General features: G+C 42.4%; 1 protein-coding gene and 2 pseudogenes across 1 annotated transcript; 2 read left to right on the plus strand and 1 right to left on the minus strand.

Moving 5' to 3' along the window:
- Positions 1 to 28,190: 28,190 nt before the first annotated feature.
- LOC145948647 (uncharacterized) lies at positions 28,191 to 31,929 on the plus strand (annotated as a pseudogene).
- A 2,002-nt stretch (positions 31,930 to 33,931) lies between these two features.
- On the plus strand, positions 33,932 to 34,693 carry LOC145948653 (uncharacterized). The gene has a single exon (XM_083058280.1). It carries the CDS (start codon positions 33,932 to 33,934, stop codon positions 34,691 to 34,693), a length of 762 nt encoding a protein of 253 aa, XP_082914406.1.
- Positions 34,694 to 49,484: 14,791 nt separating this feature from the next.
- Positions 49,485 to 49,655, minus strand: LOC145933239 (U2 spliceosomal RNA; annotated as a pseudogene).
- Positions 49,656 to 72,089: the final 22,434 nt, after the last annotated feature.

Below are 72,089 nucleotides of genomic sequence, written 5' to 3' on the forward strand. Positions count from 1 at the left end.
TATAATTGCTATTATCTTTTACAGATGCTTACACTATTTCCATTCGGAAGACAAGTTGCAGTCACATACAGTAGACTGCGGAAAGATGAATGACTGCGGTATCCGATTACCGAGCGATAAAGACAAGTGGCTCGCGTTCAACAACTTTAATCGCAAAGAGCGACTTCCTTTTGTCGTATACGCAGACCTCGAATGTGTGCTGACAAAAATAAGAAGGAAGAAGAAAAGAATTTATATCAACATCACCAAGTATTTAGTATAGCATATTATGTACATTGCTCATATGACGATTCATTATCCGAATATTATTCTCGTCGTAGTGTAGATTGCGTTTCGTGGTTTTCCGAACAACTACAAAATTTGGCGCAACGCGTAAAGAATATTTTAGCAACTAACGTCCCCATGGTAAATTTAACATCAGACGAGCGGGAAAAATTTCATAGTGCAACGCATTGTCATATATGTGAGAAACCATTCATGCAAGATGACGATACACGCGTACGCGATCATTGCCATCTGATCGGGCGGTACAGAGGTCCCGCGCACTCAAATTGTAATCTAAATTATAAAAACTCTTTTTGTATTCCAATTGTATTTCACAATTTATCCGGTTATGACTCACATTTCATAATTAAGGAAATAGCTACAGCGTTCGAAGGGGGAATCGAATTACTTCCAATAACTAAAGAAAAATATATATCATTTACAAAAAATGTTCAATTTGCAGAAGACAAATCCAGAAATATTAAATTACGTTTTATCGATTCATATAAATTTCTCACAACAAGTCTCGACAAATTGGCATCTTTTTTTGAATAAAGATAAACTCAAAAATTTAAAATCAAAATTTCAAAATTTATCCACCGAAAATTTCAAATTATTAACACGGAAAGGTGTCTTTCCATACGAATACATTGACTGTTTTGAAAGGTTACATGATACATGTCTACCACCGCGCGAATTATTTTATAGTTCCTTAACCGGCAACACTGTATCCGAGAACGATTACGCGCACGCCGAAAACGTATGGGTGCGGTTCTCCATTCGAACGCTGGGCGAATATAGCGATCTGTATTTAAAAACGGACGTCTTGTTATTAGCTGACATTTTTGAAAATTTCCGGGATAAATGTATCGAGAGTTATGGGCTCGACCCCGCGTATTACTATACTCTCCCCGGGTATACGTGGGATGCCATGTTAAAACATACAAATATTACGTTCGAATTGCTTACCGATATCGACATGGTTATGTTTATAGAACGGGGTATACGCGGCGGTCTAAGTCAATGTTCAAACAGATATGCACACGCTAATAACAAGTACATGCAGTCGTACGATTCATCGAAACCATCTTCGTATCTAATGTATTTCGATGTAAATAATTTGTATGGATGGGCAATGTGTCAACCGTTGCCATATGCAGATTTTCGATGGGTCGATGACATGTCTAGTTTCAATTTATCATCTATCGCGCTCGATTCGCCTACAGGCTACATCCTTGAAGTAGATTTAGAATATCCACAATGTCTTCACGATGCGCACACTGACCTACCGTTTTGCCCGACACGCGACAAGCCACCAGGCAAGCGGGATGATAAGCTGCTCGCGACATTATATGATAAAAAGCGTTACGTGATACACTACCGCAACCTGCAGCAATGTATGCGTCACGGTCTTCAAGTTACAAAAATACATCGCATATTACAATTCGCACAATCTCCATGGCTTCGAAATTATATCGAACTTAATACACAATTTAGAATGCAAGCAAAAAATGATTTCGAAAAAAATTTATACAAATTGATGAATAATGCAGTATTCGGCAAAACGATGGAAAATGTGCGTAATCGTGTTGATGTAAAACTCATCACACAATGGGAAGGGAGATACGGTGCAGAGACAATGATTGCGAAACCAAATTTTTACAGCAGAAGCATCTTTTCGGAAAATTTAATTGCCATAGAATTACGTAAACTCGAAGTAAAATTTTATAAACCAATCTATGTCAGTATGTGCATACTCGACATTTCGAAGACATGTTTATACGAATTTCATCATGAATACATGTCACCACTGTATCGAAATAAATGTCGGGTAATGTACACCGACACAAACAGCCTAATATACCATATCGAATGCGAAGACGTATATGAGAATATAAAGCGCGACGTAAGCAAATTTGATACGAGCGATTACACTGCGGACAATGCGTACGGTATACCGCTTGTGAATAAAAAGGTGCCAGGTCTAATGAAAGATGAAAATAATGGTACGATAATGACTGAATTTGTAGGACTTAGAGCAAAAATGTATGCATTACGAGTGGATGGTAAGAAAGATACCAAAAAAGTAAAAGGTGTCAAGAGTAACGTTGTCGCGAGAACGATAACGTTTGATGATTACACGCGGTGTTTGAATGAAGAGATTGAAATGACACGTAGTCAATCATGTATAAGATCGAAATTGCATGAAGTATACACCATTCGCGAGACGAAAATTGCTCTAAGTCCTCACGATGACAAGCGATATATCATACCTGAAACCACTGATACATTGCCATGGGGACATTATAAAATACCTTTGTAAATAATATTTGTTGTAATATATTTTGTATAAATATGTATATTATATGTATATTTGTATTTATAAAATTATTAGATAAATATATTGTAAAATAAACAGTGTACAAATATTTTAAATAAATGTTTATAATAAATTATTTTTATGAATCCATGAGTTGTGAGATTTATCCAGTCCCAACCATTTCACATAAACATCATCGCCTTTTTTCCGCAAAACCTTTTCCACGAGATATACATCGGGATTTGCAACATGATGTAACTCGTACTCGTAGAATCCTCCGGCGACGGAATTTCCGCGCAAATCTTCAAGTATATATGTCGCAGGATTAATTTTCTGCACTTTGATAATTTTAAATATTTCAATAGTCCAATTTGGTGTAAAACCTTTTTCGAAGACGGTCTTGAATTTACTCACGCGTACCTGACAGCCTACTTTGAATCTTGCCGGAGCAGCAATTTTTATGTTACTGTATACCGTATTTAAAAGTTTTTCGGCAATCTCCGGAGTAACCTCGATAGGTTTCATACCGATAGTGCGATGTTTTCGCGCATTGTACTCTGCAATGAGTCGGGACAGCGCGTCGATCCACTTGTAATTACCATTAAGTGTAAACATTTTCCACATATTGTTCTTTAAAGTACGATTAAATCGTTCCACTACTGAGGCTTTCATAACAGAATACGTCGAGTAATGATTGATGTTGTGTTTTTTTACGAGTTTCTGCACATTTGCAAAATTCTTTTCCTCTATCGGTTTGTATGTTTCTCGGACATCTCTTGCTATCTCGAATTATCTCAGCGATAGCGTCAGCTGTTTCGCGTCCGCTCTTATTCTTGAGCGGCAGGGCCCGTGCATACTTGCTCAACACATCGATGACGGTGAGTATGTAATTGTATCCTTTGTTGACTCTTGCATAAGGACGCATCTCGACCACGTCAGCTTGCCACAGGTCGTCGTATCCATGTACTATGACACGTCTACGCGGAAAATTTCTTCTCGCTGGAGCGTGCAATTCCCCCACGAGTAGCTGCTTTTCAGAGGTGTTTGATCGAGGCATATTTGTAATAATGTGATATAATTTTCACGTACAGTTCTTTATGTATCTTTTGATGTAGTCTGCGTTACAGCCATTTTATACAGCGTTAATAATAGCGCCTGCATATTCCTTTCAAGCCTGATTATTTTTTTCTCAATTTCTTTCTGTTGATCTCTCAAAAGCTTGACACTCGCTTCGACATATCGTTTGTTGGCTGCATCATTATCATCTTCCGGTTGCGCTACACGTCGTATCTTGCGCGACCTTGCGTCATAGCCGGAGGTTGTTAGACACAGAGTATTATCGCGCACGTAATTTCTTAGTAATCCATCCCATTGATAATATGAATTATTATTCGACGTTCCAAGTGATAATCCAAATTTATTAATCTACATTTCGATACCACTAATATTGACAGACTGACTCGTATCGTGGATGTATAACTTATTTTATAATAATACCAGCTTCGTAAAGTTCCTCGATAATCGATAATATTTCATTGCTGTGGGCGTTGTTGCCGGCTTGACGTGAAGCTTCGAGCAATCGCAGACAATCTACCTCGTTGGGATCATTCCAATGCACATATTCAATCTTATTATTGTTTAATATCATAGCACGCGGTATACCTTTTCCAGATTTTTTATCAGAGAATAATGGTGCGATTATATATTTATATTTGTATCCCTTGTTACCTAATACAGGCTGATTCACATTACCATTTCGTCTGTGCGCATTTGTTCTTATTAATATACTTTTGTAGTTTTGCAAGTCATTCGCAGTATATATTTCATCGTCGGAAATTCTCTTGAAAACCAACTCGTAAAGACCTGCTGTTCCAACGTATTTTGATCCATCGATAATTATATTATCATTTTTATCCACATCGAAATTTTTATTACCGAGCGTCATTCCTTTGTCGATAAATTTAACACCGTATACGTAATCCATCTTGGAATTTTTATCTTGACTCAATATAGCTGCCACATATTTTTGAGCAAGTGGACCCAGGTGATTTCGCAATGAATTTTGACCATCGGATGTTTGTAATGAATGTTGAATTGATGTCACAAGCGATTGAGGTGAAGTCTCGAAAATTTCCTCGATAGATGTCTTATCATGCAATAATTGCCTTGGCTGTACATCTTGTATCGGAGTAGAAGTAGTTGCATCCAATAATTGTTGCATTCGCCTGCTTTTGATTCGCTTTGGAGTAGAAGTTATACCGCTCAATGATATATTTGATCGCTTTGTTTTAAACTCTTTTTTCTCTCCGAGCATACTCAATGGTTCAATCTTTTCTTCACCAGACTCAACACCGACTGTATTTTCAACAAGCTGTTTCAGAGGTTCAGAGATTGGTTTAAAATGCCTCTCCAATGCATCGTCCTCCTCCATTTTACCAGTTTTCAAGAAACGATATTTTTTACGAATTGAATCGCTCGTTTTCGCAATCTCTATCACAATCTTTTCACGATCGTTATTCATCATGTTGCAATTTAGACGTTGCTCGATCAATGCATCGAAAGCGACTAAGTGCTTTGCGGTATTGCAAATTCATTAAATCCTTTTCTGTATCGTCCATTAGTCAGCGGACTGTCCTTATCAATCGCTGCGAATCCATATTTATGTTGCCAACATTTCTGACAAAATGCACGAAAATTATTGTAAGACATATCTGTATTTACGTGATCGTTGTACACATGTTTCAAGTTTGTCCCATCTTGTTTAAATAAAATTAATAAGTTTGCATTGTCACGTACAAGATGCTTGGGTATCTTGGCATACGTTTGACAAAGATAGAAACAGTCGACGCTCGAGTGTCGCCCCATTGCAAAGAACTCTCTTATCGTATCTTGCTTGTCACATGCCACGTCATCAAAGATAAAAATGGAATTCGGAAGCGCCTCACTCGGTGGAATGACATCGCTATTATTAGAGAATGTAAAATAACCAATTTCTTCTATCGGTGATAGCAAATTTTCCAAATATCGATATTTCGGTTGTTGAAGCGATTTCGAGTATACGTACACGTTCTCGAAGCAAACGCCGTGCGGGCTTTCTATCAAACTAATCAACGCGTTAGTTTTACCATAATTCGAAGGACCGCAAATGATTCCGCGTATAGTATTCGGCAGTATGTTTCCACGTCTGCGTATTTCTTTATCCGACATCAACCGTGTTTTATCGTCGAAATTTGTAACTTTGATTATCGTCGATTGCTGAACGAACCACATGTTTTCTCTCGAATGAATGAATGAGTCATGGAGAGCCTATTTATAGCTGCGCGGAACCATGAATCACTCAGTATCGAAAAAATGTTTGTTCTGCTAACAAGTGCTTCCGATATTCACGGTTTAAGCGCCGAACAGCTGCAATTTGTACCAAAAGTATTTTTATTGCGATATGAAAATCACATCCACTACGTGTGGGACAAGCTTCCGGAACACATAAAGGCTGATCCAGAGATTCAGACCTGTCGTTGATGTTTCAAACATTACAATCGACCGTGGCAGCAAACGCACATCGACGGTCCAGCGCTGATGATAAAGGATTGCAGCGAATGTCAACGAAAATAGGTAGTGGTCTCTTTAATCGCGCGATAAACGCGCTTCCGATCGAATTACATATTCCCGGCTATCAGTTTTGCGGTCCGGGGACTCATTTGGAAAAGCGATTGGCTAGAGGTGATCGAGGTATTAATCCATTGGATGCCGCGTGTCGCGAGCACGACATTGCATATTCTCAAAGCAACGCCCTCAGAGAACGACACGTTGCTGATAATATACTCGCTGCGAAAGCGCGAAAACGTATTACTGCGAGAGATTCAACTCTTGGTGAAAGAGCAGCCGCTACGACTGTTTGGGCAGCTATGAAAGCAAAGACAAAATTCGGTATGGGGATGAATGTGCAAAAATCTTTGAAAAAGAAGAAGAAACGAATACTGCCTGTGGCGAAGCGTGGTGGTATCTTGCCAATTTTACCATTGTTGGGAGTTCTCGGTTCGTTGGCCGGTGGAGCAGCGGGAGTCGCAAAGGCTGTGAATGATAGCAAGGCTGCGCAACGTCAGCTTGAAGAAATGCAACGTCATAATCGCGCTATGGAAGGTCGTGGAGTTTATCTCGCTCCATACAAGCGTGGACAGGGATTCTCAACTAAGAAAAAAAAACGCTAAAAATGCCTGTGGGTGTAACAACTAATGTACAATTAGAACAACTGGCACGACGTATGCATATACCATTCTTTAGAGGTGTTTTCATGCGCAATAATTTACCGATAAACGGTGTGCGACAAAATGAGAGCGGTATCGTCAATTTGGACGACGTTGATGGTCCCGGTACTCATTGGGTAGCATATGTAAAGAGGGGAAATCGATCAATATATTTCGATAGTTTTGGTAATCTACGACCATCCAAAGAATTGGTGCAATATTAAAATGTTACGAAAATAGAATACAATCACACATCCTATCAAAATTATAATCAGAATAATTGTGGACAATTGTGTTTACGATTTCTTCAAACGGTTGATATAAAGCCTGTCAATCCATCATCACGATTCAGTTTGACAACATGTCGCTAACACTAACGTTGACTGGCAAAAGTAGCGTTCTCGCTGTAAGCTACTTTCCAGCTATAGATTTATCGAATGGTGATTATGAGCTCGGTTTAACAGATTTTGAAACTTATCATACGATTCCGAATGTAAATTCTAAGAATAATAAATTTTACTTTGATAACGATGACAAGGAAATTACAATACCCGAAGAATCATACGAAATACAAGCTATAGATGAGTATCTGAGACGTGCAATTTCACAATATCCTTCCAATAAAGAGCAGAATGAAGATGCAATAGCGCTTCGCGCCAATCATAATACGCTAAAGAGCGAAATCAAATGCATCTATAGAATAAACTTTAATAAACCATACAATATAGGATCATTGTTGGGATTCTCGTCGAATCGTATATTGCAACTTCACAAATGGCATGATTCGGATTTACCTATAAATATTATTAGCGTGAATATTATCCGTATAGAATGTAGCGTCACCACTGGTGCGTACAGTAATGACAAGCGCGTACACACGATACATGAATTTTCACCGAGCGTGCCGCCAGGATATAAGATATCGGAAACGCCTGCACAGATCATTTATCTCCCGATCGTCGTACGGAGCATTACTGATCTAACGATACGCATTGTTGATCAAGAAGGACGATTGTTGGATTTTCGAGGAGAGGAAGTTACTGTAAGATTGCACGTACGGCGTCGACAAAATTAGCGTGTGATGCTCGTGCTAAATGATACGGAGCACGTGAGAGATAATAATTTTACGAGGGACATTACGAGGGACAATACTTTTGCGAGAGCAGCTGCGGTAGTGAGCGACAATAATCAGAGATCTCGTTACACTAAAAAGAAACTCAGCGCATTGAATCGCGAATTTTTAAAATCATTGGGATTCATCGTACGAAAAGATGATTGATATTTTGAATATTGGTGGTGAACCAGTCTTTGATGATCGTATCGTCAAGGTTGAGACACATACATACAATCCATATGCTAACACATCGCTTGGACATAGCGACGAGATACGGATACCTATACACCACCAGGATTTGTACACGTTGCCGTGCGAAAGCTTTTTGTATGTCGAGGGAAAGTTGATAACATCTAAAATAGATGCAAATGAAACGATGATATTAACAAATAATTGTGTTGCGTTCATGTTTGATGAAATTCGATATGAACTCCATGGTGTGGAGATTGATCGCAACAGAAACGTTGGAATAACTTCAACGATGAAAAATTATGTTTCTTTAACAACCGAGAGAAGTAAAATCTTGAAGAATGCTGGATGGGATATGACACATAATGGGTCATGTAATGAAATTTGTATGTTCAACTTTTGCGTGCCGCTCAACATGCTATTGGGATTTTGCGAAGATTACAAGCGTGTTGTGATTAAGGCTCGCCATGAATTAATTTTGATACGTTCGCGCAACGACAACAATTGTCTGTATGGACCTGCTGAAGCTGCTATTGAATTACTCAAGATACAATGGCGTATGCCTCATGTACTATTGAATGAGGTCAATAAACTGTCCTTGCTACGAGCATTGGAAAGCGGGCAATTCTTAAACATGAGTTTTCGCGCTTGGGATCTATACGAATTTCCTCTGCTACATAGTACAACCAAGCATTCATGGACTGTGAAAACTGCTTCTCAGCTGGAAAAGCCGCGATATGTGATCTTTGCACTGCAGACTGGTAGAAAAAATATTATGACAAAAGATGTTACTGTATTCGATCATTGTAAATTAGCCAACGTAAAGCTGTATCTAAACTCGGAATCTTATCCCTATGATGATTTAAATTTAGATTTTGAAAAAAATAGATTCGCCCTCTTGTTTGATATGTACTCTCGTTTTCGCAAATCTTATTACGGGTGTGATATTGAGAATGTACTAACTATCGCGAAATTTCTACATTGCGGTCCTCTCGCAGTTATTGATTGTTCGCGACAAAATGATTCTGTCAAAAATTCTACGACGGACGTGAGAATAGAGTTTGAATGTAAGGAAGATGTACCGGCAAATACTACAGCCTATTGTCTCATCTTGCATGATCGTGTTGTCGAATATTGTCCGTTGTCCAACGTAGTTCGTAAAATTATATAATCAGCAATTATCCCCTCCTCCGATGTAATATAAATGATTGAGATTTTTAACAATCGACATCAGTCGTCCAACATTCTTGCAACAAAATGGTTGTACCGACGTTTGTGGATCTGCAAGGATTTATTCTCAATAAACGATTTATCGTGAAGGAAGCGGCGATTCTGAGAAGAGGATTCATTGTTTCACATTATTTTTTCGCATGCCCCGTACCATGGGGTGTGCTCATAAAATCGGAGAGACGTCAAGCCTCATGGTTGACTCGAAATCATCATGGATTGCAATGGGAAGATGGAAACGTTCCATACAGCATGGCTCAGCGTTTGATTACAACAGCTATCGCTAGTATGATACAAGAAGAAGAAGAGTCATCCTCTCTTGTGTACGTAAAAGGCCATGAAAAGCGAGAATGGTTGACCGATATAATGGACGATGCGAGAAACGGTTTCATTATTGAGACCTTGGATGCAAACTATGAAGATATTCCTACATTAAACAACTTAGATACTACCTATAGCCTACGTTGCGATAAACATGTAAAAAATTGCGCTTTAGAAAATGTATTTAAAATATTTAATTGGTGGTCAAATCATCGCAATGATTCGCCACACCCTTTTTTTGAATAAATTAATATTGAAATAATATTATCTTTGTTCGGTCATTTTCCTCATACGCATACAAGTATTATGTGTCCACACGTGCTCGTATTAATTTCAGCATGTGACAGCATTCTTATGTTATAATTTTTTAAATGTAGTCGATTGAGGTTTGAATGTGGTTGATTGATGTTCGATCGAGGTACGAACATGGTTCGAAAGTGGTTCGAAGGTGGTTGATCGATGTATGTACGTGGTTCGATTGATGTTCGATCGAGGTTGATTGATGTTCGATCGAGGTTCGAAGGTGGTTCGAAGGTGGTTGATTGATGTTCGATCGAAGTTCGAAGGTGGTTCGAAAGTGGTTGATTGATGTTCGATCGAGGTTCGAAGATGGTTCGAAGGTGGTTTGCATATTATAATTCGTTTTATGAACAGACGTTGACTTTAATTTTTATGCTAACTTTTGTCTTATTATCAAAAGTAACTTTATATTTTATCCTATGTAACATTATATTTTATCTCCTACTTTTCCTACCGAGAGCGGGTCTGTCTCCGCGATGTTCGTCATAAAGTTTTTAGCGTTTGTGCTGTTAAGTATAGTAAAAAAGAGTGAAAAAAAAAAATGACTGGAGGTTTTCTGCGCCGTACGCTCCCCGAAATAGTAAGTTGTACAATTTATTTAAAACTATTGTACAGAATGTTGCAATATATTTAGATATATATTAAATATTCATATTTTTCAGATGATATATAACATTGTGCAAAATTTACGGCCGCAACACATGGTGGAGCAAGGTTTAACTGAACGAGAGTGGGTGAGAATGCTGAGGTGGGAACATCGACAAATGTTTGCAGAAATGTGGTGCGAAACTGCAGAGGCGCGGGAAATGGATGCCAATAACAATGGGCTATGGGAGAACATGTATGCTCTTCGGGAACTGTTTGGCCTAGAGCCATATCCACCAGAACCTGTGGTGGAAAATTGGAACTAGTAAGTATTTCTTTTTAATTATAAATTATTAAATTAATTAATAACAAATTTCTGTTATGCAGGAGTCCCCGCCCAGCCGTCGCCTCCGCTTCGCGCAGCATCTAACATTCGGCCGCCTCAACATATCCAGACACTCTCGTTCAGACAGGCATTGCTCAACCATGTGTTGCTGTCGTAAATATTATATTTTTATATTATTGCATTATATTTTAGATTTTATATTAATTTATATTTTATATTACATTTTATTTTATATATATTTTAAATTTTTTAAATTTACACACACACACACACACAAACATTTTGTAAAATACACACACAGTTATAAATAAAAATTATTTTAAATATTAAAAATATAGTTTATTTTAGAATAGGTCCTCTCTCCTTTCCTCCTATTAAAATCTTATTAATTAAAATTACTATAAATATTATAAAAAAAGTCTCTCTCGCGTCCGCCTCTCGCGCTCTCCTTCGCTGCATCAGCTCTCGCGCTCTCCATCGCCGCATCATCTCGCAACATCTCTCTCTCGCTCTTGCATATACGCCTCGCTTGCGTCATCTCTCTCGCGTGCACCTCGCGCTCTCCTTCGCTGCATCAGCTCTCGCGCTCTTCTTCGCGTCATCTCGCTACCTCTCGTCATCTCGCGCTATCTCTCTCGCTCTTGCATATACGCCTCGCTGCAACACCTCGCGCTTTCCATCGCCGCATCATCTCGCTACCGCTATCTCTCTTTCGCGAACGTCTCTCTCGCGACATCTCTCTCTCACGTTCGCCTCGCGCTCTCCTTCGCGTTCCTCTCTCCCCGCGAACCCCTCACCTACAAAGCTTCATGCGGTCTTTCGCGGACGCCTCCCCCTCCCCGCGGACCCCTCGCGGACCCGTCACCTAAATCGCGGACGCTTCCCCCTCCCGCGGACCCCTCGCGGACCCTAACCTCGCGGACGCCTCCCCCTCCCCGCGGTCCCCTCGCGGACCCGTCACCTAAATCGCAGACGCTTCCCCCTCCCCGCGGCCCCCTCGCGGACCCTAACCTCGCGGACGCCTCCCCCTCCCCGCGGACCCCTCGCGGATCCTAAAATCGCGGACGCTTTCCCCTCCCCGCGGCCCCCTCGCGGACCCGTCACCTAAATCGCGGACGCCTCCCCCTCCCCGCGTGACGTCATTCCCCCGCGCCATGGGTTCCCCTCGCCCCCCCCCCCCTCATTGCCCCATGGGTTAGAACCCGTCTAGTATCACTACTCTGAAAAATCACAAAGTTACTTATAGAATACATTTAAAATTTTAAATATTAAAGCTTAATTAAAAACAAAACACGGTTTGGTTAAATATTTCCGTAAACTTATTACAATTTGTCCAACAGCTTGGACATGAACTCACGATAAGTAGCTATGGCCTCTTCTTGTTTCTCGAGTCTTTCTTTATGTCTCCTTTCTCTTTTCATTTCTTTCTGTTGAGAATCTTGTCTCATTACCATGGCCCATTCTTGGAGACCTTTTTCAATTCGGCCTTTTTTACGAGGTGGTGCTTGTATATCATCTTCCTCAGAGGTTGATGCACAAGTTGAGTTAATATTATTACAATCAAGTGTTGGGCTAGAAGAAGGTCGCTTACGTAGAGTACTAGCAATGGCAACAGGTTTAATACATGACTTATCTCCTAAAATCTCCTCCATCTCTTCATAGAATTTGCAAGTCTTCCGCTCTCCACCTGTCGAATTCGCATTGTGGTCCTTCACCTTAACATAATGCTTTCGAACATCTTTGAATTTATTTTCACATTGAGTGCCTGTGTAAATCCAATTAGGATTTGTTTTTTGTAGTTCTGTAGCTATCTGACGCCAGATTACATCATTGCGTATTTTGGGACTCAAATAATGATTCATTTGTTTTTCACAAATTGATTAACTTCTTCACTGCATATTCATCTTTCCAAGATGTTGCTAAAATAATAATAGAAAAAGGAAATTAATTAAGAAACTTGACATCAAAAAGACATTTTAATATTAAACACTTATTAAACACTTATTTTGATTAGTAATGGCATACCTTGAGACTCTTCAGATTTGTTCGCTATTTCTAATGCAGGATTATTGCAGGCGATATTATTTACTGCAATATAAATAAAAAAATGTACTGGCTAAAAAGTGTACAAAATGTAAAAACATGCACTGACTTAAAATAAAAAATTCATACCTTGTTGAGACAAACTTGTTGCACATTCCATGTTTTTTACATTAACTTTAACAGCATTAGATTGTAGTTTATTTAATTGCGTAGAAAATGGTACAGCAACAACACTCTGAGCTAAAAAAATGAAGATAGTTAATATTTGTATAGAGAGTATATATATATATATATATATATATATATATGTACATATATATATATATATATGTATAAAAACTAAAAAATATGTACTGACTTAAAATAAAATATTAATACCTTGTTGAGACAAACTTGTTGCACATTCGATGTCTTTTGTATTAACTTTAACTGTATTAGGTTGTAGTTTATTTAACATTTGCGTAGAGAAGGGTACAGCAACAATATTCTGACCTAAAAAAATGAAGATATTTAATACTTGTATAAAATGTGTGTATATTATATATATATATATATATATATATATATATATAAAGTATTAGTTTATATATATATATTATTAATATAGTTTATATACATACAATATAAACTATATTATAATAGGTAATCCAAATAACTTCTCTGTGTGTCAGTAGTGTTTTACAAGTATAACCTAGCTACATTGTATTCATCAATTATGTTTAATATCTTTCAAATAAATTTATTATAAGACATCGACGAGATAATCTCGTCGGTGATTAAGAAAAATTACGTAAGAATTTCTTTTAATGCAACTTTTCAGACAGCATGTATAACATATGTGTATGTGAATATCTTTATATTTATTTAGTAAATTACAATCTATTGATGTACAATATAATTTTTCTTACCTTTAGCATCCAAGAATATTATTTTTTTCTCATTATTAACCTTTACAATTTCTTTATACATAGACATCTTTTCTTGTAACGTTTTCCCACGCTTTTTTGAACATGGACTCTCGATCGGGAGATTTTCACACTCTGATGAAAGAGCAGAGTGCAAAAGTCACTCAATAGGGAGTACCCGGGACGTTTCTGAACGGGCCACCCAAATAATACTATGGTTCTCTTGATTGGTTTTTGAACGGCAATTGGGTGGTCGGGTGCTCCCGAGTGTTGTTTCTGAACGCACCCTTAATATACTTAGGCTTATATATATATATTTTCTTACATTTCTATATTTCTATATATTTATATTTGTCGTTTCAAATATATAACATAAGCAACAATTATATAACATATAAGCAGTTTTTTTTATTTATTTCTAGTTTTTTTCAGTTGCAATATCTTTGTTTGTAATAATAATAATATTATTATATGTATGTTGCAAATATTGAATAATTAATTTTGTTTTTACTCGCATTTGCATAAAAAAATGATCGCGGAATATGCATATATTATGTCGCTAAAATAAATAAACAATATTATAAAATTGAATAAATGTTATTTCTTCCTGGAAATGGTTGTAGTGGTGATAATATCTTCCTCACCTCCACTGGTCTAATGCTTCTCCTGCTCCCGCAATTCGAATTCCTATCGTAATTTCAACTCACGCATGTTGTTCACAATTTCCGCTTCATACGTATCCTCCTGCCCATGAATCGATTAATCAATTAATAAATAATTAATAATAATTAATCAATAATAATAACCATAGACATAGAAATTATTCCTATTGTCACATATTGATCGCGTCACAATACATAATCACAATTTATTAAATAATAATGATAAATGATAAGTTTTTTTTTTGTTTTTAGTGCAAGGAAGGGAAAAATGCATTACTGCACACCCAGTGCAATGCCCGTAGGCTGGGTAGTGTGGGGCTCTCCCTATTAGGCATACCCACTAAAAAACCCCTCTTTGGTGACCACTCCTTGGTTATATCGCCCAACAATCCGGGATCCTGCATTTGCATTTCTACCGGGATGAGTTAATGACAAGTCGCCCTCCTGTCAAAGATCACAATCCTAAAAAAAAATGCAGAATTAAATATATAATAAATCAAATTAAGTGTGTATTAAGTAACAGATTATCATAGACTTAATAAAATCATAATATTTAAATTATAAGCGCTTGAATATAAAAAAAAGTAAGAATGATCTTTTTCATTTGTGGTGAGATTAGTTGCTGCTGCTGCTGTTTGCCAGTAATTGTGTCCAATTGATTCAGAATCTCCATCCTACGTTGCAATAGTATTGCCAATATGTTTCGCCGTCTGTTGCTATAAATTATTTTATTGCTTCAGTATTGCTCATTAAATTATATCGTTAAATATATTTAATATATTATTACTGTTACGTCCAGACTCAAGGAAGGAAGAGTCGAAAGGAAGGACGTAATTAATTTATCTTTGAACGACGGCAGACTATCCGTCTGTTCGACCCGAACGAACGTGCTTAGGCCCAAATAGGTCAACAATCGCAAGGGTCGCTCTTACTCTATTTAAAGGGCCGTTCGCTCGGTGGTCCCTTTTCGGCAAGAGAATTTAATCTCTTTTGCGCAGGATGGGACCTTGTGTTACGGGAATAAGTGGGAACGGGTTTGCTAATAAATAGAAATCATTTAGGTTAAAATTTTATAAATTTATTTTAATATCGCGACAAAAATAAATTCTATACATGATAATAATAATAAACGGACTTATTCGCTAATGGAAGTGTGAGTGTGTATGTATGGATCGCGGGTGATACATGAGTACGGAGGTCATCAACCGAGACAGAGAGGGGGAGAAGTTATTGTTTAAAAAACTAGTGTCCCGATTGGTAATTACAATTGTTTCATTTTAATAATTAGGTAAAAATAATAATATTAGAGTGTACGTGAGAGTACGAGGGCAGTTCGAAAAGTCAGTGACTTTTACAAGATATGGCACTCAAATCGCAATCTAATTTTATTTCTGATATTTACCATCTTATTTAAGTATACACACCAAGTTTCAAGTAGATCTGTCAAATAGAAATTTTTTGACAGCGTTCTAAAGCGGATAAGTTTGTGTTTTTTGCTAAAATGGAAAAAAGTGAATTTCGTGTGCTAATAAAACATTACTTTTTGCGTGGAAAAACCATTAAGGAAACTGAAGAAAAGCTAAAAATGTATTATGGGGACTCTGCTCCGTCGCATGGAATGGTTCACAAGTGGTTCACTGAATTTCGTTGTGGTCGTACAAGCACGAATGATGCTGAGCGCCCGGGACGTCCGAATGAGGTCACAACTGAAGAAACAGTCAATAAAGTCCATGATATTGTATTGGACGACCGTCGAGTGAAGATACGCGAGATAGCCAAGATGGTAAACATCTCAAACGAACGTGTTTTTAATATCTTACATAAACATTTGGGCATGAAGAAGCTGTCGGCCAGATGGGTGCCGCGCTTGCTCACAATCGACCAAAAACCACAACGAAATTCAGTGAACCACTTGTGAACCATTCCATGCGACGGAGCAGAGTCCCCATAATACTTTTTTAGCTTTTCTTCAGTTTCCTTAATGGTTTTTCCACGCAAAAAGTAATGTTTTATTAGCACACGAAATTCACTTTTTTCCATTTTAGCAAAAAACACAAACTTATCCGCTTTAGAACGCTGTCAAAAAATTTCTATTTGACAGATCTACTTGAAACTTGGTGTGTATACTTAAATAAGATGGTAAATATCAGAAATAAAATTAGATTGCGATTTGAGTGCCATATCTTGTAAAAGTCACTGACTTATCGAACTGCCCTCGTATGTGCGTGTGGTTTGTTTATTTAATTTCGGAAATTTCAATAGTGGAAAGAGGAAGGAAAGCTCGAAGGATGTCGGTGGGGAATCCGATAGGATTGGGGTGGGATAGGAGTAAACATGGGGATGAGGGTACCTGGGAGACTTCCTGCCACGATTCGCATGAACTGCTCCTCGTCTGGATCCTCAGGACCGCAGGAATAGGTTCTTCGTGGGAGAGGGAGATCTAAGATGGGGAAGGTTTCGAGTAACCATTCATAGCATTGGTCCTCGTGGGGGAAAGGAATTCGTCCGATGTGTGCCTTTAGGAAGTCGAAGGCGTTAGTGTAATTAGCGGGAGATTCTTCCGCTTCTTGACACGTGCAGCCTTCGCCACACTCTATGTCGGGGGAAGGAGAGCGACCGAGACAGGGAGAGGGAGGGTGGTTCTGAGGTACAGGAGATGGAATGCTCGATGGGTCTGGAAAGGAAATCAAAGGGTAATGGGGAGTGTCAGGGTTTCTATTACCGCTGTGTTTATTAATTATATTAATGTGTTCGGTGATTAACCGTTCTAAAAAGTCTTGTGTTGGACTATCGTCCGGGAATGAGTCGGCCGTAGCCCGAGCCACAGCCGTCGGTTCCGACGATTTCGCGAGTGTTTTAAAACCCTTTTAGAAGGCTGCGAGGTTTCCACTAAATAACGATAATAATAATAATAATCGAGTCTTCGAGGGAGTTCTTGGATATAATATTTATTTAATATTTGTTTTTTATTAATTCAATATTTAATATATATATATATATACATATATATATATATTTGAATTGTTCGGACCTCTATAATCGTCTTCGTGAGTATGGTGGGGGAAGTCAGGGAAGGTTTATACTGCAGTTATGCGGGAAATCCAATGGAGAGAAGGAGAGACTGCGAGGCTCACGCTGCAATTACGCAGGGAACCCGACGGAAACAAGGAGAGACCGTGAGGCGCACGCTGCAATTATGCAGGAACCCGACGGAGACAAGGAGAGACTGTGAGGCGCACGCTGCAATTATGCAGGAACCCGACGGAGACAAGGAGAGACCGTGAGGCTCACGCTGCAATTATGCAGGAACCCGACGGAGATAAGGAGGGCTTGAGGAAGAGGGGATTTAATGCGAACTTCTCTATAACGTCCGTTGGACAGTGAATAATATTATTTGTCCAAGAACTCCTTTTAGTTGGGTGAGATAAAAAATAGACTTACTACTTGTAGTGAGCGTTATATATTTCTTTTCGTCTGTTTCTGGCTCTGGCTCTGACTCTGGCTGGTCTTGTAGGTGGTCAATCGCACTTATTACCACTCGCGAATTACGTTTATGTTCGGAGAACTTGTCGGTGGTTTCACGAAAACGGTAAGTGTCGCTCCGCTGTGAGATTCGTGTTTATATCCCGTTTTTTGGTTCACGCCCTCCGTTCCGACCTCTTAACAAAATCCCGCGAATAGAAACTCATAATTGTATTTTTTAATATTTTTTCTTTCCCCTTCTATGGGATCCTTTGCAAGGATCTACGAATCGGAATTTTATAGCAGGCGTCTACGAATCGGAGCTCACTTCCCAAAAAACGGGGGTATCTCGAGGTTTTCTAAATATCAAGGCGATGTTTGTTGTTAGTTTTTCTCAGTGTATATCGCGATATTCGGAGTTTGTTAATGCCGTCTTTTATCGATGTTTTGCTGTTTTATTGCCCTCACGTGTAATGTGGTTCTTGTTTGCCGTGGGAGCGATGCGTGTGGCATCTTTTAAAATTTTTATTGATTGTCGCTTCTTTCGCGAATATGCGCAGTTGTGCTATCTTGGTTCGCACATTTTCCTCATTGTTTGTTTTTCAAACTTCCTCCTAAAGGAAATTTTACTTTCGGCGCGTTCTCGCCGTCCGGTCTTTACCGATTTTATAATGTTTATCGATTGCTCGCGATATCCGCAGCTGTTCTTTTCGTTGGGCACGGTTCGTTTATATACGTGCCGCTGAGATTATTATTATCTCTTTTATTTTGCTAACAACAAACTTTGCCTGGGTCGTAAGAAAGAAAAGAATCGTGGAGTCCGTGGGACGTAACATTACCATAAAATATTTTCTTTGAAAGCAGAATAAATTGAGTGAAACATATTTTTTCAATTCTCAAAATATGTACGAATGATCCGCTCGCGAACATCATTTCCATTTTCCATGTTTATTTCATTTACATCTCTTATTGGAATTTCCTGATCTATTTCATCGTAATATAGTTCTGGTGGTGGAAGTCGCCAATGAACTGCGATATTATGTAAAACACACGCAGCATTAACTATTTGGGCTGAAAATGAATTATGTTAATATTATTTAATATTGATATATATAAGTAGTGATATAAGGCCAATTCTAACTCAAGTCTTTGAGGAGTGGTGAGGGGCGAGGGGAACCTGTCGCGCGGGGGAATGACGTCACGTGGGGAGGGGGAATGACATCCCTAGGGGAGGGGGAATGACGTCACGCGGGGAGGGGGAACGCGCGGTGTGGTCCGCGAGGGGTCCGCGGGAGGGGAAAGCGTCCGCGAGGGGTCCGCGGGGAGAGGCAAGCGTCCGCGAGGGTTCCGTGGATAGGGGGAAGCGTCCGCGTAGAGGTTCGTCGGCGAGGGGTCCGCGGGGAGAGGGGAACGCAGAGAGCGCACGTGAGAGAGAGAGAGTGAGGGAGGGAGGGAGGGAGAGAGGGAGGGAGGGAGGGAGGGAGGGAGGGAGGGAGGGAGAGGGAGAGAGAGAGAGAGAGAGGAGAGAGAGAGAGAGAGAGAGAGGAGAGAGAGAGAGAGAGAGAGAGAGAGAGAGAGAGAGAGAGAGAGAGAGAGAGAGAGAGAGAGAGAGAGAGAGAGAGAGAGAGAGAGAGAGAGAGAGAGAGAGAGAGAGAGAGAGAGAGAGAGAGAGAGAGAGAGAGAGAGAGGAGAGAGAGAGAGAGAGAGAGAGAGAGAGAGAGAGAGAGAGAGAAAGCTATATTTATTGAGCGCTCTGGGATAAATCCCCTCAAGCGCATAAAAAACAATACATAAATTTAAATTCTCGCCGATTAGACGTGTGACAATTTCTTATATGTAGAATGCATTGAAGCATGTTAACATGTATGTATAACGCGTGTAAGTGTATGTACTTGAGCTGATATGTGCTTATGTGTGTGTGTGTGTTTGAGTATGAGTAAGTGAGAGTATAGAAATGACGCGTCCGCGAGCGCCCGCGCAAGCAGTATTTGGTTATTATGATGAAACGAATAGAAATATATACATATATACAGCCGGTAGAGAAGCGACAGAATAGTATAGGTATGTCAGAGAGAAAGAAAGCCTCGGCATATATATCCCCTTCAACTAATCACAGACCCCCCAACAAGCGTGCATAGAAACCACGCTTAAATTCCGATAGTGTGTCCACATTACGAATACTAGGAGGAAGCTCATTCCATAACCTGATTGACGTGAGCCAGAACGATCGTTTGAACAGCTCAGTTCTACAGTGCGGTAGAACTAGCGTGTCACTCGGTGCTCTGGTAGCCCTATCCGATGTCAGAACCCTACGCTCAAAATTTGAATAGAGAAGGCACGGTTTCTTTTTCTTCAAGATCCCAAATAGTAGACATCCAACCAGATAGTGTCTACGCATATCGACCTTAAGCCAGCGGAGCCTTTGGTAGTATGGTGTTATATGTTCATCCCTTTTCGCATTGAAAATGAACCTTATGCACGAATTTAGAGCTCTATGAATTTTCAAGTTCTGTTCAGCTGTCATATCCGTGAATGCTGCACAGCAGTAGTCGATGTGAGGATGAATAAGTGTGATTACCAATTTAGATTTGAGGGCTTCTGGGAAGAGTTGTCGACAGAGTTTTAGTTGGTATAAAACCGTGTGGATCTTCTTTGTTATGCCAGTAACTTGTCTCTTCCAAGACAAAGTGTTGGTGATAATTACTCCGAGATACTTAACAGATGTTGAGTATTCGATCTCGGTTCCATCAACCCTAATACTGGGTATAGTAGTCAGGTCGATAACTTTAACGTATCTCTGGGTACCCATGATGATGGCCTGAGTCTTATCAGCGTTTAAGACGAGATTGTTATCCGTGGTCCAGTCCAGGATAGCTTCAACATCGTTATTGATCTCTCGGACGGTCTCCGCCAAATTTCGGGGCTCACAATGCATGTATACCTGAAGGTCATCGGCATATAAGTTGTATTTGCAATGCTTTAGAACCTGTCTAAAATCCGACAGATAGAGCGTAAATAATATCGGCCCCAGGACTGAGCCCTGAGGTACTCCTGAGCCGACCAGAGACAGAGATGAGATAGTGCCTTCTATGTTGTCTTTAACTGCCTGACTTCGTCCCACAAGATAAGAATGCATCCACTTCAAAACACTATCAGAAAAATTTAATTTCTTTAACTTCCTGATCAGCCTTAAATGATCTACCCTATCAAAGGCCTTCGAGAAATCAAAAAATGCTGAGATGGTGACCATTCTTCGGTCCGCCGCTTGTCTGACCTCATCCAGCATCCGTATCATGCATGTCTGTGTTGAGTGGTCGCCCCGATAGGCGGCCTGACAAGGATCATACAAGCCACAATCCTCCAAATACTGGCGTATCTGCTCGCTGGCAATCCGCTCAAGAGCCTTCGACAGCGCCGGAAGAATCGAAATCGGGCGATAATGTAGTACCGAAGTAGGATGCTTAGTTTTCGGCATCGGACAGATGAGAGCTGACTTCCACTGCGTAGGGTAGGCTCCAGTCATGAGAGAGAAGTTGAATAGGTGCTCCAAGATCGGCATTAGACAATTCATTGTGAGCTTCAAGAGTTTCATGGAAATGCCGTCCAGTCCCTCCGCATTAGATTTGGTTCTGACAATCATTTTCCTAACCATCAATGGTGTTACATAGCTCCAGTGGAAACTTTCGTCGTAATAGGTCCCTTCAAGTATATCTTCGAGCGTTCCTCCATCATTAGAATGCTCTTCACTACGACTGAAAAACTCATTCAGCTCGTCAACCCCATGCAATAGACGAACCCCGGTGCCTCTTGCCTTGATCAGTCCCAAATTTCTCAGTCTACTCCACACCTCATCGGAGCTGCCGGCGCGGCTGAAAGCCTCGATGTAATAAGCACGTTTCGCAGAGCGCACGAGATTCTGTACACTGTTGCGCAGGACCTTGAGAGAGAGAGAGAGAGAGAGAGAGAGAGAGAGAGAGAGAGAGAGAAAGCTTATATTTATTGAGAGCGCTCTGGGACTACGTCCCCTCAAGCGCACAAATATTAGTACAGATTACAAGCAGAAAAATAAGAACAAATGTGTATAAGAAGTCATGCGACGTGTATCGCGTTACAGTAGTCATTGTTACACAAACTTGAAGATAGGCAATGAGACATGAATAGATGTCTTGCGCGTGCATCTTATTTACATGTGTGTGTATCTTTATATGAGATTAATGAGTGAAATGTGTATGAGAAAATGAAAGATGCACAAGAATGATAGGTGCTTGTTAATCAAATAGCTGAAACAATTGAAAATTAAAATTGAAAATGAAAATTGAAAATGAAAATTGAAACTGAGAAACTAAGAATGAAAATGAGGCTACTGTAGTCCACGATTCGATTCGTGATTATGTTAAGGTCGTTCGGAGTAGGTGATCGTACAGTTTACTTTTAAAGTCGTTTATTGTCCGTGCCTCGCGTATATCAGATGGCAGATCATTCCAGAGCCTGGACGCGCTAGATTTGAACGAGCGTTTATATATCTCTGTCCTGCACAAGGGCAGAGAGAGTAAGTCTCCCGCGGCCCGGGTCGTTCTCAGTGCCGTTGTAGATTTGAAGGCAAGCTCATTGTAGATGATATGTGGCTCCTGTGTGCAAATGATATTGAAGAGCTGACATCCAATGAAGTACCTCCTTCTGGCCTCTGTTTTAAGCAAGCGGAATTCCCTGTAGTGCGGCGTCACATGCTCGTTCCATTTTACATTTGCTGCGAACCTGATACAGGCATTTATTGCTTTGTAGAGCTGCAGATTTTGCTGTTCGTTTATGTCCGTGAGCGCCGCACAGCAGTAGTCCAGGTGCGGAAGAACCAACGAGATGATTAGGCGCAGTCTAAGCTCATTAGGCAACAAATGTTTGGTTAATTTTAGCTGGTATAATTTTGTACGTACTTTTTTGACGACATTTTGAACATGAATGTTCCAAGATAGCGAGTTGGCAACTGTAACTCCAAGATACTTGATGCTGGTAGAAAGTTTGATGGCCTGTTCGTTGATGTTGATCGCAGGTAGCAAGTCATGTTTGATTGAATTTATATATCTAGCCGTACCAAAGATGATGGCTTGCGTCTTTGTTGAGTTGAGTGTTAGTCCACGGCTGGCAGCCCATTGAGCTAAGGAGACGATGTCCCTGTTCACCCTCTGAATACTGTTTGGTAGATCCGATGGCTCACAGTGATGGTAGATCTGCAGGTCGTCCGCGTAGAAGTTATGTTTACAGTACTGCAATTCTTTGCTAATGTCAGCAACATAAAGCGTGAACAAGAGCGGTCCAAGTACAGAGCCCTGAGGTACTCCTGTAGTTAAGCGTGCCGGAGATGATGTGGTGCCGTTAAACCCGTCTCTTACGACCTGCATTCTGTCACTCAAATAAGAAGCAACCCAATCCAGAAGGATGTCAGAGAGCCCCATTTCTTTTAGTCTCTTGAGAAGGATCCTATGTTGCACCCTATCAAACGCCTTGGAGAAATCAAAGAAAATTGAGATGGTGACTTTTCTTCGATCGGCAGCTAGTCGAATGTCATCCAGCATTCTTATGATGCATGTCTGCGTGGAGGAATTTCGTCTGTAGGCGAATTGGCACGGATCTAAAAGATCTTTCTCCCTCAGATATTCAGTCAGCTGATCGAAAACCACCCTTTCCAAAACCTTCGAGAGGAATGGCAGGATAGAGATTGGCCTGTAGTGCTGCACCAAGGTCGGATGATTGATCTTGGGAATAGGTGTGACGCCGACCTCCACACCGCTGGCACCACTCCATACATGAAAGAAAAGTTGTACAAGTGCTCGATGACCGGCATAATGTATGGTAGCGTCATTTGAATGAGCTTGGGCGTGATTCCGTCCAAACCCGCCGCATTTGACCTGCAGCGAAGTGATCTCCGTATTACCTCAGGCCGGACATATTTGAAGTAAAATTTGCTGTCGTCAAAATCTTCACGTCCAGGGTTTCCTCCACTCGACTCTTCAGTTGTGAGATCTTGAAGTTCTCCCCCAGCATCGGCAAAGTATAGATTGAGTTCGTCAACTGAGAGAGCCAGCCTTCCGTGGGAGTTTTTGGCTTTGATTAGACCGAGGTGTTTTAGTCTACTCCAGACTAAGGCAGGTTTGTCCTTCTGACAGAAAAAGGTCATGTAGTAGTCCTTCTTTGCCGTCCGGATCATATTCTGCACTTGATTTCTCTTTGTTTTGAAGCGTTCATGGTTGGTAATGTTTTTCGTCCTCCGCCACAATCTTCTTGCCACATCTCTTGCATGCATTGCGTCGCGAATTTCGTCCGTGAGCCATGGTGCCGGGAGGTTTTTAAAGCAGATATGTTTCAGCGGCGCATGTCCATTTAGGCAGCTCATCAGTTTGTCATTGAAGGCTCTCACCTTATTCTCCATATTTTCCAGTGTCATGATTTCAGACCAGTCAAGTTGACTCACCTCCGAAAGGAAGACTTCCCTGTTAAAGCTTCTGTAGTCTCGGCAAAGGACAGGCCTCTCCTCTCGCTTCTCAACACTTATGCCATAGGTGACCTCAATAAGATCATGCGCCGACAAGAAAGGTACCGCTGCTTTATCGTAATTGATGAGTTTATCTACATCATCAATTATGCTATACAGATCGAGGAAAGTGGCTGAGTTCGTGAGATGATGTGTGGCTCCATATAGTATTAGATACATCCCAGACGTTGAAACGAAGTTCTCAATCTGTATGCTATCGAAAGTTCTGGTTCTCATGTCAGCGTTGAAGTCACCGAAAATCATCGCATGCTGGTAGTTGGTCTGTAGATCTTGAAAGATGTCCATGAATTCATCGAGGTATCCGCAGTTCGGTGGTCGATAAACCACCGCGAGAAGTAGCTTACGCACATTTTTTTTGAAAATGATTTCCGCCGTGAGAAACTCCGGCTTCCGGTGTTGTAAGTCTGCCGAGGACCGTTCCAGAACAACAGCACCAATCTACCTCATCACGTGAGAGAGATAGCGCGAGAGAGATAGCACGAGACGCACGCGAGCGAGAGAGAGATAGCACAATCGAGGTGTTGCAGCGAAGGAAGATAGCGTCCGCGAGATAGTGTGAGATGGAGAGGTAACGAGAGAGAGAGAGAGAGATAGCGCGACGACAAGATGACGCGAGGCGTACGCGAGAGGCGTTCGCAAGAGAGTTTTTTTTCTATTAATAATAATTTAATGATAATAATTTTCATGCTATTCTAATATTAGGGATGTAAGGAGAGGAAGGAATTTTAAAATAAATACATTTAATGATAAAATTTTTTAATTATATATATGTGTGGGTATATACACGTGTGTGTGTGTGTGTGTGTGTGTGTGTGTGTGTGTGTGTGTGTGTGTGTGTGTGTGTGTGTGTGTGTGTGTGTGAATGTAAGATAATAAAAAATGAATATATGATTAGTATAAAATAAAATATGAATATAAATTTTAAAAATAATATAAATTATATATATATAGAGCGGTGGGGCGCCGGCTGCGAGGCGGCCGGGTGATGGAGGATTGAGGGACCTCTTCTGCATAACAGAAAAAAACATTAATAATCTTTAAATTTTAGAGTAAATTAATATAAATAAAAACTGATACTTACAATGCATACACACAGGACATATGTTGCATGCCATTATTTGGTGCAACGGACCACCACAATCGCAACACCATTTTTTTAACATTACACCGTACATATTTGTTAAATGTTCACGTACTGCGTGAATAGATGTAAACAATTCCGCTATTCTTACGAAACAATGTGTACACAGTTTGAGATCATGTCCAGGGGTATAATAATATTATATAGCACACATCTTTACAGTTTCATTTACTGTTAAAATTTCTGATGTGCTTAATACTTGCTAGGATGTTTCAGCGAAGTCTTCACTATATTCACTATTATAGTCTGAATCTATGACGGGTTCTACATCTGACCCTTCATCTAATTCTTCTATATCACTATTATCAGATTCTTCCGCAATATCTATCATCTCCACCTCATTGTCAATGTTTTCGATTATAATTACATCTTCATCATCACTATCAATCATAATAACTTCTCTCTCCATTTTTGTCACTTCTAATCTTTACACCTCAAATATCATAGACTTTATGATGAACATCGCGGAGACAGACCCGCTCTCAGTAGAAACAGTAGGGGATGACATATAATATAACATTTGATAAGAAGACAAAAGTTAGCACGTGTCCATGATAAAAAGACAAAAGTTAGCATGTTCCCAGGCAGCGATCTGATTTTTAATTCTCCATCTCTTGTTCTAACGGAGTATCATATATCTCATTTTTTTCTACATCTCCAGAGAGCGAACAAAGTTTTGTCAACTATGCATATCTTACTGTGGGAAAGAAATAATACAGCTTTAACAGTAAAATAATTTATTTGTTAAAAGCATCATAAACAATATCATTTACAGCACAAGTTACCAATTCGCAATCAATAAGTGATTCGTTGTCAAACATATGGCTTTCACGTATAGCCTTTGCGGCCTTTTGCTCACATCGCAGATATTATCACGTTGTAAAACATTTATAAATTGTTTATACTTTTTAGTAACAATATGCGTATTTTCACATAGCCAGAAATACATATGATCAACACATTTTCCAAAATCGAATAAATGTAATAAAGTTGATGGTTTCATGTACAAAGTATTATTAGATGATGTAATCTTTATAATTTTTGAGGAAGACCATGTTAACCACTTCAAGTGTCAGATCTCGAATCCATAGTGGAGTTTCAGTTAGCTGCTCAATATTCACTCGTTTCTGCATTAGCGATTTCCACGTTTCAATAGGCAATACTATTTGATTGCCTCGATCATTACCGAGAGCCAATTCCACAGAAGATATCATTCCGACGCTGATTCCAATTTCCAAATATTTGTATGATGTAGAGGTCAAGGCGTATCTTCTTCCAAGTATACGAACCGCACGATGAGAGGACACACTATAAAAATTGTGGTTATTTAAAATCATTATTTAACAAAAAGTATCGAAACTTACTTGTCACATTTCTTCTTGCACAAAACATCGCTCTCCTGAATTCTCGGAGTGTAATAATTCATGCTGCTTCCAGCGGAGTACATGTTTAAAAGAGCCTTTTACTCAAGTGATCGATACTAAATTATTTTTTAATTATATAGTTTTTACATTGCAATGGGGTGGGGATTATTACTGATGCGATATTATTTTATAACCAATCAAAGCGCCGACGTACGGCTGCTATGATATTGTTACGTCCGCGCGACAGTTTCGCGATAGCTCGAAGCGCGCAACGCAACGTCACACTCTCACACACACTCGCGCCGGGAAATGAACCAGACGATATATAAAAGAACTCGATAACTTTAATGGAATTAGAATACAAGAGCACGTTAAATAAATGTAACAAGAGACCGCGCGACCGATCAGCTCGACAGCTGTCACTCCAGTCCAAATCATGGCGTCCAGAAACAATCTCGTGTCGGTTGTTCATAAATAATCTCCTTGACGATGTTATCTTGGAAACGCATAGGGAATGTAATCCAGGGACGTAACAATATCATCATCAGATGAAATCATCAAGATGTAAAAAATGCAACATATCTAAAATTTTAAGCGCCGATGCACGGCTGCTATGACATCATCCGTACGTGACAAAATCACAATTATCTGAGCGCTAGCTGCTAATATCTTGAGATAAATCTCGAAAGGTGCAAAAATGTATCACGAGCGTCAATGTACGGCCGCTATGACATCATCTTGAGATAATATCGTCAAGATGTAAAAATGTATCAATTCCAAGACCGATGCATCAGAGCCGTACGTGACAAAATCACAATTATCTGATTTGCAAAAATGCATGAAAGCGTCAATGCATGGCCGCTATGACATCATCTTGAGACAAATCTCGCGAAATGTGCAAAAATTAATTTCAAGCGTTGATATTATTACATTCATACGTGACAAAATCGCAATTTTTGAGCGCCGATGCATGGCCGCTATGACATCATCTTGAGACGAATCTCGCGAAATGTGCAAAATGTCTCAATTTCAATGCCGATGCATCAAAGCGTCAATGTACGGCTGCTCTTGCATCATCCTCAGATGAAATATTAGATGTAAAAATGCGACATATCTAAAATTTTCGAGCGCCAATGATCTCTACAATCAAATAAAAATGGTTGTAAGGAGGCATACTATGTTAGTATCATTGTCAGAGGTTCAGCAAGAGCATCTCAAAAATGGCGCTACAAGAAGCAAGTTTGTTGGAGCAAGCCACAAGGGTGAATTCGGTGGAAGAATATATTGTGTGGGAGCAGCAATGTGACGAATACATCGAATCACTGGAAGAACAAAGTCGAATAAAACGTCCACGATTACCGATCGGAGTTCGACAATCGCTTGTCTCCCAAATTGCGCGTTTCGAAGGGTTGAAGAATTCGGTACGCAACCGTTTCATACACGCAGATACCGGAAGCAGTGCGCGAGAAGATAGACTCATATGGCGAGAGATTGATACGAGAGTCGCATCTTGACTGGTGCGGTGATAAACAGCAATCACATCGAACCTCGTCATTTTCTCGAGGATGCCGAAGACATTGTGATCGGACACGTGCAAAAAGTGTTGCAAAAACACACTAGTATGAAAGTGAACACTGTGTTTAATGGCGAGCTCGTATCGGGCGATAAGCGCGCCAATAAAACTATCAATACGAAAAACTATGAACTCTTTCGTACGTCCGATTTACGCGAATCACAGCGTTATCGAGCCCACGCTAGCATCGCTAGAAGAATTTCAGGAACGTGATAGTGGTTGGGCATTGTCGCGAATAATCAATTTAATTGTAAATATAAACAAGTATAATCCAATGCGCGCGGGATGCTACATTAAATTGCCGCGAGAAATAATGAACAAGAGAGCAGTGGTGAACGTGCAATCCAAAGACAATGCATGTTTCGCGTGGGCAGTGGTCGCTGCTCTATATTCTGCTGAAAGAAATGTGGAACGGGAATCTTCCCCATTACACAACAGTGCTGAATCTCCAGGACATTGAGTTTCCAATGACTGTGAATCAAATCAAAAAGTTTGAACTAGCAAACAACATATCCATCAACGTGTACAGTATCGAGAACGGCATCGTCCCGATACATCTTTCGGAGCAAAAGAAAGACAGACACGTCAACTTGCTGTACGTGCAAGACAGCAACAGCGTTGGACATTTTGCATGCATCAAAAATCTGTCCCGCCTCGTGAACACGCAATTGAGCAAAAATGGTCACAAGAAATATATCTGCGATCGGTACGTATATTTATTGCAATAAAATTATATGCATATAAAAATAATTGTAAAATAAAATTGTAATTTACAGATGCTTGCTTTATTTCGGGTCGGATGACAAGTTGCAGTCACATATGGTAGACTGTGAAGAGATGAACGATTGTGCTATCCGGTTGCCAAGTGATAAGGACAAGTGGCTATCATTTAACAACTACAACAGGAAAGAGCGACTTCCATTCATGGTGTACGCCGACTTGGAATGCGTTTTGGCAAAGACGGAAGAGGCTAAAAATTATCAACATCATCAAGTATTTAGTATCGCTTATTATGTACATTGCTCGTACGACGATTCGTTATCTGCATACCATTCTTGTCGTAGTGTCGATTGCGTTTCATGGTTTGCCAAACAACTTAAAAATTTAGCGCAACGCGTAAAGACAATTTTAACGACAAATATCCCCATGGTAAACATCGGACGAGTGGGCAAATTTCACAGCGCGACGCATTGTCACATATGCGAAAAATCGTTTGTGCAAGATGATACACGCGTACGCGATCATTGCCATCTGAGCGGACGATACAGGGGTTCCGCGCACTCAAACTGTAATCTAAATTATAAAGAACCATTTTGTATTCCGATAGTTATTCACAATTTATCAGGTTATGATGCACATTTCATTATCGAGGATATAGCTACAGCGTTCGAAGGGAGCATCGAATTACTTCCGATAACAAAAGAAAAATATATTTCATTCACAAAAACCGTTACTCGAACAAGATAATTAAAAAAATCATATTAAATTACGTTTCATCGATTCGTATAAATTTCTCGCTACTAGTCTCGACAAATTGGCATCTTTTTTGGCTAAAGACAAACTCAAAATTTTACAATCGGAATTTCAAAATTTATCGATCGAAAATTTCAATCTATTGACACGGAAGGGCGTCTTTCCGTACGAATATATAGACTGCGTGGACAAGTTGCAAGATACGCGTTTACCGCCGCGCGAATCATTCTATAGTTCCTTGACCGGTGCCACAGTATCCGAGAGCGATTACGCGCACGCCGAGAACGTCTGGAAGCACTTCTCCCTTCAAACGCTGGGCGAATATAGCGATCTATATTTAAAAATTGATGTCTTGTTATTATTTGATATTTTTGAAAATTTCCGCGATAGTTGTATTAAAAGTTATGGGCTCGATCCCGCATATTATTATACTCTTCCCGGGTATACATTGGATGCCATGTTAAAACATACAAATATTACGTTCGAATTGTTTACCGATATCGATATGGTTATGTTTATTGAACGTGGTATACGCGGCGGTCTAAGTCAATGTTCCAACAGATACGCGCATGCTAATAACAAGTACATGCAGTCGTACGATCCATCGAAACCATCATCGTATTTCATGTATTTTGATGTAAATAATTTGTATGGATGGGCAATGTGTCAACCATTGCCTTATGCCGATTTTCGATGGGTCGATGATGTATCAAAATTCGACGCATCATCTATCGCGTTCGATTCGCCTACATGCTATATCCTCGAGGTAAATTTAGAGTATCCGCAACATCTTCACGATACGCACACTGACCTACCGTTTTGTCCGACACGCGACAAGCCACCCGGCAAGCGGGAAGATAAGCTTCTCGCAACGCTATACAACAAGAAGCGATACGTGATACACTACCGCAACCTGCAGCAATGTACGCTACACGGTCTTCGTGTTACAAAAATACATCGCGTATTACAATTTACTCAATCTCCATGGCTCCGTAATTATATCGAACTCAACACACAATTTAGAACACAAGCAAGAAATTATTTTGAAAAAAAATTATACAAATTAATGAACAATGCGGTATTTGGGAAAACGATGGAAAACATGCGTAATCGTGTCGATGTAAAATTATTGACAAAGTGGGAAGGAAGATATGGCGCAGAGGCAATGATTGCGAAACCAAATTTCCATAGTAGAAGCATCTATTCGGAAAATCTAATAGCTGTAGAATTACGTAAACTTGAGGTGAATTTTTACAAACCAATCTATGTCGGCATGTGCATACTCGACATCTCCAAAACGTGTTTGTACGAGTTTCATCACGAGTACATGTCACCGCTGTATCATGACAGATGCCGGGTAATGTACACCGACACAGACAGCCTAATATATCACATTGAGTGTGAAGACATGTATGAGAATATGAAGCGCGACGTAAGCAAATTTGATACGAGCGATTACGCTGCAGACAATGCGTACGGTATACCGCTCGTGAATAAAAAGGTGCCGGGTCTAATGAAGGATGAAAATAACGGCGCGATAATGACCGAATTTGTAGGGCTTAGAGCAAAAATGTACGCTTTGCGAGTGGATGGTAAGAAGGATACGAAAAAAGTAAAAGGTGTCAAGAGTAACGTTGTCACGAGAACGATAACATTTGATGATTATACGCGGTGTCTGAATGAAGAGATTGAAATGATGCGTTAGCAGTCATGCATAAGATCCAAGTTGCATAAGGTATACACCATTCGCGAGACAAAAATTGCTCTAAGTCCGTACGATGACAAGCGATATATCGTACCCGGAACCACCGAAACATTGCCATGGGGACATTATAAGATACCATTGTAAATAAAATTATATTTATTGTATATTTTGTTATAATAGAATATTTATTGTATATTGTATATATTATATTATATCTTTATTATATTATATCTTTATTATATATTTATTGTATATTTATTATATTTATTGTATATTTAAAATAATTTACAATATATTATTTTTATAAATTACAAACTCAAAAAGAGGCTATATGGAGCCATGCGTAGGGTGTAGGTACGCAAATATTAAAAACAAACTTGTTGGAAAAACAAATTTATTGAATCTAAACGTTTCGGTCCTTTCTTTGGATCTTCTTCAGTAAATTTAATACAATAAATAATAATGGGGAATCTACATACTACCGCACGTAGCGCAAAAGCCGTGAGCCCCCCCTATCGATATCCCATTAGATAGACAAAGTGACATAATATGTCATGAGGTACTCAAAAGTGGACTCTGATGACGAGTATAGTGAGGAATTTCCGAAAGGGGGCTCACTCTTACTCACACACTCATCCATCGCACGTTCACACGACCGTACGCGGACGCGCCCGACGCACGAGTGAAGAAGATATTCGTTCTGATGCTATTTATAAGGCGCCCTACCACGGCTCATAGCCTGTTATCGAAGTCAATGTCAAATAATGTGTGGAATTTATTTCTCCTTCTCTCTCTCTCCCTCTCCCTCTCCCTCTCCACTCTCTCTCCTTCTCTCTCCCCCCTCTCTCTCCCTTACCCCCCTCCGTCTCCCTCCCTCTATCGCTGTCCCCTCTTCCTCTCGCTTCACCCCCCCCTTTCTCTATCTCCCTCTCTCAAACATACGATGTATGGAGATTAATGTTACAAATGATTTATGGCTCTCTAAAGGAATTCGATAACAACTAAACGAAGACCGTCTTTCAAGAAATTTGAGGCATATTTGTCACAACAGATATATATGCTTGACTTAGACACTCTGTGTCTTCTTGTCGGTTTAGGCCATTTATCTGGCGCCTGATAAACAGCATCTCTGAAACAAGTCTCTTCCTTAGAAACGGTTCCTCATCCAAGATCTCAACGTTATCCCAATCAAATTCGTGGTTATTCAGCCTGTGATCCGTGATCACGGATTTTTGCGCGGTGTTTCTTTTTATGTGATTTCTGTGCTCCCTAATGCGTGTTCTCAACTGCCTGCTGGTCTGACCGACATAAGAGGCATTACAATTTTGACATGAAATTTTGTATACAACGTTATTATGCCAATCTTTCTGCAGTGTGTCTTTATGCACGCGGATAAACGAGCGTAACTTATTCAAACCTGTGTAGGACATTTTTACATCTAGATCACGGACCACATGGCTAAACCGCTCGGACCATTTGGGTATGTATGGGACATTAAAATATGCAACGCAAGCCGAATTAGTATCAGGTGTTCTGTTAGCGTCACCTGAATTATTATTTTTATTTCTCGCAAACAAAGTCCTAAGCCTTTCGTGAAATGTTTCAAAAATCAGTTGTAATGGATACCCATTATCACGTAACACCCCAATGACCAATTCGAGGTTCTTTTAATGATATCTTGGATGTGATAACCAGAAAGCCCTATCTCCCAAGACAAAACAGGTCTCTTCGTTTCCACTTTGTGAGTGAAAGTAGCAGACTGGATAAGAAATTAAATTGGCTCATTGCCAAAAAAGAACGATTGATTAGAGCTAATATTCGTCCAGTCCAATATTTTTCTGTGGCACGTGATCAGCAGGGAGGAGTTAATCTTGGTGCGTCATTGATCCCGTTTAACGGGCGTCGTGTGCGACCGTCCGGGGGTTCCGAATTTTCCTTCACACCTCTAAACGCTCCTTCTACTTCCTCCTCCTTTACTATTAACTTGAACCCCTTATCCTTTGACAACCACACAGTCTCCCCTTTGCACATCAGGGAGAAGTGGTTTAAAAACCTTTCCTCAACAGATATTCCATTAGAAATACAGGGAGTTTTGCAACTGGGCGACAACTTTTGTTTGCCAAGTAAGAATAAAGATCGAGTTCTTATGGAATTTATCAAAAGTATAGAATATAGTATCGACAGAGTGGAAGTTGGCGTTCGGCCTTTGGTTCGCCAGAGGTCGTCGGCAATTGTTAACAAGTTGGCCAGTTGCAACCCTGAAGAATCTTTGTTTGATAAGGAGCTCTCGGGCGCGTCCCTAGCAGCGAGAACGTTTATACGCGATAATCCTAATATCATTTTTACGCGAGCCGATAAGGGCAATATAACAGTCGCTTTAGAAAAGATATCTTATTTGGACAAGATGAAGGTCCTCCTTGGTGATACAAATACTTACATTAGAGTAAAGAAGGATCCCACCAGAAGAATTATCAACAGTTTGCATGAATTGCTTACAAGGTGGAAAAACTTAGATTATATATCCGATACGACATACAGGTCGTTGAATTGTTCGGAGGGAGTACTGCCGAGAGCCTATGGACTCCCTAAGATTCACAAGTCGGGCTGCCCCCTGCGAATCATCGTCTCCTCACTGAACACGCCGCTGCACCGTCTTGCGACGTTTCTCCACAAAATCATATACAAGTCGGTCCCGGCGGCGGACAGTCATGTGGAGAATAGCTTTCGACTGGTCAACAAACTCGATGGAACTTACGTTGGTGACAATTGTGAACTTATTTCACTGGATGTGGTCTCTCTATTCACTAACGTCCCATTGGATTTGGCAGTCGACGGCATAGCCGCGAGGTGGAATTTCATAGAAAATAACTGTACGATACCGCGCGTGGAATTTTTGGGGGCAGTCTAGCTTGTTCTTCACTCAACTTTTTTCACCTTTGATGGCATAATCTATCAACAAACCTTCGGAGCGACCATGGGTTCTCCGCTGTCTCCCATAGTAGCCGATTTAACCATGCGCGATTTGGAGAGCAGGGTGATAGGAGACCTTCCTTTTGAACTCCCGTTCTACGTACGCTATGTTGATGATATCGCGTTGGCCGTCCCTCCCGGGACGAGCCAGGAGATACTAAGACAGTTTAACGCGTGTCATAACAGATTACAGTTTACTTTGGAAAAGGGGGGCAATAGACTCGATTTTTTGGATGTTACATTCATTCTAAACCGGGGATACGTTGAATTCGATTGGTATCATAAACCAACATTTTCGGGAAGATATCTGAATTATTACTCCTGTCACCCTCTCTGCCACAAGAGAGGCACAATATTTGGCCTAATAGATAGGGATATTTCTGGTTATCACATCCAAGATATCATCAAAAGAACCTCGAATTGGTCATTGGGGTGTTACGTGATAATGGGTATCCATTACAACTGATTTTTGAAACATTTCACGAAAGGCTTAGGACTTTGTTTGCGAGAAATAAAAATAATAATTCAGGTGACGCTAACAGAACACCTGATACTAATTCGGCTTGCGTTGCATATTTTAATGTCCCATACATACCCAAATGGTCCGAGCGGTTTAGCCATGTGGTCCGTGATCTAGATGTAAAAATGTCCTCCTTCATGTCAAAATTGTAATGCCTCTTATGTCGGTCAGACCAGCAGGCAGTTGAGAACACGCATTAGGGAGCACAGAAATCACATAAAAAGAAACACCGCGCAAAAATCCGTGATCACGGATCACAGGCTGAATAACCACGAATTTGATTGGGATAACGTTGAGATCTTGGATGAGGAACCGTTTCTAAGAAAGAGACTTGTTTCAGAGATGCTGTTTATCAGGCGCCAGATAAATGGCCTAAACCGACAAGAAGACACAGAGTGTCTAAGTCAAGCATATATATCTGTTGTGACAAATATGCCTCAAATTTCTTGAAAGACGGTCTTCGTTTAGTTGTTATCGAATTCCTTTAGAGAGCCATAAATCATTTGTAACATTAATCTCCATACATCGTATGTTTGAGAGAGGGAGATAGAGAAAGGGGGGGTGAAGCGAGAGGAAGGGGGGACAGTGATAGAGGGAGAGCGACGGAGAGGGGAAAGGGAGAGAGAGGGGGGAGAGAGAGGGAGAGAGAGAGAGAGTGGAGAGGGAGAGGGAGAGGGAGAGAGAGAGAAGGAGAAATAAATTCCACACATTGTTTGACATTGACTTCGATAACAGGCTATGAGCCGTGGTAGGGCGCCTTATAAATAGCATCAGAACGAATATCTTCTTCACTCGTGCGTCGGGCGCGTCCGCGTACGGTCGTGTGAACGTGCGATGGATGAGTGTGTGAGTAAGAGTGAGCCCCCTTTCGGAAATTCCTCACTATACTCGTCATCAGAGTCCACTTTTGAGTACCTCATGACATATTATGTCACTTTGTCTATCTAATGGGATATCGATAGGGGGGGCTCACGGCTTTTGCGCTACGTGCGGTAGTATGTAGATTCCCCATTATTATTTATTGTATTAAATTTACTGAAGAAGGTCCAAAGAAAGGACCGAAACGTTTAGATTCAATAAATTTGTTTTTCCAACAAGTTTGTTTTTAATATTTGCGTACCTACACCCTACGCGTGGCTCCATATAGCCTCTTTTTGAGTTTGTAATTTATCAATGCAGGGAGCCTACATTGTTACTTATTATTATTTTTATGTATCCAAGAGTTGTGCGCTGTATCAAATCCCAGCCATTTCACGTAAACCTCATCATCCTTTTTGCGTATCACCTTTTCAACGAGGTATACGTCCGGGATAGCGGCGCGCAATAGTTCATATTCGTAGAATCCTCCGGCGACGGGATCTCCGCGCGCATCTTCGAGTAGATATGTTACGGGATTAGTTTTCTGCACTTTGATAATTTTAAACACCTCAGTTGTCCAATTTGGCTTATAACTTTTTTCAAAAATAGTCTTGTATTTACTTACGCGTACCTGATCGCCTACTTTGAATTTCGCCGGAGCTGCAATCTTTATGTTGCTATATACCGTTTTTAAAAGTTTATCAGCGATCGCGGGAATAACGTCGATATACCGATAGTGCGATGTTTTCGTGCATTATATTCCGCAACGAGCCGAGGTAACGCGTCGATCCATTTGTAATTTCCATTAAGCGTAAACATTTTCCACATATTGTTCTTTAAAGTACGATTGAATCTTTCCACGACCGAGGCCTTCATGACAGAGTACGTCGAATAATGATTAATGTTGTGTTTCTTCAAGAGTTTTTGCACATTTGCGTTATAAAATTATTTTCCTCTATCGGTTTGTATGTTTCTTGGACATCTCTTGCTATCTCAAATTATCTTGGTGATAGCGTCAGATGTCTCGCTTCCGCTCTTATTCTTGAGCGGTACAGCCCATGTGTACTTGCTCAACACATCGATGACGGTGAGTATGTAGTAGTAACCTTTATTGGATCGTGCATAAGGACGCATCTCAACCACGTCAGCCTGCCACAGGTCTTCGTATCCGCGTATTATGACGCGTCTACGTGGGAAATTTTTTCTCGCAGAAGTATGCAATTCCTCCACGAGAAGCTGCTTTTCAGAGGTGTTTGATCGCAACATGATTCCTTCACGTTCTATATGCATCTTTCGCTGACTCAGTAGGGCGTGTTGTATTACGAAGCATTCTCTTCATCTCGTCCAACATTATTCGTAGCGTCTGTATCGAAGTCGTGAGCGTGATAATTTTTTTCTCAATTTCTTCCTGTTGATCTCTCAAATTCTTGATAACAATGCCCACGTATACTTTGTTGACAGCATCGTTATCTGTTTCCGGTTGCGCTACACGTTGTATCTTGCGCGACCTTGCGTCAAAGCCGGAGGCTGTCTGACACAGACCGTTATCGCACACGTAATTTCTCAATAATGCATTCCATTTATAGTATGAATTATCCGACGTTCCCAACGACAATCCAAATTTATTAATCGACATTTCATCACCAACAATAATGATAGACTGACTCGTATTGTAGACGTATAGCTTATTTTATAATAATACCCGCCTCGTAAAGTTCCTCAATAATCGATAATATTTCATTGTCGTGGACATTGTTGCCAGCTTGATGCGAAGCTTCCAGCAATCGCAGACGATCTATCAACTCGTTGGGATCATTCCAATGCACGTAATCAATCTTATTATTGTTTAAGACCATAGCACGCGGTATGTTTACACCTTTTCCAAATTTTTTACCGACGATTAATGGTGCGATTATGTGTTTATACTTGTATCCCTTGTTATCTAATATTGGTTGATTCACATTGCCATTTCGCCTGTGCGCATTTGTTGTTATTAATATACTTTTGTATTTTTGCAAGTCATTCTCGGTGTATATTTCATCGTCGGGAAGTCTCTTGAAAATCAACTCGTAAAGACTTGCTGTTCCCATGTATTTTGTTCCATTGATAATTATATTATCGTTTTTATCTACATAAAAATTTTATCGCCAAGCATCATTCCTTTGTCGGTAAATTTAACACCGTATACGTAATCCATTTGGAATTTTTATCTTGACTCAATATAGCTGCCACATATTTTTGAGCATGTGGACCCAAGCGACTTTGCAATGAATTTTGACCATCAGACGTTTGTAATGAATGTCGAACTGACGTCACAAGTGATTCAGGTGAGGTCTCGAAAATTTCTTCGACAGACGGAGCCGTCTTCTCGTGCAATATTTGTCTTGGCTGTACATCTTGTATCGGAGTAGAAGTAGTTGCGTCTGATAAATGTTGCATTCGCCGGCGTTTGAATCGCTTCGGAGTAGAAGTTATATCATTTAACGATATATTTAATCGCTTTGTTTCAAACTCTTTTTTCTCTCCGAGCATACTCAATGGCTCAAACTTTTCTTCATCAGACTCAACACCGACTGTATTTTCGACAAGCTATTTCAGAGGTTCAGAGATTGGTTTAAAGTGTCTTTCCAATGCATTATCTTCTTCCATTTTACCAGTTTTCAGGGAGCGATATTTTTTACGGATTGAGTCACTCGTTTTCGCAATCTCTCTCACAATCTTTTCGCGATCGTCATTCGTAATCGTCATGTTGCACTCAATTTAGATGTTGTTCGATCAATGTGTCGACAGCGACTAATTGCTCCACGGTATTGCAAATTCATTAAATCCTTTTCTATATCGTCCATTAGTCAGCGAACTGTCTTTGTCAATCACCGCGAATCCATATTTATGTTGCCAACATTTCTGACAAAAAGCGCAAAAATTATGGTAAGACATGTCTGTATTTACATGATCGTGGTACACGTGTTTCAAGTTTGTCCCGTCTTGTTTAAATAAAATTAATAAATTTGCATTGTCGCGTATTAGATGTTTGGATATCTTGGCATACGTTTGACAAAGATAGAAACAGTCGACGCTCGAGTGTCGTCCCATTGCAAAGTACTCTCTTATCGTATCTTGCTTGTCGCACGCCACGTCATCAAAGATAAAAATGGAACTCGGAAGCGCCTCGCTCAGTGGAATTACATCGCTATTATTCGAGAATGTAAAATAACCAATTTTTTCTATCGGTGATAGCAAATTTTCCAAATATTGATATTTCGGTTGTTGAAGCGATTTCGAGTATACATACACGTTCTCGAAGCGGACGCCGTGCGGGCTTTCTATCAAACTATTCAACACGTTAGTTTTACCACAATTCGAAGGACCGCAGATGATATCGCGTATAGTATTCGGCAACATGTTCCCATGCTGCGTATTTCTTTCTCCGACATTAACCGTGTTTTATCGTCGAAATTTGTAACTTTGATTATCGTCGATTGCCGAACGAATCGCATGTTTTCACTCGCTCTGGAATCAAATGAATGAGTCATGGAGAGCCTATTTATAGCGGTGCATCGGGTGAAAACAGCTCAGTATTGAAAATGTTACTCTATCTGTCGGTTAAGAGCGATATTCTCAAACTTACTGCCGAGCAGTTACAGTTTATACCCAAGATTATTTTATTGCAAAACTTTGGCAATTACGTGGTACTATTGTGGGACAAGCTTCCCGAACATATAAAAGCTGATACGGAGATTCAGACATATCGCTGCTGTTACAAACATTACAATCAACCGTGGCAGCAAACGCACATCGACGGTCCGCTACCGTTGATAAAAGATTGCGGCGAATGTCAACGAAAATAGGTAGTGATCTCTTTAATCGTGCGATAAACGCGCTTCCTATCGAATTACATATTCCTGATTATCAATTTTGCGGTCCGGGAACTCACTTGGAAAAGCGATTGGCTAGAGGCGATCGAGGTATTAATCCATTCGATGCCGCGTGTCGCGAGCACGACATTGCATATTCTCGAAGCAACAACCTAAACAAACGACACGTTGCCGATAATATACTCGCTGCGAAAGCGCGAAAACGTATTGCCGCGAGAGATTCGACTCTTGGTGAAAGAGCAGCTGCTACAACTGTTTGGGCGGCTATAAAAGCAAAGACAAAATTTGGTATGGGGATGAAGACGAAAAAATCATTAAAAAAGAAGAAACGAATACTGCCTGTGGCGAAACGTGGTGGTATCTTGCCAATTTTGCCATTGCTAGGAGTTCTCGGTTCGTTGGCCGGTGGAGCAGCGGGAGTCGCAAAGGTTGTGAATGATAGCAAGTCGGCGCAACGTCAGCTCGAAGAAATGCAACGTCATAATCGCGCCATGGAAGGTCACAGACTATATCTCGCACCATACAAACGTGGACAGAAAATCTCAACTAAAAAAAATAAACGTCAAAAAAATATGCTAAAAATGCATGTGGGTATAACAACTAATGTACAATTGGAACAACTGGCAAAACGTATGCGTATACTATACTTTAGAGGCGTTTTCATGCGCAATAATTTACCGATAAACGGCGTGCGACAAAATGAAAGCGGTATCGTCAATTTGGATGAAGCTGATGGCCCCGGCACCCATTTGGTAGCATATGTAAAGAGGGGAGATCGAGCAATATATTTCGATAGTTTTGGTAATCTTCGACCGCCCAAAGAATTGGTGCAATATTTAAACGTGACGAAAATAGAATACAATCACACATCTTATCAAAATTATAATCAGAATAATTGTGGACAATTGTGTCTACGATTTCTTCAAACGATTGATATAAAGCCTGACAATCCGCCATCGCGATTCAATTTGACAACATGTCGCTAACACTAACGTTGACTGGCAACAGTAGTGTTCTCGCGGTAAGCTACTTTCCAGCTATAGATTTATTCGATGGTGATTACGAGCTCGGTTTAACAGACTTTGAAACTTATTATACGATACCGAATGTGAATTCTAAGAATAATAAATTTTACTTTGATAATGATGACAAGGAAATTACGATACGCGAGGGATTATACGAATTACAAGCTATAGATGAGTATCTGAGACGTACAATTTTACATTATCCTTTCAATAAAGAGCTGACTGAAGATGCATATCCAATAGTGTTTCGCGCCAATCATAATACGCTAAAGAGCGAAATCAAATGCGCTTATAGAATAAACTTTAGTAAACCAGACAGCATAGGATCGCTATTGGGATTGTCGTCGAATCGTATATTGCAGCCTCAAAAATGGCATGATTCGGATTTACCTATAAATATTATTAGTGTGAATATTATCCGTATAGAATGTAGCGTCACCACTGGTGCGTACAGTAATGACAAGCGCGTACACACAATACATGAATTTTCATCGAGCGTGCCGCCAAGATATAAGATATCGGAAACTCCTGCACAAATCATTTATCTCCCGATCATCGTACGGAGCATTACTGATATAACGATACGTATTATTAATCAAGAAGGACGATTGCTGGATTTTCGAGGAGAGGAAATTACCGTAAGATTGCACGTACGGCGTCGACAAAATTAGCGTGTGATGCTCGTGCTAAATGAAGCGGAGCACGTGAGAGGCAATATTTTTACGAGGGACATTACGAGCGACAATACTTTTGCGAGAGCAGCTGCGGCGGCGGCAGTGCCAATGAGTGACAATAATCAGAGATCTCGTTACACTAAAAAGAAACTCAGCGCGTTGAATCGCGAATTTTTAAAATCACTGGGATTCATCGTACGAAAAGATGATTGACATTTTGAATATTAGTGGCGAGCCAATCTTTGATGATCGTATCGTCAAGGTTGAGACACATACGTACAATCCATACGCCAACACATCGCTTGGGCATAGCGACGAGATACGGATATCTATACACCACCAGGATTTATACACGTTACCATGTGAAAGCTTTCTGCATGTTGAGGGAAAGTTGACGATATCTAAAATAGATGCAAATAAAACGCTGATATTGACAAATAATTGTGTTGCGTTCATGTTTGATGAAATTCGATATGAACTCGATGGTGTGGAGATTGATCGCAACAGAAACGTTGGAATAACTTGCACGATGAAAAATTATGTCTCTTTAACAACCGAGAGAAGTAAAATCTTGAAGAATGCCGGGTGGGATATGATACATAATGGATCATGTAATGAAAGTTGCATGTTCAACTTTTGCGTACCGCTCAACATGCTATTGGGATTTTGCGAAGATTACAAGCGAGTTGTGATTAACGCTCGCCATGAATTAATTTTGATACGTTCACGCAACGATAACAATTGCCTGTATGGACGTGCGGAAGCTGATATTGAATTGTTCAAGATACAATGGCGTATGCCCCGTGTACTATTGAACGAGATCAATAAACTGTCATTGTTACGAGCATTGGAAAGCGGGCGATTCTTAAGCATGAGTTTTCGTTCTTGGGATCTATACGAATTTCCTCTGTTACATAGTACGACCAAGCATTCGTGGACTATGAAAACCGCCTCTCAGCTGGAAAAGCCGCGACATAATTAGGCCGTAGCTCCCCAAGTTCCCCGTCGACGCCCTCGGCACGCCGGTTGACCCGCTTATCTCCCCGCAAGCGGCAAGCCCTCCAAAGGCGGTGCAGGATCAGGACAGCATCGTGCCTCTGCTGTATCGCAGCAGCGTGGACCCCGCAGTGCCCTAGCACATGGGGAAGGGTTTCGGCTGCTCCACCGCATCGCCGACACCTCCGGTCGCCCTTACCCCAACGGCGAGCGCCGTTTAGTGGGAGGACGTCCAGACGTGCCCGGTGAACAAATTTCCAATCAGCGAAGCGGGTGAAGCTGCCACCGCGGACGAAGTGATTGCTCACCCCGGCACGCGATGACACCTTAAACACCTTCCCCTGGTCAGGCTTGCGGAGGAGGGTGGTCTCGTACCACGCCGCCACAGCAGAACGCAAACGGGTCACCACCTGGGCACGAGCCCCAGGCGGTATCCTCACCGTCGCGCCCCTGGATCCGCGGCATACCAGAACCAGCTCCTCGGTCGACGCACACTATTCCCACCGTAGCGACAACCTGTCGGACTGCCTCCGGGCAGCGTTCCGAGCCCTCGACCATAGAGAGCGCTCTCCTCCGTCGCGCAGCTTCCCCTCGAGCGAGCCCGAGAGGAAAGCCGCGATATCGTTATTACTCGGTGGTTGGTCGATGCGCCTGGCTACAACCCCCCTCAGAGACGACCACGCGAGCCTTCTGACCGTCTCGCAACCAGCCGTAAGCATACTGAAGGCATGCGCGACGGACAGGATGTCCGCGAGGTCGGCCAGCGGAAGCAGTCTACAACCCCCCGGCTGGGAGGGAGGTAGACCACCTCCGCGCTAGCTCTCTGCGGGAGATTGAGCCAGGCCTTGGTCGTCCTGCCCACCTGCAGGTCCGCGGTCTTTAGCGGACGCTTCTCTATGGCCGCGCCCCGTAGCAAGAAATCAATCCGCGGCAGGATGTTGGTTGCCACGGTTTCCACTTTCTGCCACGGGGCGAGGAGGAATCGGTCCACCGCCCGAAGATCCTCGAGGAGGCGACCGATGGTCTGGAACGGTGTCGCGTCAACCGCGAAGCCGATCGGGACGCCAAGATGACGATACGGCTCGCCGCTCGCCAGGTGATGAACGGGCTGTTCCTGGATGGTGAACGCCGTCGATAGGACCCTACCGCCCGCCCCCGCACCAATGTTTTGGGTGGCACATTTGGCAGGGTTGAACCGCAACCCCACCGACGACGCCGCACCCTCCGTTGCGACCAAGAGCCGTCGCATTCCCTCAGGAGTGTCGGCAACGATCGCAATGTCGTCCGCGTACGCCAAAATATTGCGGCGTAAGCCCAATATGTCGTACCCGGCATCGACACCAGCGACTGCACGCAGCACTGGGTCGATAGCGAGATCGAACATGATCGGGCTCAGCGGACAATCCTGCCAAACCTCTGAGCGAATCGAGACAGGCGCGGTGTAACCTTCGGCGGTTCGCACACGCGTGGAACACCCGTCGTACATGGAACCCCATATACTTCGGATGCCCCCCGGCGCCCCGGAGCGAGCGAGAGCGCGGCGGATCGCCGCGTGCGGGATCGAACCAAAAGCATTGGAAAGATCCATCCACGCGACGACCGCCTGCCGCCGAATCCTCCGCGCATCAGTTAGGATCTCCTGCAGGACAAAGTTGTATTCATAACACCCCTCGTCCCGCAGGAATCCCTTCTGTGCCGGACACAATTTACGATTATTGACCGCCCAGTCGGTCAAACGGTCGGCGACGAGCGCGGCGAATAGCTTGGGGGTCGTGTCCCCCAGCGCGAGAGGACGCCAGTTCTCAAGTGACTCCCGGTCACCTTTTTTGCAAATGAGCATTGTGTTGGAGGTCTTCCAGGATGCCGGGACTGCCTCGAGCCTATAGCAGGTGTTAAAGATCGCAGTGAGGAGCCGCGCCCCGGGATCCGCCGCACGGAGGCCACGGTAGGCGATACCGTCAGACCCCGGCGCAGAGTTCGTCATGCGCCGGAGCCGACGATCCACCTCTCGCTCCGTGAACGGATCCATCAAGAACGCAGCATCCTCCTCCTGGCTCGAGGGATCAGCGCGCTCCACCTCCGCGGCGGCGCTGTCCAAATCCTCTCCTCCGCGATACAGCCGTTCGAAGTACTTCTGGATGTCGACTCGGCACCTGGCAGAAGTCGGGAGGTCCACATAGCACCTATCGGACTGCCTTGCGTCGGTTCGTCCTGTACAGCGCCTGCATGCGGGTGGCTTCGCGCACCCAGTCCTTGCGTCCTTCTCCAGACTGCGAGGGACCGGCCCGTGCCGGTCCCCCCCGCTACCGCTGGCGACTCCCCGCGCCGGGTGAACCCTCTCGCCTCGCCGCACTCGCGCCTCACGCGACCGACCAGGGCCGTCGCGGGCGTCGAGCGCAACGCCGCCGGCCACTCTCGCTGCATTCCCCGAAGAAGTTCGCGACCGAGGCCGCAAACTCGTTCAGGTCCGCAATCGAGGCGACGGTGTCGGCCCGCCCAACCAGCTCGTCACGGGCGACCAACCGCGCTCGCCTGCGCTGCCTCGCGGCAGCCGCAAGCGCCGGTCGATCGTCGGACGGCCGGCCAGGCGCCACCCCGACACGCCGCGGACCTGCACCTCGGTGGTGCACCCCGCCCCCGCGCACAATGGACTCCGGCGGTTACTTCCCGCTCGCTCCGGTGCAGCCGGTCGCAAGTGCCGCTCCCCGCCGTCGGCTCACACCGCGGGCATCTCCGCAAGCACCCGGATGTCCAGCTCTGATGTTACCGCTGCAGCCACCCGAGGCTCCCTCCGCGTCGCTCCTCCGCGGTGCAGCTCACGCGATCCGAACACCTAAAATGAATTTAATTAACGTTTTTTGCAAGACTATCGAGCATGATCTTACAATATTCGCCGGCGTTTGTGGCGTGGGACCGGGCACCACCCGCGGCCCCGCCGCCGCCGGGCTGTCCTCGCCCGAGGAGTCGCCGATTCGACGTCTCGCCCTTCTCCCCATTTTTGTTTTTTTTGACGCTGTGGAAACCTCTAAGAGGTACTCCTGCCCTCCGGGTAGAGAGCAAGGGTTATGTGGGATTCCTTCTCCCCATCCCAGGGAGAACCGAAGTTTTCCCTGTGATGGCACAGAAGGGTACCGCACTAAAACCACAGCGGGTGTCCTTCTCGGGCGTTTAGGTAGGGGGCGCGGAGGATGCTGGAAACCCATGCCGACTCCACGCCCCCCCGCCTTTTCCTTCTCGGGAGGAGGCCGCGGGAGCGGCCTTCTCCTCCGCCATCGTGCGGACTTCGCGGTTGCAATGCAGGGCGACACCGACCCAACATTGCGCCCTCCCAAGGAGTTTGGAGGGCGGGGTTCCGGCTCGAGTATTCCCTTTCGAGCCGGGGCCCCCCGCCTCCGGGGCTGCCGCCCCACCCCGCTTCCCAATGGGGGCGGATCCGGCAATCAGCCCCGGAGGTCCTCTTTAGTCGACTCCCCTCATAAGGAGGGAGGTCGTCTCTACGGCGGGAGAGTCCCCGCTCCGGTGCACTAGGCTCCCGGTACGAGGGCCCCCCTCGCCGCATCACGTCCGTGAGAAGGGGGGGACGCGCACCCACCCGGGCGCCGGATCCATGGACCCGACCCCGGGCGCGCCCGCACACCCCCCTCCGTCCCTCTTGGGGAAATCGGGATTCGGCCCCAGCCGAGGGGGCCGCCCGTTTGGTGGCCGGGACGAGCGAAACCCCGCCCGATGGCGCGGTCCCGCCCCCCAGACCCCCAGTTACCCGAGAGGTCACCGGGGGGGATTTTGGAGACTTAGGCGTCTCCGTCTCCCCCCCGGTTACCTCATCTCGCATTCGAATTTGATGCGGGTGTTTCTGGGGCGTCCCCCCCAAAGCCCCCCGCCAGCAGGCGTGCCCACAACCGAGGGACCAGGAGGGGGAACGCCCCCGTACGTCTACTCTTCTTCTTCTTCCTCTTCTCCGTCCTCTTCTTCTTCCGTTTCACTGTCCTCCGTTCCCTCCATTTCTTTCTGTCTCTGTCCTGTTCTTTCCCTCTCTCTCTCGGCCTGCTCCTTCTGCCGCCCTTCTCTCCAGGCTCGCCCTCCACGGCCCATCATGTGAAGCCCCCTCATCTACCTCCGAGTCCAGCGCCGCTGCCGCCGGATTCCGCCGCTCCATCTCCCCGGATGCCGCGGGGGTTCTCTCCTCGGGACGCGTCCGCATGTACGGCGACGGTACCTCCTCGATCGTCGGGAGGTTCGGAGAACGGAGCGGAGTGCTCCGTCTTCTTGCGGGGACCCCCGTCGACATGACGGGGGACCCGCACGTCGTCGTCGTCACCGTCGCCGTCGTCATGGTGGCAGGCATCGACGTCGCGGGCAATGCCGGTGGCGTGGTTATGAGGAGGATCCCCGCAGGGCTGCCGCATAGTATACACGGCGAGCCAGGGGTCCCCGAGGGGGGGGCGTGTTTCCACGCTGCAGGGGCGACGTCCTCGTCGGTCCCCGCGCCCCCCCGAACCACGCAACGCCGAAAGCGCAGCGTCCAGATTGCGCACCGCGGGGCCGGCAGAGGTGGTCGTCGCCGGCTGTGTCGCGCGCGTCGTCCTCCTGGACGACGCGGCTGGAACGAGCGACCCCCGCGGTGCATCTTTCATCATCGATCTCGTCATCCGCCTCGCTTCCACGTCGCTCTTCTCGACCGGCACGCTGGACGCCCGAGATCGGCTCCTAGTAGAGGGACCCGCTCGGATGTTGATTGGCGGGGTCTTCTCGGGCGTCCTTCTCCGTGTGCCTCCGCCGTCGCCGAAGGAAGGCGAATCATCGCTGATTGGTGACGGACGGGGAGGCAAGCGCGCCGGTCTTGACGCGCCGCTTTTCTCGAGGGGCACTCTGCTCGACCTCCGACTCCTGGACGACCCCGCCGAGCTGGTGCTAAATGGCGGGGTCACGGAGGGAGCCGTGGTCCTCTTCGGCACCGCCCCTCTGGTTGACGTGAGGGGAAGCGCGCGTGCCCCTCTGGACGCGGTAGGAGGGCTACTGCTGTGGATGCTACGCTTCGATGACAGCCTGCCACCGGATGTTGTGTTCGGCGGACGCACCCCGGCGCCTGGAGCGACGTTTGTTGCGGCCTCTGGGAGGCGGCCGCCCTCGACGTGGTAGTCGTTGCCGGCGGCGTTCTCCGCGTCGCCGGGTTCGCCGCTGTGACGGCCGCGTAGGAGAGGGCTTCCGCTGTAGATGATGGTGGTGTGAAGGTGACAGGGGCCGTGAAGTGCAACCTGGGCTGCCGCGAGGACGCTCGGGTCTGCGACGACTCACCGGTTGTTGAAGTCGACGGCGGGGCTGCGTCTGATGTCCGGCTCCGCGCACCTGTAACCACATCAACTTTAGAAATTTTGTTTCGACGGGTGCCGCTCGCTCCGCGACCCGGCGCGCCACCTGGGGGAGCCCCCGCATGCGTCTTATCATAATGCGCCTTAACGGGTTTAAGAGGGTAAGCCCCGGTGCCCTCGAACTCACATGTCGCGCATTTGTACTGCAGGGTATCCCCCGGATGGCATTTTTTGAAATGTTTAGCGAGATGCGCCGGGTCGCAGAACTCGCCGCGCGATTTTATCGCGCTGTCCTCGCTCAACCAGCACCGGGGACATTTCACCTTCCCCGCTTCCGGGTAATCGAGGACAACCTCCTGGGGATTCTGTCCGTGCGCCATGCTAAAGCAAGTGTATTAGGCTTTAAGCAGTGATTCAGGCTTTAAGAGCAACAAGCATATATCACAATAATATTATCCGCCCGATAGATCCGCCGAGTCACGCAAGCACATACGGGCAAAGCTTAAGCATAAAAATAAATAGAAAAAACATGCAAAAAATAAATTTGACTCGGCAGAGGTTAATCGGGCGGTTTGACTATCCCTTTATCACAGGCCGTTGACAATTAAGAATAATTAATAATTATATATGGACGCACGGTGCATACGCGAACCGCACCCACGCGCCCCTAACCTCACTAGGTTGTCGCCGGATGTCACATGCGAAATTATTGCACGATTTTTAAGGTCGACTCACACGTGGAACGCGCGGACAGCGCACCACGTGCCGACGGACCGCGCCATCACGCGTCCGACACATGCCGCCGGCACGTAGCACACCACACCGCGTGCACACACGATTTACAGGTTAGACGCGGACACGTGGGGACACGCGTGGACGGCGCACCACGTGCCGACGGACCGCGCGATCACGCGCCCAACACGTGTCGTCGGCACGCAATAAACCACACCACGCATACACACGATCTCAATTTTGAGGCCAACGCGGATGCACGAATCGCACGAGAAACGCGGGGACGGCGTGCGACGGAAAACCGATGACCGATCCGTAGCCCGCGAACCGCGTGCCGACGGACCGCGGAACCACGTGTCCGCGGCGATCCGTCGAAACGCGACACACTACACACGCACGCCGCACCCGCGGTCCCTAACCCCCAAATGCACCGCACGTTCACGTGGCACATGGACTCCCAGGGCACCCGTCACTCGCGGTCGCGACACTCGTACAGCGACGATCACTTCGCGGCCGGGTAGACGCGACGGAAAACGAAAAACGCGAACACACTTTTGACACACGCAATGGTCAACTAATAAAATAAAATCCCGGCCTTTGGCTCTCCTCGCACGACACTATTAACTACCGCCCGGAATCCCGAATACGCCGCTGATCCTCGGAAGCCGGAGTGCAACACGGGTGTCCACCGCTAATGAGCCACCACAGATATTAATCTAAGACTAATTATTTTTAGGTTAACTCATTAGGCCGTGACGGTACTGCAATGCCAGGCCGACCCGCGGCAGAGTCGGAGCAAGCTCCGGTCACCCGCCCGGTTTCAAAAATCAGTTTAATATTCTGAATCCCCTATGGGGATTGTATCAGATATTAAGCTGATAAGAACAGATTAAAGCCTTTTATTTAGAGATCAATTAATGTTCCCCGAAGGGGCAAGCCCCTCCAAAGTGAAATACAAAGGGAGCGGCTTTACGCCACGTGCTTATAAAATAGTTTCATTGGCGGGGGACAATAGCCCTCCCCGCCGCTAGGCACCATTTTTTTTTTTTTTTTAACGCTGTGGAAACCTTATGGTACCACTCATCCCCCGGGGAGGGGATGAGGGTTATGTGGGACTCCTTGTCCCCCATCGCCGATCCACGCATGGGTCGGCGGTGGGGATCAAGACCTACCGCACTAAAACCACAGCGAGTGCCTACGCTGGCGCTTACGGTGGTGGCGGGGAACTAGCAGTTGCATCACCTCCCGCCATCACCTGGCCCTACCTGTCCCGGGAGAGCATCTTCCCCGAGAGGAAGATACTCTCCTCCGCCATCGTGCGGAACCAACCCGGTTGCGGCGCAGGGGGGCACCGCCCCCACGCCGCGCCCTCCCAAAAGGTTTGGGGGCGGGGTCACGGCTCGAGTACTCCCGCTCGAGCCGCCACCCCCCGCTGCCGGAACGAGGCTCCCTCTCCCTCCCAAAGGGGAGAGAGATTCGGTCAACGCTCCGGGAGCCCTACTCCTGGGAATTCCCCCCAGTGGGGGGGAACCCCCTGCAAGCAGTGGTGCCCTCCCACCGGCGCTCTGTGGCACCGGTGAGAGGGCCGCCCCTGCCGCGTCCCTGCCCGAGGGGGCCACGTGCAATGGGGCTCCTAGAGAGCCCCTGTGGTCCCCCATGCCCCCTGGTCGCGGTTCCCTCCCTTAGCGGGATTCGACCACCGGCCCGGGGGCATCTCCGAGGCCCTCCCCGGGGGGAGGAACTCGGCCGAGGCAGGGGCGGATGCCGCCCAACAACCGGCCGCAGGGCTTTCGGCGTGCGGCCGCCAGCCGGGCGACGCCCGCTCCCGCCCCCCTCACAGGACTGCATTCCCGCCCCAAAGGGGCCTCCCTCTATATGTCAAGCGGGGGGGGGCATAACGCCCCCCGCTCAACCACTCCGCCCAGATGGGCCTCCTCCCTCATCTCCTTTGGGCGAGGGGGGCACAGCGCCCCTCGCCCAACATCCCGTTGTAACTGGCCGCCTCTCTATGAGAGGCCCCCCCTCCGCGAGACCCGGGGAACCTAAGTTCCCCATTAATGTCACGGGGGAGCTCCATGCTGATGGCGACGGGGTCGGGGTCTTTGCATTCTTCCCCTTCCCCCGCCGCCATATCTCGTCTCGTCACGGGCTCTCTCCACCCCCCGGCCCCCACCACGGCGGTTTCCTCGCCTAGGCAGCCAGGAGGGGTCGTCTCTTTCTTCCCGGGATTCAGGGGAGAGAGGGAGTCTCCTCCCTCTTCCCCGTCTCTCCCGCTCTCTTTCCGCTTCCTCCTTCTGCGTCATCACTTTGACGCAGAAGGAGGAGACCGCCTCCCATACTTCCTCGCTCCCGGCCATCTTTGCAACGATGGCCGGGAGCGATAGATCCTCGCCAGTCTTCTGGACGAGGACACGGCGCTCTTCTGCCCACGCTGGGCAGAACTCCAGCGTGTGCTGCGTCGTGTCCTCGTTCTCATCACAGTGGTGACACCGCGTGGTGCGCTCATTCCCAATTCGACACAAGTATTCGCCGAAACATCCGTGTCCGGCGAACACCTGCGTCACGTGGTACGACATCCAGCCGTGGGGTCTGTCCATCCACTCTTCCAGGACAGGCCTCACGGCCCCGACGACTCTCCTTCCCGAGTTGGATGGGGGAATGTGTCTTAGATACTCCCCCCATTCCTCTATCATGCGTCGTCGGGCTTGCGCTCCGACTACGCCTCGGACCCTCTCCGTTATTTTGTGCCCCATCCCACGGAGCTCCTTTATTCTTGCGTACGCCCTCTTGTAGGCGCACGCCTGGAGCTCCATGGGAGGTAGTCCCGCAAGGGCCGAGGCCGCTGCATGCGACACAGTTCTATATCCGCGGACGACGCGGATGGCCACTCTTCTTTGTATCCGGCGTAATATATCCCGGATACGTTTCCTGGCCACCGCCTCGTCCGCCCACACCGGTGACCCATATAGGGTCACCGAATTCACTACTGCCGCATACAGCTTTCGCACCCGGTCGTCCGGTCCGCCAAGATTGGGCAGCAGGCGGCTAAGTGCCGCCGCTATCCCGTCGGCCTTATCTGCCAGACGACCGAAGTGCTTGGGTCTGCTAACCTGATGTTTTTGGGTATTTTATATAAGTCCTTATCTAACTTTACATTAGAAACTTTTTGCGTAATGGCGGGTAATACTACCCATCGTAACTTGGTGGTAAAAGATTCAAAATGAGACCTTATTTCTAAATCTGTTGTTTTTAATGCATTGGATACTTGTTAATTAATCCCTTTTATTTCTATGTGCGAACCGCAAAGATTAAGCCTTAATTTTTTAACCAGCGATTTCGTTACAAAATTAGATTGTGAACCATTATCTAATAATGCCTTGATCTTGACGAAATGACCGTCCCTATGCTTTATTTTTACTTTGGCTGTGGATAGTAATACTTGACTCGAAAGCGATACTTCACGTATATTAGAATGATTACATACTATATTATCTTTCTCTTTATCAATTGTATATGCTTCTTTAGGATCTTGTTTCGTTTTAATTTCAGATTTATCGGCATTCTCTATGTGTAATAGAGTGTTGTGTCGTTTACTACATATTTTGCAATTCCTCGAAGTGCAATCTCTTGCTAAATGCTTGCCTCTTAGACAATTTAGACATAATCCTTTAGTAGGAACGAAGTAAAGTCGACCCAACTAGCCAAAATTATATTTATTCAAAAAACACACAACGTTTCGACCATATGGATGTGGTCCTTATCAAGTGTAATACTGAAACAATATAAGTATGAGACGGTTTGATATGTCAGAAGTTAGAGAATTTTTTACATACTTCATTAGTAGAGGTGCAGCCAAATTAACGATAACGTCAACTTTTCCATAATGTAGTTATAACATATTTAAATAAACATAACATAAATTCAAGTTTGTCAAACATTTGAAAGAGAGAAAACGATCCTATCGTTATGATGATTCGTCAAAAACTAATATATATAATACTAATATATATAAATATATAAAACTAAAGATTATACGACCTTTATAATCTTATCATAAATGTTATTGAGATTCTCAGTGTCTTTATGTAGGTTAATTGTATTGCTAACTTTTTTGATAAAAAACATCTCTGCGATTTCTCTCTTTCTAACATGTTTTTCGCTGTGTAATATAACGGGTGATGTCCAATCAAAATCGTGTCCATATGCTAGTCTATGTTTACTTATAACAGAATGATTTGTCGCATGTAATTTTATGTTGCTACAGTGTTCTTTCACACGAGTGCGCCTCTTTGTTTGCCCGATATATGAGGCATTACAATTATTACAATTAATTTTGTATACAACATTAGTTCTATCATTATTGGGTAATGTATCTTTGCCTCGTTTTATTAATGTGTCCAATTTATTGGCTATTTTATAGACGACATTAGCATCGGCATTTTTTAGCGAACGACCAATGCTATCACTCACATCCTTGACATACGGCAACGAAATGTAAGGAGAAATGTTTGAACACCCATCATACGTTTCAAATGTACTGTTATCATCAGTACGATTTTTTAGAAAATTAATTCTTCTAACTGTATGTTTTTTGATGATGCGCATTGGAAAGCAATTATTCAATAAAATTTCCTGCACTATATCAATATTTTTACTATGGAATTTTTTGTCTGATAATAGAATGGCGTGGTCTATGAGGTTGTAAATGGTATTGATTTTGTATTTCAACGGATGGTTAGAAAGAAAGTTTAAATACCTTCCAGACCATGTCGGTTTTTTATACCAATCAGTAATGATCCTTTAGATTTTACATGCTTTAATCGTTCGCTAACAGTTAAATGTTTAAACTCCTTGCATGAATGGATGTTATGCTCACCTTGACAATATGTCCATTTGACGTTTAATGTGGCAACATTGCAGCTATTGACCTTGTGTTGACCACCTTGACGCAAAGACAGATTAGTTACATTATTATTGCCGATTTTTTCCACTGCTTCTAACGTTTGGCACCTCTTTTTCAAAAACTCTATAAAATCTGTGAAAGTAGGAACTTGAGTTGAATCAATGGTATTTTCCCATTCCTTTACCGTTCTAAAATCTAATTTGCTAGCTACAACATATACTAATAGATCACCCCAATGATCAGTCGGCCTATTCAACGCTCGTAACGCCCTAGTGTGTTTTAGAACACCGTCCAAAATTTGTCGGATAGCAGTACCATTTTCCCTTTTTGCTATAGGCAAATCGAATATAGCTCTAATATGATTTTGCACAATTAATCTCTTGTTGTCATAGCGCTTTTTTAATTTTGCCCATGCGTCTACATAATTAGTCCCGAAAATCTCTAAAGATGATACGATCTCGGCGGCATCACCTCTCAATGATGTTCTTAAATAATGGAATTTTTGTGTATCACTTAAATCTCGATTCGAATGAATTAGTGAATTGAACAAGTCAAAAAACGCGTGCCAATCTTCATATTTACCATTAAACGTGGGTAGCTCGATCCTCGGTAATTTTATTTGACTGTTACGCGCGGACGCTTGCACTCTTTCGTTGTTAGCTAATTTCTCGAGGCTCTATTAGAGAATGCTCTACTTCTTCATCGTTCAAACTAATATCTAATTTACTCTTTATTAATTTATCCGCTGATACTCTTATTTTTATATATTTATTTTCTACCTCTTCCGACTCTGAAAATAATACTGCCTCCTCAATCGCGTCATCTAAAGCAGTTATTTCGATTTGTGCGTTTGTGAAGTTTTTATATATCTCTTCTAGTTTTCCGATTACTTTCAACTCATCTAAATCAAACGCAACGGGATTTATACTATCAAGGTAAGTTTCTAATCGAGTTAGAGAAGCTTTAGCTGCTCGCTTTTTATAACCTAACCTTGCTAGTTCCGTTTCCGTTGAGTTTGCCATATCATTAATAGCACGAATAAACGCCTAATGTGAATAATCTTACGGTTTTACAATGCTTTATCACTCGATAAATATATCCGCTACTGCGCGTTCGCTGTCCGGGGCCTTTTCTTCCGTGGTATAACGTGACTTCGCCGAGTAGAAACACGTTCGTGGATCCTCGAGATGAGCACCTCTTCTTTGTCCCGCGGAAACAATGGTTTCCTCCCTTTGTAATTAACGGACTTGCCTGCCGATATTCTAGACTCTTCCACCGGCAAATTACGGACCTGGCCGTCGCGATCTCGCGAGGCGCTTGTTGCCTCCTGTCCTTGTATGTTCTCGGCCTATCTCTTTCCTTTGATACTGCCACTTTCCTAGCAGTCCTTGTGTCTCTCCGTGGTTAGCTCGTCGAACAATAGATAGACGGACCTCGTGCTGTCGTGCGTCCGTCCTCGTAGAATCCGGCTCGAAGGACCAATGTTAATACGAAAACGTTTGTATTGATGTTATAAGATGATTTATATAGAAGTTATATGATGAATGTTATAAGAGAATATCATCGGATATGCGAATTCTCTCCAAAGCTTCTCGCTTAGAATAATTACACTGGAATCTCAATGCAATTAACTTTATTACGAGCTCACAAGAAACATCTACAATGGTAGTTACTCGACTGCGTACACTCTCTCGCGATTTGTCACTTCCCCTACTTCGCTTTCTCTCTCTCCATCGCGCCGGTAACTAGCGCGCCACTGATAAATTAACCGCGAAATTTAAATAACATATTTGGCGTTAACAGAAACACTGACGAGGTACTATTAAAGACCGATGGCACCGACTAGGTACTAGTAAAGACGGTCAGCCCTGGGTAAATTTCTGTCTCTACCAAATGGGCTCGATGGGCCCGTCAAACGGTCGGTAATGATGAAATTACCGACCACTAGATCTGTACGGAGGATAACTAATAAGAACATTTTACCCATCTTACCTTACCAAATTCCTATCTCATTATTAATATATGAATATATAATTATTATAATTATACACTAAGAATATAAAGGCTCGATATATATCAAATATAAATAGGTAATAGATAGGCTATTCGAGCCGTACGCGGATGTCGGTGCGTCGATTCCAACGAAAATTAATTTTTCGTTGGAATTAACTAATTGTGCACGGGGCACACATTTTGCTTGGTACACCGCCAAAACTTTATTACGGAACAATCTCAATTCGAGATTTTTAATTCCAAAGATCCCCTCTGTCCCCCCTGAAGAAATGTAGGCGAGAAAAATATAGATCCGAAAGTCGCTAAATCGGGAATCGAACCCGAGACCTTTCGCTTGCCGGGCGACTGCTCTCACCATCTGAGCTATTGAGACCCTTCGACTCTATATCTTTCTCTGCCTTGATAAACAACTATTTGTAAATAGCGCCTTTTTCAGCCGGCGAATTAAACACTAAGAATATAAAGGCTCGATATATATAAAATATAAATCGGTAATAGATAGGCTATTCGAGCCGTACGCGGATGTCGGTGCGTCGATTCCAACGAAAATTAATTTTTCGTTGGAATTAACTAATTGTGCACGGAGCACACATATTATAATTATGTTGAATATAAACTATATAATGACACTAATATAAATAAAAAAAATAATATAATTATAATAAAACAATAATAATATTAATAATTTAATAATAAATTAATTAAATTAAAATACTTAAAATTAAAATAATATACAAATTTAAGAAATACATATTATAGGTATATACAGGGTGTTTGTTTATAAGTGTCCGAGCAAATATCTCGCAACTGATCAAAGTTACAAGAAAGTTTAATAAGAGAAATTTGCACGGCTTTGAGTCAGCTACAAAGTGCATGTAAAAAAATTTTTTTTTACTCGTGATCTTTTCGAGTTATAAAGGTCAACATTGTTTTTTTAAATGGATACCTATAATTTTTTTGCATATTTACATAGTAAAGGTTATTTGCAATCAAAATTATATCAAGTAAAAAATTGCTACTATGCATCGTTTACGAGATAATCGACATCTTTAGTATGTAAGTAGTAAACTGGATTCTAAGGATTTTTGAATTTAGATTGATATTCGAAGAGGTGGAAAGACTGAAACAACTTTTTTATGAAACATTTATTAACCCATAAATTGCTCAAAATTTTGCCCATCATGTTCGATACAGCATTCGACGCGTTTTATAACATTTCTCATTGTTGACTGCAGCATTTCTGCTGTAATGCCTTCAACAGCTCTAGTGATCTTATGTCGTAAATCTTCTTCATTTTCAGGAACAGTTGCATAGACAATGTCCTTAATATAACCCCAAAGAAAAAAATCGCAAGGTGTCAAGTCCGCAGCCCTCGGTGGCCATCGTATAGGGCCGTTAGTACCTATCCAACAATTAGGGAATCTATCGTTTAAAAAGTTTAAAAAGCGATTTTTTCCTTTGGGGTTATATTAAGGACATTATCTATGCAACTGTTCCTGAAAATGAAGAAGATTTACGACATAAGATCACTAGAGCTGTTGAAGGCATTACAGCAGAAATGCTGCAGTCAACAATGAGAAATGTTATAAAACGCGTCGAATGCTGTATCGAACATGATGGGCAAAATTTTGAGCAATTTATGGGTTAATAAATGTTTCATAAAAAAGTTGTTTCAGTCTTTCCACCTCTTCGAATATCAATCTAAATTCAAAAATCCTTAGAATCCAGTTTACTACTTACATACTAAAGATGTCGATTATCTCGTAAACGATGCATAGTAGCAATTTTTTACTAGATATGATTTTGATTGCAAATAACCTCTACTATGTAAATATGCAAAATTTATAGGTATACATATAGAAAAACTATGTTGACCGTTATAACTCGAAAAGGTCACGAGTAAAAAAAAATTTTTTACATGCACTTTGTAGCTGACTCAAAGCCGTGCAAATTTTTCTTATTAAACTTTCTTGTAACTTTGATCAGTTGCGAGATATTTGCTCGGACACTTATAAACAAACACCCTGTATATATATATGTATATATATATGTATATACATATATGTATATACTACGCAAAACAATTAGGGGAGCGCTTTAAAACTTGCAAAATTTGATGATTTTTAAGAAACCATATCTCGGCTTAGAGAGATCGTAGAACAATGTTTCTGGGCGCATTTTAACGGGTGAAGCCTCAACTTTAAAGTGGGTAATGTAGCATTATTAGTCTTATCGAACTGTTTTTTATGTGAGGCTTAAAATCAGATGGCGAAAAAACTCTGGAAATTTCTTTGTAGTTGTCCATGGAAAAAGCAGGGTTAGAACCATAAATGCCACCATATTGGTTTTGAAGTAGGAACCCTTCCCTTTAAAATGCCGCAAGAAACATTGCTCTATTATGCCTAGGAGCCGAGTTATCGCATTTCAAAGTCACCCCTGCATTTTGCAAGATTTTTAGCAATACAGCATTCGCGTTATCCAATGTGCACCACGGGGAGGTTGCTCGGTCGGATTTTGCACATCATGTGTATGGTGTATGTGTACGTTAATGTTAGGTGTGTGCGTGATGCGCGCGCGCGCGCGCGTGTGTGTGTGTGTGTGTGTGTGTGTTTGCCAGCAGAGATAAAGAGACCCCACGGTTCGTCACTCCAGCTGCTGTGTGTAAGTGAATGGGTGGGTGTGTGTGGGCATGTAGGTGTGCGCGCATACACCCACATACACACTCACGTACACACACATCCACCCATACACTCACACACACTTACACACACAGCAGAGAAAGTTTAGAGTCGTTAACTACTGCGGGAGTGACGAACCGTGGGGTCCTTATCTCTGCTGACACACACACACGCATCACGCACATACTTAACATTGACGTACACATACACCATACACATGATGTGCAAAATCCGACCGAGCAACCTTCCCGTGGTGCACATTAGATAACACAAATGCTGGCGGTATTGCTAAAAATTCTGCAAAATGCAGGGGTGACTTTGAAATGCGATAACTCGGCTCCTAGGCATGATAGAGCAATGTTTCTTGCGGCATTTTAAAGGGAAGGATTCCTACTTCAAAGCCAATATGGTGGCATTTATGGTTCCATCCCTGCTTTTTCCATGGACAACTACAAAGTCAAGAAATTTCCAGAGTTTTTTCGCCATCTGATTTTAAGCCTCACATAAAAAACAGTTCGATGAGACGAATAATGCTATTATACCCACTTTAAAGTTGAGGCTTTACCCGTTAAAATGCGCTCAGAAACATTGTTCTACGACCTCTCTAAGACGAGATATGGCTTCTTAAAAATCATCAAATTTTGCAAGTTTTAAAGCGCTCCCTTAATTGTTTTGCGTAGTGTATATATGATCGCGGCCATTTTGTAGACACTTCCGCCAGTTGTCCAGTCTTTATCTCTAGGGTCTTTAAATGCGTTTATAATAGCGCCACATTTATCGTGGTGCATTTAGAGGTACATCTAGAGATAGATGTGAGCTCATAATACTCCTCTCTAAGGGCCTCTCTAACTTTAGAGATACATCTAGGAGATAAATATGAGCTAATAATACGGGCTTTTCGAACTTTAGAAACACCGCTAACTTTAGAGGTACATCTAGAGATAGATGTGAGCTCATAATACGGACCTATATATATAAAACTTTTTTATTTGTAAAATAAATTATTTTTAACATTATGACTTATGATAAATTCAATAAAACAAATTATAATGATCTTATTGTGCACTTCTACAAAATTGAGAACGCCTGCCGTTTTACATATATTTTTATTGTTAAGACTTATAATATAGCGTATTAAAATTAATATAATAAACATTAAATATAATTTTAATGCATGCTATTGCAGCAAAATAATATTTTTAATATAATTGCACATTATTTTTATAACTTATAATAATCATGATCATAGAGTTCTCAGTTCAAAGACTGGTTGGACACGTATCTCCTTTCCTATCCTGAGTCAACGCATGCATCTCCCTAAAGGTGGAGCACCCCATGGCTCTAACTATTTGCAAGCAGTAATCTAGTCTGGGCTTTCCCCTGCCTCTTTTTATTCCTATCTCCGTTTCTAATATGTCACAAACTATTCCTTTATGTCTCAGCAAGTTCTTCCATTCTATCTCTTCTATTCCTTATCGCATTCCATATATTCCTTCCCTCCTTCACTCTAATACTTCTCTATTGCTAATCCTATCCATGATATCTTTATCATGCGCCTGTAACACCACATTTCGAATGTTTCCAATTTTTTCCTATCTGCTTCCGCCACAGTCCACGTTTCGCAATCGTACAATGCCGTGCTCCACACATATGTTTTCAAAAGTCTTTTACGAGTTTCCAAGTTTAACGCTTCGGAGCATAGCATTGCTTTCTTCCTGTTAAATGCGACTCGGCACTGTGCTAATCTTTGTTTTATGTCTCTACCGCTCCTACGATCCCAAGTTATTTGGCTTCCCAAATAGCAGAAGTCCGCTACCTCTTCTAACTCCTTTCTTCTAATTTGTATCTTAGTTTTAGCCCTATTTTTGCGTCCCTTACATACCAGGATTTTGGTTTTTTTTTATTGATTTTTATGTCATACTTCTCTGTCAGAACCGTTTCCATTTCGTTCAATGCCACTTCCAACTCCTCTTTGCTAGATGCTAATAGTGCTATATCATCCGTGAATTTGAGCATCTTAATCTTTTAACTTATAATAATAATAATTTATAATTCTTTATAAATGCCAATCACTCGCATCAAGGGATTGTAAAAATAACAATTGATTTAAATAATCACTTGTTAATCTATTTCGCTTTTCGGTCATTATTTTACCTGCTTTAGAAAATAGTCTTTCGAAAGGAACTGAAGTAGCAATTGATACTTAATTGTTAAGATTTTTAGATGCAAATCTCTGGCTAGGTTCCAATATTTGATGGAATTATCATCCATTTTTATGGGTGGTTGATTTAGATAATAACGAAAGTCATCTGGCATTTGGTTAGGATTTTGATTGACAATTTGTTTAGATATATTTAAATACATATATAAGCTGTTTATGATAAGACTAAAAGTTTGCATTATTGTTATTACATAAATCTTTTTGTTCATTTTGACATTTAAGATTAGTATCTATAACTTCAGAATTTATAAATTTAATTAATAATTTTGTTAATAGCTTGTGAGCAAGCAACTTTATTGATAAAATTAATATTCTTAAATCTATAATCTAAAATTGTAGCTATAGCTAATAGCGATACTTGTTCAATATTTTTAAATCGTTTTGTAAATTGATTTATTAATGTCTTTTTTAAAATGGTGCCTTATATCAGTAGAAGATTCAAACACTTGCAATTTATTTTTCAAAATACTTACAATTACTTTGCTCGCAGTAAGATAGTATTCATCGCATATGATTTTTGTTGCATCTTCAAATGGCTTTAATAATTGGACAAATTCTTTACTACTACTAATACTTCATGACTGAAGTGTTGTGACCCCATGTCCCTCATGATATGGAGTAGGGATGGGCGATCTTGAATCGATATCTTTTGAAAAATCAATTCTTTTGTATCCGATTCTCAATTTTTTAAATCGATCTTACGGCTTCGATCAATCCAATAAATCCATTTTTTAGACCAGAGATCGATCCTATGGTTTGTTTTTATTTATAGCCTTACGTCGTATGTCGCAGTCGGATGTTGGAACACGAGTTCTCATTGGACCATTGGCTATGTTTCGTCATTCGACTGCGATATACGACGTATTGTAAAACGGGCCTTAGAAATCATCGAGAATATAAGAGAGGAAAACAATAATAGGATCATGTGACCAGCTCGTGTCAGCTGTCAGCCAATCACAGAGCTAGTGATGTTGATCACGTGATATTGTTGGCATCTCTTTCTTATTTACTCGATGCTGTCTAAAAAGGGTGATAAAAAGCAAGAAAAGAGCGAGCGAAAAGTTTGAAATGGGTAAAGTGAAAAGAAGTAGTGTATGGCAATATTTTATAAAAGATTCATATGGTGGTACTTGCAAGTTATGCCAAAGGCAAGTTAGATGTAGTGGCAATACCACTAACCTAACTAACCATCTGAAAAGATATCAACACAAAGCCACCGTTGAGAAAAAAATTACAAACAACGGATGGCCAATTCATTGAAGTGCTTGAAGAGAGTCCTGCTGAAACTTCATCTGTAAGTATAATGCAGAGAAAAATTATTTTCTTTTGCTTTTACATGGTCGCAAAACTAATTCCACGTTAAAGTTAATATTTTTTTATTACTTTTGTATGAAAATCTATAGAATAGAATAACTTCTCTTTACCACTTATAATTATCGTATCAAAAGTGCAACTTTACACAACAGAACATCACTATTATAAAGGTTGACGTGTGCGAACATTGAGATCATGCAATTCAATCAAAAGTGCAATTTAATTATAAATTTTTGCTCGAAATTTCTATTATATTTTTGATACTTTCAACTTTACTTTTACTTAAATAAAATAAAAGAATATTATAAATATATCATTTAATGACTCTTAATATTTCAAAATTTATTTTTTCAGATTGACGAGACGGAGAATATTACGCCTAATGTTAATCTTACTCCCAGTACAAGTACGGGAATTAAAGTGAATTTATCATCGGTAATACAAGTGAAAACAATTATTGTAATGTTCAAGTTACATGTTTAAAAAATAATTTTAATACTTTAATTGTAACAAAAATTATATTTACAGGTTACCGATGGCTCAAAAATATTAATATCCAATATACACAAAAATAAATCATCGCAACCATGCATTGATACTGCAATAAAAAAAATCAAAGCTTTTGAAGGTAAATTATATTAGCAGCTACATTTTAATATTTAAATCTGTAAAGAAAATGTAAGGGTGCTGTCTCATGGCAGTCGGAATTTCGGAAAACGGAATCTCGGAAAAGTACTAGAATAGGGATCAACTAATCAGAATTATTTGGAGAAATTAAAACTTATTTAACATTTGTCATTTTAGTAAAGATTGACCGAGATTTAATTTTTATCTCTACAAGAAGAATTTTATTGTTAATAAATAATTGTTTGGTAAGTATTTATTAATATATAAATATTCAATTAAAATATTCAATAAATATTCAATCCAAATATTGCGTGCTTGCCGTTCCGGATTTTTTTGTGCCTGGGTTCCCCATGGACTAATATTTCCGAAATTAGTAAAAATTGAAAAATTTATTTTGATAGTTTTACGACAAAAAAATAATTAGTACAATAGAAGAATGTATAAAATGTTAAATTTGAATGTATTTTTAATTATAACACAGAAGATAATAAAGAAATTTTCTAAATTGAAAGACAATTTGAGGTTAGAATAGCATTCCGTTTTCCATAAAAATCACTCCATGGGGAACGAGGCTATCGAAAAATCAGATTGACAAAAAATGATCACAGCAAGCATAAATAATTAATGTTAAATATTATAAATAATTGTTAGTGTATTTGTGGTGAAATCGTTAATTTTTTAATTATAATTTCTTTTATAATTTTATTTTATTTTAAGTAATATATAATTTATTATTTTATTTTAAAAAAGTGTAATGAACTTATTAATATTTAATTTTAAATTAATTTTTATTTTGTAGATACATCATGAATTCGAAAAAATAAAGATACTTTTGACAAAAGAAGTTATTAAATGGCAACAAACTCCACAATTATTAATAGCTGAAGAAATGCCACAAAAATTGTTGAAATTATATTTATTATATAGAAGAATGAAGAGGAGAGAAGAAGAAAAGATTCAGAGAAGATTCTGGGTCCGTCCTATATTTACTGTGAGACAAAGAATGTTACAAGGTGCAGGCAATAATCTCATTAAAGAAATGGAAAATTTTGATCCAGATAAATTTATTGAATTTCTGAGAATGGATTCACCAACATTTAATGAATTATTAAATTTAATTAAATTAAAAATTGAAAAACAAAATGTAGTGAGAACACCGATTCCTGCGTCAACTCGTTTACAAATATGCCTACGATATTTAGCATCTGGAGATACAATGCCTTCAATTTCATTCGCAGTTTAGAGTGGGATTAAATACTGTTTCTAAAATTATTAGTGAAACATGTGCAGCTATTTGGGACGTTTTAAGTGACCAAGTTTTTCCAGAAATTAATGAAAATCTCTGGAAAAAAAGGCAGAAGAGTTTGAGACACTATGGAATTTTCCACATTGCATTGGAGCTATTGATGGAAAACATATCGAACTTCAGGTATTATTAAAATTAAAAAATAAAATGAATAATAAGCAGTAATGAATAAAAAGCACTGCTAGATTAGTATTGCTTATTTTTAAATTGTATTTCCATTTCTTATTTTAGGCTCCACCTCATAGTGGCTCTGCATTTTATAATTATAAAGGCACTCACAGCATTGTTCTATTAGCTGTAGCAGATGCTAATTGTTGCTTCACCATCGTCGACATTGGAGCAGAAGGAAGACGCAGTGATGGTGGTATTTTTAAAGAAAGTGAGCTTGGGCATCGATTAGAAAATAATAATCTTGATCTACCGGCACCAAAATCAATTGTAAAAAATGAACCTAAATTGCCATATATCATAGTCGGTGATGAAGCATTTGCTTTGACTTCTTATATGCTACGACCATATCCTCGATCAAATAATTTAAATTTGGAAAAGAAAATATTTAATTATAGACTTAGTCGAGCTCGAAGAATAATCGAATGTTCTTTCGGAATTTTATCAGCAAGATGGCGAATTTTTCGAAGACCATTGGCAACTACTGTAGAAAATGCAATTTCTGTAGTCCAAGCAACAGTTTGTTTACACAACTTTTTAATGAAAAAAGATTTAGACGTTCCTTTAGAACGGAGACAATATGCCATCAATATTGATTTACAAGACATGGCTCATTCTAGGCAAATATTATGTTCCGAAAGTACACATGTGTTTTTACGAGGCGGACAAAGTCGAAATGCATTCACTGAATATTTCTGTACTGACGGAACTATTGATCAGCAATGGAATAAAGCATATAATAATGACTTTTAATAATTTAACTTTTAATAATTGACTTTTATATATTTTTATATACTTTTATATATTTTTCTATACTTTCATATATTTTTATAAAATTTTTATTAAAATGACTAATAATTTTTTTAAATATAATGTAAAGAAATGTTTTGTAATATTAATTTAATCAATTATTATTATGTATACATATATTATTGTATAATGTTGAGAACACAATAATAAAAAACATTTTTCATGAAACTCAATTCAATAATATTGAAAAATAAAAACAATATTAGATTTCAATTATATTATAATTTAATTAATATATAAATATTTTAATACAAAATAATAATAATAGTAATAGTAATATTAATAGAGTAACACTTAAAGTAGTTTGGTCAAAAATAATGTTTAAAAATAATGTTTTTTAATAGTAACTTAATAATAATATTTAATTATGTAATTCTAATTGCTCTTCTACTTCATTTAATCTAATAAGAAATTCCAGTTCCAATTTCGATCTTATGTTATAAGGAAGTCATTCCCTCTGCTAAACGCACCATGAAGCAATCAATTGGATTAAGTTCGGAAGGTTTTCTTATCATATCTAATAAAATTTTGTCATATTCATCATAATTTCCCGAATTTTTTCTTCCTGTAAAAAATATATTAATAAATTTTGTCACTCTCTCTCTCTCTCTCTCTCTCTCTCTCTCTCTCTCTCTCTCTCTCTCTCTCTCTCTCTTATAATTACAAATAGAAAATAATGAATAAATCACCTTACTTTTTTTCCCCTATGGTGTTGGAGTGCTCCTATGTGAAAAATTAGGAGATGTAGGTAATACAGGGTATTCATTTTCATTATTTTCTTCAATGATGATTTCATCCCATGAATTTTCATTCTCTACTGCACTCGATGTAGATGCTTGTGGTTCTCTATTCATTCTTACTGCACTCGATGTAGATGCTTGTGGTTCTCTAGTCATTCTTATAGAAGATATAGATCTACAATTGATGGCAATAATTAATATGAATTATTACTCGATAAAAAATACCATTAACAATTTCAAGAAAACTTACGAACGATGCTCAAAAATATCATTCAAGAAACTCATTAAGTGATGATGCTTAAATGATGATTTCATTAACTGATTTTTAGGAATACCAGCTGCACCGCTTCTTTGAATAGATTCCTGATCTTTTTTGTAACTGTTTAATGACTTCCGATAACGATCTTTGAGATAATTCCATCTTTTTTCTGCTTCTGTTGGTGTACATATTCCTGAAATATGAATTTAAGATATATTTATACACAAAAATTTGTTGTATATTTTTCTTTTAAATATGATTATCTATAACTGTAGAGTAAATAAATTAATAAATAAAAATTTAACCGTTTAAATCTTCAGACACTTTCTTCCATAAATCAGTTTTCTGTCGACTTCGTTCTTTTAAAGGCATCCGGTAATCATACAATGGAGGTCTTTTTTGGACAGCATTTATTAATTCTTCATCAATCATATGTTTATTCATTAAATGAGGTACATCCATCTCTTCTGCTACTTCATTTTCCATTCTTTCTGTGTTATTTTCTTGCGCATCATTTTCTTTATCAAAGTCATAATTTTGAATATCTAAGAGGTAATATATATATATTTTATTTTATATTAATTATATTAACAACTATAAGAAAAGTAAAACTTAAATTTACTGTACCGTGTATGAAAACACGTCTATTATCAGTCACAATTAACATTTGTTTATCTTTATCAATAATATTCAAACATGAATGTAACGGGATTTGGTCCTCTTTCAACATCCAGTTGCAGATCCCACTGCAACGGACTTTTCCTTCTAGTGCCGCGCAACTTCGTCACTTTTCTCGGTATCTCTACACACAAAAATTCGGCAGATTGCTTGGGCGCCAGGTACGGTCAGGCCGCACCACTCAAAATAACACGATAATTAATTCTACGACAGTGACGGCTTAAGCTCGGTAACTCAATTTCTTAATTGGCAGAGGGGCGGGATTCTTAATGCGGGGAATCGTACTCGGAGCTTCGGAGAGAAGGAGAGTCATTAAATCGGCACATTGACATATTTAAATAAAAGTTAAATAAATATATTTCATATTAGAAAATTGATTGCGGTTTCACATTACTTATTTACGGCCTCGTGACTCGGTAGATCCTCGACACTCGAGGTGTTACAACACAATTAGGGTTCGATATTTATCGCTACCGAGGGGAACATATCCCGTATTACATTTCAATCGAGGAGGCGGGGGAGAAAGACATTCCCAAATTACAAGACTCAACGACTCGACACAAGACAATCAGAAGAACGAAACTTGATAATTAATTAGACTAACATTTATTCACAATATTCTGGACTGTCGACTCGGTACGGCTCTCCACGGAGAGAGAGAGAGAGAGAGAGAGAGGGAGAGAGAGGAGAGAGAGAGGAGAGAGAGAGAGAGAGAGAGAGAGAGAGAGAGAGAGAGAGTGAGAGAGAGAGAGAGAGAGAGAGAGAGAGAGAGAGAGAGAGAGAGAGAGAGAGAGAGAGAGAGAGAGAGAGAGAGAGAGAGAGAGAGATGAGAGAGAGAGAGAGAGAGAGAGAGAGAGAGAGAGAGAGAGAGAGAGGAGAGAGAGAGATGAGAGAGAGAGAGAGAGAGAGAGAGAGAGAGAGAGAGAGAGAGAGAGAGAGAGAGAGAGAGAGAGAGAGAGAGAGAGGCGGCGCAGTTCTTACTTTAATGGCGAATCTCGGTACGGGCCTCGCGTTTCGCACACTCCCGAGTGCTCGGTAACGAAAGTAATTAACAATAATATCGATAACAATTTTAGCCGTGTTACTAGAGACGCGAGTCCCCGCCGAGTTCGCTCTTACCGAGACTTTGAAGTGGTGGCCTTACAATATTCTGTCGTCCGTCGGTGTCTCACGTGGTTCGCATGCCGCAGTCTCGTCGAACAGTGTACGACTCTGGGCTCACGGCACGCCGGTAGCCGGCGTCGGTGGCGCTGCGCGCGCCGCCTATAATCGATCCTGGATCCTCTGTCGACGATAGTCGATCCTTGTGGGCCTCGTTGCCCCGGTATTTTCGAAACTGCTCTCGGTACTTTTCGGAATGTTGGTGCGGATAATGTGGCTGCTCGCTGCACGTTCCGAATAACTGCTTCTCTCCTTCTCTACTGGCTGTTGACTTGCGGGGGAACCCGCCGAGAGGTGATCAGTCTCCGACGGTTCCGCTTTCTTCGGGACGGTGCCGGCGGCCCCACTGGAGCAGCCATCCCTGTCTCGAGATGTTGGTACCTTTTGATGTGCTCCTCCGCTTAATTCCGTCCGCTATCCGAGGCTGTAAAACGTATCCGGCAGTAACGGGCCCTTGCGTATTTATTCTATTTATTTGACAATAAATACCTTATTCGACCGTGTTACTCGGCGTCCCCGAGCGCACCGCTTCCACCCAGGTCGTCCACTCTTGCTGCCAATTCCGCCATCCCACGATGGCTGCTCCCTTCGATACATCAGGGCCTTCTCTGATCACTCACTTCCACTCGGTAAATCTATTGGACTTAAATAACTAAAGGCGAGTCGACGAAGAAAAGTTCGTCGCTCGCCGACCAAAATCCGCCCTCTCTCGACCCTTCCTCGGCCGGGCCGTGCCGGCCCTGTGACGGGCGTAAAAACGTCACGTCACAACTCCCCCCTTCCCGGGGAGGACCGAGGCGGTCTTGGACACCGACGCACGTCGATGACCACCAATTCGAAGCCAAAACACCAATTTCACCAGGACGTCCAAAACGTCACCCGAACTAAGCGCTCTCACCAATTCTCTCCGGGAGCTTCCTGTACCGTCTAAATCCTAATGTTTAATATACCGAAAACTTGACACCTCGACCATTCCTCCTTGGATAATCCGGTAGAGGGTGGGATAGTTTGGGTAGGCACAAAACATTACAAAAGTAAAAAAAAAGGAAACGCATCGATACCGCCTGATACATATATTTTTCTCTCTTCTTCCATAGGCTTTGCCCTTATACAGTGGTATCATTAATAGTTCCCGCCCTCACAGCCGGTTCCATCTTGGTGAACGTAGGGGGTGGGCGGGAGAGAAGAGATAAATAAAATAAATAAAAAAAAAAGAACAAAACAAAACGGGGTTACTTAAGTACACTTTCCTTAAGTACACAAAAAAAACAAAACGAAACCAACCCACAAACAAAAAAAAATATGTCGGGAGCTTAGAGCCAAGAGGGGTAGGGCGTGGGACGCGACTCTCTGCGGCGTCCATTCCGCTCCTCGGCTTGGGTCCTCCGCGGGCCTCGGTCCTCCTGCGAGGGAGCGTTTGGCTCGTATGTGGATCCGCATCGCGGGCAGGAGCGCACCGTCTCTCCGGCGCGCCCACACCCGTAACAAAATTCCGCTCTTCGCGGCTGTGGACAGGCTGCCATTCGGTGGCGGCCGCCGCAGTTCCAGCAGCCGCGTGGTAACTCCTCGGTAATCGGCGGCCCGCCGGAACCTCTGACTCTCTCCCTCGGTATCAAGGACGGTTGGGCCAGATCCGTCTGCGTGGCCCTATCGGTTGACCCCGGGGGGTCCACCTGAGTGGCTCTATCCCTCCGGGATACCCAGTCCGTCTGGACTGCCCGTCCCGTCTGCCACGGCAGTAGTCGGACCTGCAGCCCGACGCTGCGACCCTCCGGGCGGCGGTAGATCTCCCGTCCCGAGAGAGCGGTCTGGGTGCCCGTTTCTCCGGTGGACGGGAATGTCCGCACCACCGCTCCTCGCGTGGTCACCCGTAGTCCACGGATCGTCTCTCTGACGTCCGCCACGTCGGTCCAGAACTCGGGGTAGCTCTCACTAATGTAGGCTACGAGGTGGTCGTACCTCCACAGGAAGCGCTGCCACTCGGCCCGGGCGGGATCCATCTCGAGGAAAAGCTAGTCGGGATCAGGGGTGTGATATGGTTTAAGATCTTGAACATGGATTTTGCCTACGGTTGACCCGTCTAGGCGAGTCAACTCGTAGACTACGGAGGATAGTTTCTTGCCGATCGGGAAGGGACCCTCGAATTTAGGTGCCAATTTCGCCGCGAAGTTATGCGCGGCGGAAGACAGAACCTGCTGTTTTTTCAGTACGAGCTCCCCCGTACGGAAAACGCGGGGCCGGCGTCGCAGATTATAATACGACGCTTGCCTTTGATGTGCCCCCTCTAAATTCTCGGTAACCCATTCCTGTATCGCCTGGAGGCGGTTCATTCTATCGGCCCAAGCCGCGGGGTCTGCTGCTTCGACCTGAGTCATATCGTTACCTCGGTCTCGCAACCTTTCTCTCGGTACTAATTCTCACCCCAGATTCAAAAAGGCCGGCGATGTTCCTATCGAGGAATGCACGACTGTGTTATAGGCAAATCTAAAATCGGCAATATGTTTATCCCATTCTCTATGGTCTCTATCGATAAACGCGACGATCATAGTTTTTAAAATCCGATTCACCCTCTCTACGGGATTCGCTTGGGGGTGATACGGGGGAACTGTCGTGTGAATTATCTTATGACTGTCGGCGAAATCCCTTATGACCCGATTCACAAACTCGGTACCGTTAATAGAAATTTTGGAGTCCCCCATCGCGAAATTACTAGATCTTCAAGATCCCTTATTTTTGGTCCGTTCGCCGATCTAAACGTCTTACACTCTATCCACTTGGTGAATAGATCTTGAATCACCAAGAGATACTGAAATCCCGATTTACTCCGAGGTAACGGCCCCATAATATCCGCTGCGACTATCGTCCATGGCGGTTCCGGGATCCGTCTACCCATAAGTCCCGCAGAGTTGGCTTGCTCGACCTTAGTTCTTTGGCACGTATCGCATCTCTTTACGTATTTGACTACGTCTCTAAACATTTGTGGCCAATAGTATGATACTGTCAGACGCTGATAAGTTTTATCGATACCGAGGTGTCCGGATTGGGGAACATCGTGCGCTTCGTGTAACGCTTCCCCCCTCAATTCGCAAGGTAATACCAGCTTCCACCTATCCAAATCCTCCACTATCTCTGAGATAACCGGTTTCGATCTTAGGAAATACAATCGCTCGTCTAGGACTCTCCACTGATTGTATCGCTCCGGCTCTTGTACTACCTGTACGTACCGTCGCTTGTACCATTTATCTGTACTCTCGGTATCCGGGATATCGACGATTTCGGCCGGCGCGATCAAAGCAACATTAACTTCCCCCTCGTGGCTTCGCGATAAGGCGTCAGGCACATGGTGTAGTGCGCCTTTCCTATGTACGATCTCGTAGTCGTATTCTAGCAACTCGAGGGCCCACCTCGCTAGCCTGCCCGTGGGGTTTTTTAAATTATGGAGCCATCTCAGGCTACTGTGGTCGGTTATGACGGTAAACCGGTAGCCCTCTAAATACGGTCTAAATTTCTTAATGGACCACACAACGGCTAGACACTCCTGCTCGGTAACAGAGTACTTTTTCTCGGGGTCCGCGAGGGCTCGACTCGCGAAAGCGATCACTCTCTCCCCCTCCCCAAAAGATTGCGTCAAAACAGCTCCTACTCCTACCGAGCTGGCGTCTGTTTGTAACACGAAAGGTTTTTCGAAATCCGGGCATGCTAAAACCGGGGCCGTTGTGAGGTGTTCTTTAATAGATTGCACCGCGTTAGACTGCTCTATCCCCCACTCCCATCGCTTATTTTTCTTAAGTAGACGGGTCAACGGTTCCGTAATCGTGGCTAACTGGGGTATGAATCTGCGGTACCAAGAGGCTATTCCTAGGAAACGTCTGAGTTGTCGGATGTTTCTCGGTATCGGGAACTCTAAAACGGGTTGCGTCTTTTCCGGATCAACTGTGAGTCCCTCCCTCTGAACGATAAAACCAAGGTACTTTACTTGGGACTTGCAGAACTCACACTTCTCCGGATTGATCGTCAAACCCGCTGCAGTTATTTTTGCTAAGACTCGCTTCAGCCAAACTAAATGTTCTTCAAAAGTAGGAGTCGCGATAACTATATCATCCAAATACGTGAACGCGAATGGTTCCATCTCCGGACCGATTAATTTATCCAACAATCTCTGAAACGTGGCCGGGGCTCCGGTGAGCCCGTACGGCATCCGTTTGAATTGATACAGCCCCTTACCCGGGACGCTGAACGCGGTGACTTCCCTACTTCCTTTCGCTAAAGGGATCTGAAAGTAGGCCTGACTGAGATCGAGAGTCGAAATGTAATGTGCCGCCCGAAGTTTGTCCAAAATACTATTCATGTTAGGCAGAGGGTATGCGTCTTTTTTCGAGATCTCGTTTACCTTTCTAAAATCTAGACAGAATCGGTACTTCCCGTTAGACTTCTTCACCATCACCACCGGGTTTGACCATTCACTGA

The sequence above is a fragment of the Prenolepis imparis genome, unplaced genomic scaffold (genome assembly GCF_030444845.1).
Source record: "Prenolepis imparis isolate NDT839.2.m4 unplaced genomic scaffold, iyPreImpa1.0 SCAF_2, whole genome shotgun sequence".
NCBI classification, from domain to species: domain Eukaryota; kingdom Metazoa; phylum Arthropoda; class Insecta; order Hymenoptera; family Formicidae; genus Prenolepis; species Prenolepis imparis.

Bases quoted from the DNA above. Each gene is read 5' to 3' on its own strand.
- LOC145948653 (XM_083058280.1), top strand. From the start codon at position 33,932: ATGGAATTTATCAAAAGTATAGAATATAGTATCGACAGAGTGGAAGTT.